This window comes from Mixophyes fleayi, chromosome 6, assembly GCF_038048845.1.
Source record: "Mixophyes fleayi isolate aMixFle1 chromosome 6, aMixFle1.hap1, whole genome shotgun sequence".
Lineage (NCBI taxonomy): Eukaryota > Metazoa > Chordata > Amphibia > Anura > Limnodynastidae > Mixophyes > Mixophyes fleayi.
The window spans coordinates 11,706,697-11,778,785 of record NC_134407.1 but is presented as its reverse complement, the minus strand read 5'-3'; the positions used below and the strand labels follow the sequence as shown (position 1 = coordinate 11,778,785).

The window sequence follows — 72,089 nt, the reverse complement described above, 5'->3', positions numbered from 1 at the left end:
GCACACCCCATAGAGGTCTATGGACACTGCCGGTCCCGAGTTCTTACACACTGCAGGATTGGAACGACGTTGTTGAATGAGATTTTTAGTTCAGTTGTAAAATCAAATGAAACGATACGATGGGCTTTGGAATGTTAACCGGTCATCGTGGGAGCACACACGCTAATGCGATATTGGGCCGAACGGTCGTTTATCGTGTGATTGGCCCAAGAATTGGCTGAAAACTCTGTAGTGTTCTCCCAGGCTATCCACTGGTTATCCACTGGGGTTAAGAAAAATGCCAGCGACACATCTTAAACCTTTACTAAAGCTACATGGAGTCAATGAAATGCCCTACATTGATCAATGTAGGACATTTCATTAACCCCCTTGTGTTCACTTGAAGTGAACACATATAGCTATGGTAGACGGCGTCCAACAGGCAACGTTGCCACATTGCCCTGCTAATGTGCTAAGCCGCAAGCTGAAATGGGTATGGGGTCATTGAAATCAATAGGTTCCATTGAAATACCCGTCTGCATGCTTTGACAGTGTTAAAAATGCTATTAAAAGCATGATTCTTAATTTTAAAGCCAGTGTGTAACTGGCCTAATATTAAGTCTAATAATCTAATATCCAATTGGTCCAATTGCTTCCATTTTACCTGTAATCTGGCGATTTTTATTCCTGGAAGCATAAACTCTACATTGTGCACAAGAAAAGTGCTTAATCTCAGGTTACATATGCTGTGTGGTGAGAATGTTCTTGCGATGGACTAATTAGATTGTAAGCTCCACTGTGTCAGGGACTGACTTGCTGAATAAAATTCTCAGATTGTACAGTGTTGTGGTATATGCTGTCGCTATGTGTATAAAGGATAATAATGAAACGCAGAAGAAGCTATAGACGTAAGCCATCTGGAAATGGGGGTCTTGGACCACGGATCTCCCCCTCCTCCCTGAGGAAATGTGTGTGTTTACAATTTGAGAGAGAATTTAGTGTATCAGCTGTTGATATAGGAGGGAGGAATGATCTCACCTGCTGTTTATGACATGTAAGAGTTTGTTAGAAAGTGTGACCAGTCAAACCAGTCCAGCTGTCAGAATAGGCGCATCCTAAGTTTGTTAAACTCAAGAAATATGATCCCTTAATCCAGCCCTAGATATACACTGAAACTTTCCCATGTTGTAGTGTATACAATATGGGTTATATGAGCCAGCAAACACGGTGAGCCCAGTAAGTGTGCAAGAGGGCCATGCACTTACTGGGGGGCCCGGTCAGCTCACTGGCACTGGGAAAAAAAAAATTTCCACCCTACACTCCCGTGGATAACAGAGCAGGTATCGTAACAATGAAGTCACTTCGTACATGTGCCATAGAGCGCCAAAGAGGCTTCATGTTGCATGCGCCAACCCCAGGTAAGGGGGGGGGGGCACTAGAGCTCCCAGCACCGGCACCGATAAAAGCCTTTCTTCTCTGTGATGCCATGGCACAAGGATGGGTTCACGTGTTAAGATGGCATCAATGGTGTGTGTGTGTAGTTCCAGTAGCACCACTGTGATACATGATGTACAGACAGCCCCGATATCTTCTAACGCTCATGACTTATTTAAGACATAACTAATATAACCAATAAGACTCCAACGGTCATTACTGTAGAAGAACAAGAAAATGTAATGATAGCGGTAGATCTCCGGCCACGCTGCAAGATTTATAAAGACTCTACCAGGAGACTCTGCAGCAGAACAGGTCATCCCAAGGTAGCATGTGAGGCGGTCATGTGACTGGGACACCCGCTCCCACCTGGTATGCCCCCCTGCAGCCAAGTCCCCTGGGCACATTAGTCAACCAGGTGGTCGGGTGACAGTAGTCAGTAATTCACCGTGACGTTTTAACTTTTGATTACAGTGTGTTACTTTATAATATGTATACAGTGCGTTACTTTAAAAAATATTGAGTTTGTTACTTTATGATGTGTATACAGTGCAATACTTTATAATGTATATACAGTGCGTTACTTTATAATATTCATAAGTGTTACTTTATAATATGTATACAGTGTGTTACTTTATAATGAGTATACAGTGTGCTACTTTATAATATTCATAAGTGTTACTTTATAATATGTATACAGTGTGTTACTTTATAATGAGTATACAGTGTGCTACTTTATAATATTCATAAGTGTTACTTTATAATATGTATACAGTGTGTTACTTTATAATGAGTATACAGTGTGCTACTTTAAAACGTGTTTACCATGTGCTACTTTATAATGTGGTGCATACACAGAATTCTAGAAATGTGTGTTTTATACTGATCTGTTACAACTTCCTTTTTTTTTCCCTATGTTGCTTTTATATTATTTATTCATTTATTACTTTAGTATGTGAATGGTTAACAGGGGCAAAATGTACTTCAGCAGATGTGCAAACACTACATTGTAATGCAAAACGGACCCTGTAGTAACGTCTCTGTCCCTGTACACGTCTCGCTCCTTCTACACGCCTCTTCACTCTCCCCCCTCCCTTATGTGTCTGGTTTAAGCCAGTTGAGGATGAAACACTGCAGGCATAGTATACACACCCAGCCAATATATACTCAGCGTGCTACAGAAATACACACAGTCAGCTTCCTGACACACACGTGGGCCACTGACACTACCAGGTATTTCTGCAGCCACATAATATTTGAGAGTCATGTGACTTGGTGGAGGAAATTAGGGAACAGATTGATGGACAGGCGGGCAGAATGGTAGATGGGGAAGGAAACAGGATCAGACAGATAAATCAGAAGTACTGTATACAGTATAAGCTGGTGGACAGACAACTAGGAGCTGTATATCAGCTTAATCATCTATTTAGGTATGTTTGACGTAAGGGAATCATTTGAACTAGAGAGCACCTTTCAATGGCAGTACGCAGACACTTTTAAGTGGCCAAATAGCGGCGTCATCATGAAAAATGTTTGTGTGTTCAAAGATTTGAACATAGGTCGCTGATATTTATTTAGTTACATTGTCCATCACCAGTCATGGAACAACAGTGGGTGCGCCGGAGGACAGGTATAAACCAGCAAAACCAGTAACGCCTCTCGAAATGCACATTGTTCACCCCTTAATATTCTTTTTTAAGAATTTAGCGCAATGCTGCACCAAGGCCACCTTAGCATTTCCCCCCGATCTGGTCATGTTTGGCAAGCTGCTTTTACCAGTGCCAGCGCTGGGAGCTCAGGTTCTCCTCCGCCCACCGTGCTCTTTGACAATTTAAGAGCAATGAGACAGCAAAGTCAAATAAAAGATTCAGAGTTTCCTCTGCTCCGATGATTAGCATGTTAGTTGGGTCAATTAGCATACTAAACAGCCAGGTAACTGCTAATAGAGGCCAGGCCTCATCTCAGCTCTCTAGACCAGTGAGAAGTGCTGGTCTGGAGCAGGGGGCTAACAAGGGTGGGACAGAGTCTACTAGTGCTCTCTACATGTAATATGTCTCATGTCTCCTAAAGGCATTAATTAGGTCATATTCAATTTTATTTTAGGAGTGCAAAACTGCCACCAAGGCAAATGACGTTGACTTCGATTATGAGCAGCTGGTTGGATGTACATAACTTGGGGCAGGGCTCAAATGGGGGGGGGGGGGGGGGTGACCCTGCAATGCTGGACAAACTCACCTCTGATCAGCCACACCCCAAAATGACCACATAGCCTTATAATGATCATATAATATGTATACTCACGTCAAAACTGGTGGACCTCAAAAACGTATGCAGTTCTGGGTCAAAAGATGATCCCACACATGACCATATATGTTCCAACAGGATCACATGTTGATAATGTATCTCAATAGCTTTGGAGCACCTTGCAATAGTTGAGCAATTTGAACAAAATAATGTTTACTAATTTATTTACTTTCTGTTTAGCGTTTTGCAACTCGTAATTTGTTGATAGTATACATTGCGGTCTGATTTTAATACTTTGCCTCACTGATTCTCTCAACGCTGGTTGCCACCGTCTGTCGCTTTTATTGTCTTAACACTAAATAAAGTAAATCCAATACAAACTTTTTCTGTCGTTTTCTCCTTTCTATTTCACAACTAATAACAAAAAAAATAAAAAAATATTCTAAGATCAGTGAGATTGGAAAGATATGTTTCAGAGTTTTAAGTGAGGATTTCCTTCATGTAGGGATCACAAAGTCCAGAGAGCTTGCAGGTTAGTGCTTTTCATACAGACATCCAACATTACTTCATTTTTTTTTTTCAAGCTCTGTTAAGAAAAAAAAAGTTGCTGTCTGAGTTCCCCATTGGTTGTGCACTTATTTGTGTGTCATTCGCGCACACACAAAAGGAAATCTGCACACACTTGATGCACACACTGCCCCAGCTCCAGTTCCAGCCAGTTTCATTGTAAAGCAGCTGACACACTGCAGCATAGGGAGGAGGGGGGGGGGAGACAGCAGGGAGGGAGGGGGAAGATAGGAGGGAGGGGAGAGCACAGTCTCTGACCGCATACTGAAGATCCACAGACACAACGATGCAATACAGGCAGGGAGATAGTAAACCGACAGCACACACAGTGAGATAGAAAGATAGATATGAGATAGATAGATATGAAATAGATAGATAGGAGACAGATATGAGATAGATAGATAGATAGGAGACAGATATGAGATATATAGATAGATAGATACAGGGCCATCTTAACAACATTATGGGCCCCCGGGCAAAGCAGTGCACCGGGGCCCCTAGATATAGATATATAGATGTATACAGATATAGATATAGATATATAGAGATAGATAGATGTACTTGCTCAGTGACCCTTGTAGGTTTTTTTGCAGTTTTTTTTCTTTTGCAGGATTATTTATTCTCATTAAGAGCCGTGCCTATGGGGCCCTCTTGCCCGTGGGGCCCCCGGGCAGCTGCCCATCGTGCCCAATGGAAAAGATGGCCCTGGATAGATATGAGACAGATATGAGATATATAGATAGATAGATAGGAGACAGATATGAGATAGATAGATAGGTGACAGATATGAGATAGATAGACAGATATGAGATAGATAGATATGAGATAGATAGATAGGAGACAGATATGAGATAGATAGATAGGAGACAGATATGAGATAGATAGGTGACAGATATGAGATAGATAGGAGACAGATATGAGATAGATAGGTGACAGATATGAGATAGATAGATAGATAGGTGACAGATATGAGATAGATAGATATGAGATAGATAGATATATAGGAGATAAATAGATCATACTTGTCAACAGCAAGGACTCCTCAGGGAAATCAGGGTAAGTTGGGTGTTTTGGGGGTGGGGTCCGACGGCCACGTCATTTGGCCACAATGGTGCGAGATTCACGTCCTAAGCCTCGCCACTTAACTATAGTGGCGATTAGGAGCCGGGAGGTAGCCTTGCTCTCCCGGGAGTCTCCCAGAAATTTGACTCACAGAAAGTAGGCAACTATGAGATAGATAGATAGATAGGAGATAGATAGATATGACAGACAATAGATAGATAAATATGAGATAGATAGGTAGATAGATATGAGATAGATAGATATGATATAGATAGATAGTACAGAGATAGATATGAAATAGATAGCATAGGCAAACCGAGGGGGGGGGGGGGGTTTCCTAGTGCCTGGAAATACTCCCCCCCCCCCTCCTAGCCTGGGGCACTGTATGCTAGAGATGGCTGGACACTGCCCCCGGGACCAATCACTTTGCAGCTTGTGTGCGGATTGTTTCTGTCTGCACTGTTCACTGCCATCTCTTCCCTGCTGTGTGTCCCTGTCCCTCTCTCCCATGCAGAGCCAGATTAACCCAAGGTGTAACAGGGCTAGAGCACAGGGGCCTCGGGCATGTGGGGGGGCCGCCGGCATTCATTGGGATCGGGGCGTCCCCGCCCCCGACTGTCAGCTGGTCAAGGAGAATGGCAGGCAGCTAACAGCAAATGTTATGCTGTCTGCTGTCACTGTAGTGCTTCCGCGGCGCGCAGAAGTCTCCTTACTGAGGAGATCTCGTGAGGGTGAGACTATGAGTCATAGTCTCACTCTCACGAGATCTCAGTAAGGAGCTTACTGTGTGCCGCGGAAGCACTACAGGGAGTGACGGAAATACGCCTGCAGCCAGTGAAGAAAGGACGGATCAGAAATAGGAGGTAACCGCTTGGGGGAAGAGGGCCTCATGGACCCTTAGACCGGGGGCCTCCATTCCTTTAATCCAGCCCTGCTCCCCTGCTGTGTGTCCCCGCTGCTCTGTCCCCTTTTGTGTGTCCCCGTCCCTGTCTCCCCTGCTGTGGGTCCCCGCCCCTTTCTCTCCCACTGCCTGCGTCTTTCATGTGGCAGGTATAAGTACAATAGCTCCTTTGTAAACATAGGCTGGAGGGACTTTTAATATAAAAGAGTGGGGGATGGGGGTAAAGGGATTTTAATGTAAGTGTGGGGGGTTATTTTAATATGATGTGGATGGGGTGTGAAATATTAATTATTTCATAGCAGCTTGAGAGTGGGAGCTTTTAATTTATTGGTGGGGTGAAGGTTGGGGATATTTAATTTAATAGTGGGGTTATGGCAGACCTATTAAGGGTGGGATGATGGAACTTTTAATTTAATGCCGGGGTGGTTTGGGTGCTATTAATTAAATGTGTGGCTGAGTTTAGGGAGAAGGAGAGATATTTCTTAAAAGTGAATGCTAATTATTTAATGTTTGGGTTTGGAGGGAAATTAAGCAGGGTGGTTGCTGAGAGGCCTATTTATTAAACATGGGTGCTTTTGATTTAATATCGAACTGCTTTGGGGAGGGAGGCCTACTGTGTTCACTCATTGCTGGGATTTCTTTATCATATACCTGTCCTTTTTCTAAACAGGGACCCAACATTCCAGGATACAGACAAGCAGCAACTGAGCTTAGGACATGAGCAGCAGCAACAAGTATTAAAAGCAGTAAGAACAGGTAGGAGAGAGCAGGACAGTCTGCAAACTGTTCTGACTCACTCAGTCAGGACTTTGTCCCGCCTGTAGGGACAGTTGGGAGGCATGTCCCACTTTACATGGTTATACTCGAAAAGGGAGAGCTGCATGCACCTAACAGTAGTGCACACAGCATTGCACATGTATATTATGGGGATAGGAAGAGTTGGAGAGCAGCCAAGCACTGTCTTAAATTACAGCCACGCCCCCATGCATGCTGGGCACGCGGCCAGCATGCATGGGGCCGTGGCTATAATCTCTACAAATCCTATATTTGCCCCTAGTTAGATAGATAAGAAATAGATAAACAGAAAGATATATAGATATGAGATAGATATAGGTATACTATAAATATGTGATAGATAGATCAATACAATAGATCAATTGATTAGACATGAGATAGATACAAGATAGATAAATATGACATAGATTGTACCAAAATAAATCTGTATTCATATATGAGCTTATCTTAGACTTGCATCTAGTGAGAGGAAACATGGGCAATGATGATGACACTAGCAGCACTATCTAGGTGCTTATGATTGGCTGATTGCCTACTGACCCCTCCCAGCAGACAGCACTTAATTCATTATCGTTGCAGCTACATTAAGTCAAGCTGTTGCCGTCTATTTTTTTTTTGTCTTTTCCTTTTGGACTACAGCAGGAAAACAGTTTCCCTTTAGATTTATAAATTAGTAAACCACGGCTGTGGTGCTTCATTACATTTTATATGGAAAATACAAAGAACGGAGACGGAGTACAAAGAACTCACCCTCTTACATCTTGTTTTACTGAACAATATATGAATGAACGTTATTATTGCAATAGGATAAAAGGGTGGAGTGGTGCATTCTGGGACATTACTTGTTGTGTGGTTTAACGCATGGCCATTTTCCACTCTGCAAAAGTTGAAACTTGGCGGTCTCTAGAGCATTGTTTTACGTTGAAATAATGAAAAGAACTAACATAATTGAAAATAGGATTTCATGTGAAGTTTACACTTTCGCACACTGCGCTTCTAAATATGTTTATGCCTCTCTGCACATCGAGGCACAGGTATAGTGCAGGTATAGTTTGCAGAGGTGTCTTCCAAGAGTGGAGGGTAAACGTGCAACCTGTAGTGCGCTGGGTCGACCAATGGGCAGCTTCGGTGTAAAATAAAGGCCTATTGTAAGTGCTCTTCATCGATTAGCTCCAGTGTTCGGTTTCTCAGGTTCATACAGACAATACAGCGGTTTCACATAGAAGAACCTCTCTAGTATGCATTAAATGTTTCATGAAGATGGAAAACTCAAACCTAAATGTGTGCTAGTGTTAGAAATAGAACCTGAGGACAATTGCTAATGTACAATGTCTCTGTCTGAATAGTTACCATCACATGTGAGAGGAAGAGAGGGTGGGACAAATGAAGTGTGTATTATACTCAGAGTGTGGGGGATGCGATACAGGGTTGGGGCAGGAGATACTTGTCGGGCAGTGTGTATTATATTCAGATATTGGATACCTGTGGGGCAGTTGTGAGGAACTTACCTGCTCCACGTTCCTGATCACAGCACTCACTTGTTTACTTCCTGCTTGGTGCTGCGATCATGTGACTCTGGGCGGGGAGTTTGAATCTCCTTGCACTATATAAGAACCACTCTGACACCCTGTCTGTGTCAAAGCAACAGGTTGCTTACCCCTGCTTCTGGCTTCCGCTTTGCTTCCTGGTTCTCGGCTCCTAGTGAATGTCTCCTGGCTTCTCTGACTACGTTTCCTGGATTAACCCTTGTGCTGCTTTCTTCAGTGCGTATCTGACCCGGTTTGTTTACTGACCTTGCTTTCTGGATTGCCTTTGGCACCATGTACCTCAGTGTGTATCCGACCCGGCTTGTTCACTGACCTCACTTTCTGGATTGTCCTCGGCACCGTGTACCTCAGAGTGTATCTGACCTGGCTTGGTATATTGACCATGACCTCTGTACCTGCCTGTGTTTATCCAGCCTGTGCATAGGAAAGGACTTTTCTCCTGATCTCTCTCTGTGAGACTCCCGTTAGAGTACCTTGTAGAGACCTTATCCTGAAGGCTCATTCTGCTGTTCCGGATTATCTCTCCTGTGTACCCAGCTGCATCCATCCATCTTCCCTCTATTACATCAGAGGGTTACCCGGCAGCAAAATCCATCCTGCCTTGTGGCGATGGCTTGGTGAAGACCGGGAGTCCGTTAGACTCCGCTCCTCAGCAAGGCCTGTGCCAATCCTGATTGATAGTTTTTCTTAGTGACCATAACAGTTTGCTCTGACCAAAAGATGGAGGAATCCGGCACACCTCCTCAAGATCACCTGTAACATCTTATTGGTCGGGTAGAGGAGCAAGAGAAGAATCATGCCCAACTTCTACAATACCTTCAGGGTCTCTCTACTTGCCTCAATATGCTGCAGAAGACCATGGCTTCACAAGCCAATCTGCCAGATCCTTCACCTCTGGTGCAAACTCCTACAGTGACTCAAGCCACGGTGTCCCATCTCCGGATTCCTAATCCTCCTAAATTTGATGGTGATCCTAAGGCCTGTTGAGGATTTCTAAATCAGTGCGCAATACAGTTTGCATTACAGCCGGGGAACTTTCCTACTGAGAAGACTAAAATTGCATACATTATCTCCCTTCTGTCTGGACAAGCCTTAGCATGGGCCTCTCCGTTGAGGGAGTGCAACAACCCCTTGTTGCACAATAGTTCCATCTTCCTGGAAACTTTTAAAAAGATTTTTCATGATCCTGGTCGGGTTTCTAACGCAGCTTCTGCTATTCTTCACTTACGCCAAGAATCGCTCCCTCTCGGACAGTATGGTATTCTATACCGTACTTTGATTGCTGAGTTACAGTGGAACAATGAAGCTCTTGTAGCTACGTTTTGGCAAGGATTATCTGATCAGGTTAAGGATGAACTTGAATGTTGTGAACTTCATGCCTCCCTTGACGCTCTTATCTCTTTATGCAACCAAATTGATATACGTTTTAAGAGAGGAATAAAGAGAGAGAAAACACTCCCGCCGCACTAGCCTAAACCTAGTTCCTAGGTTCCAGAATCCAGTAATGTCTGCAGAGAAACCCATGCAACTCGGTTGTGCAAACCTCTCTCCAGAAGAAAGGGAGTAACAATTTAAAAATAATCTGGGTTTGTACTGTGGGGAAAAAGGTCACCTCCTTGGCAATTGTTCTAAGCACCCGTGAAACAGGAAGGCCTAACCGGCTCCAGTGAGGCCTTATTAGGTATGAACGAGTTTTCTCCGCATGACACTAACTTTTCTATTGGTGTATTTCTACAATATGCCAATATACAGGTGTCCCCAACTGCCCTCATCGATTCCGATGCCGCTGGGAATTTTATATATGCTGCTATGGCAGCGAAGCTGTCCTTACCAATGGTTTCACTGCGCCAACCTGTTGCCATCACGGCCATTGACGGCAGTAGGATTGAGGGGCATTCCATTAGATTTTAAACAGTTCTCTCCAAATAGGAGTAATGCATACCGAGATCATATCTTTTCTAGCGATTCCTAAAGCCACAAATCCTCTAGTCTTGGGACTCTGCTGACTCAGACTTCATTCTCCAGTAAATTGGCAGAAAGCTCAAGTACTTTCCTGGGGACCCAATTGCCACTCTCTTCTCCTTCAGAAGGTACAGTTGCCTGAGAAGGATTCCTAATCCTTATCTACAGCATCTTTGGATATTCCAACACAATATGCGGCATACTCTGACGTATTTTGTGAGCAGGAAGCTTCCAAGTTTCCTCCGCATTGGCCCTGGGACTGTACTATCGATCTATTACCAGACAAGTCTCCTCCTCAGGGTCGAGTCTACCCCTTGTCATTACCTGACACCTATCATAAGCTATGTCTGCGTACATCAAGGACAACTTAAAAAGGGGTTTTATCAGAAAATCTTCCTCTCCTGCTGGAGCAGGATTCTTTTTTGTCAAAAAGAAAGATGGAGGGCTCCGCACCTGCATTGATTATCGGGGTCTTCACACCATCACCATTAAGAATAGGTATCCATTACTCTTGATCTCAGAACTCTTTGATAGTATTAAAGGGGCCACCATCTTTACTAAGTTGAACCTCAGAGGCGCCTATAATCTAAGTCATATCAAGAAGGGTGATGAGTGGAAAGCAGCTTTTAATGCTCACAATGGTAACTTTATTCATTAATGTCCTTTGGGCTTTGTAACACGCACGCGGTTTTCTAAAATTTTATTAATGAGATCTTCAGAGACATCATGTATCGTTTCGTGGTCTTCTATTTAGATGATAATCTCATATTCTCACTTGACGTTGCCTCTCATCACGAACATGTGTCTCCTGTTCTTCAGCACTTCCAGCAACATCGATAATTCTGTAAGTTACGAAAATGTGTGAGAGAAACTCAAGGCCATCATAGACTGGCCTCAAACCCTCGGTCTTAAAGCCATTCAGTGTTTTTTAGGATTCAGCAATTATTACAGTTTATTAGGGGATCCTCTTCTCTGGTTGCTTCAATTTCTGCTTTAACCAAGAAGTCTGCCAACTCCAAACATTGGCCATTCGAAGCTGTTAAGGCTTTTGGCTTACTCAAAGAGGCAATTACCTCTGCTCCTATTCTACAACAACCAGATACTACCTTTTTTTTCTAACTAGAAGCAGATGCGTCCTGTGTCAGAGTTGGGGCTGTCTTGTCTCAGAAATCCTCTTCTGGGAAATTCTTTCCGTGTGGATTTTTCTCTCGAAGGCTGACTTCTGTAGAGAGGAATTATGACTTCAGAGATAGGGAACTTCTTGCTATTAAGTTATCACTGGAAGAAAGGAGACATATTTTACAAGGAGTTCAATTTCCTGTGATATTCTACACAGATCATAAGAATCTTTTATGTCTAGAATCAGTGACCTGCTTGAACCGACAGCAAGCTAGATGGTCTTTATTCTTCTCCCACTTTAATATCTGCATCATCTTCAGGCCAGGGTCACAGAACAAAAAAAGCGGATACTCTCTCCCTCTCATTTGACTCTATTGATTCGGAGGAACAAGATAAGCATAAACCCATTCTAGATCCTGAGTATATTATAGCTACTACACCCACAGACTTGGAAATTCCTCATGGGAAGACCTTCATACCTTCTCACCTATGTGGTAAACTCTTCAAATGGGCACACACCTCTCCTTTTGCAGGTCACTCCGATATTAAAAAGACCAAGGAGTAAATATCCCATAGCTACTGGTGGCCTTCCTTGCAGTCTGACATCCAAGAGTATGTTTCCGCTTGTCCTGTCTGTGCTCAGAGTAAGGCTTCCAAATAGTTTTCTTATGGCCTGTTGCATCCTCTTCCCATTCTTGATCGTCCCTGAACCCATATTTCGATGGACTTCATTACTGACTTACCTCCTTCCAAGGGATGTTCTGTTGTTTGGGTTGTGATGGATAGTCTCTCTCATGCTGCTCCCTTTGTATCCTTAAAAGGCTTACCTTCAGCTTCTACCTTGAGTCAATTATTTATCAAGGAGATTTTCCGGTTGCACAAATGTCCTGATGAGATCATTTCTGATCATGGGACCCAGTTTGTGGCCGGATTTTGGAAAGCTTTCTGTTGCGCTTGTGGGATCAAGCTAAAATTCTCTTCCACCTATCATATCCAAACCAATGGTCTCACTGAGAAAACTAATCAAGAATTGGAGAAGTTCCTTAGATGTTATGCTAAACAGGACAACTGGGTCAACTTTTTGCCTTGGGCAGAGTTCGCCCATAATAACCTGCATCATGAGTCCACTTCAGTTCTCCTTTCTTTCCTCTCCAAGGTTTTCATCCAAAGCTTCCTACATTTTCTGATCTTCCGACCTCGGGAGTTCCTGTCTTAGATCTCCTTCTCCAAGACTTTTCCTCTCAATGGTGGCAAGTTTAACACAATTTGATCCTTTCTTCCAATTCTGACAAGAGATTTTGTGACAAGAGATGTCCTACCCCCTACTTGCCCCTGGAGACAAAGTATGGTTGTCCGCTCGGAACCTTCATCTTTAACTTCCATAAAATTTGCCCCACGTTTCATTGGACCCTTCAAAATCCTGTTGTTAATCCTGTGGCATCTAGGTTAAAATTACCCCTACCTTAAGAATTCCCAATGTATTTCACATTTCTCTTTTAAAAACGTTGGTCATTAACAAATTTTCTTCCACTAGGAAACTTCCTTCAGCTGTCTCAATACAAGTCCAACAAGAATACGAAGTTAATGAGACTCCCATATCTGGATAGGTTCTCTTAATTTCTTGATTGACTGGAAGGGTATGGCCCAAAATAACACTCTTGGATTCCTGCTAGAGACCTTCATGCTCCAGACCTTCTGAAGCATTTCATCATCATTTATTTATACAGCGCCACTAATTCCGCAGCGCTTTACAGAGCACTCACTCACATCAGTTCCTGCCCCAATAGAGCCTACAGTCTAAATTCCCTAACACACACACACAGTCAGACTAGGGTCAATTTGATAGCAGCCAATTAACCTACTAGTATGTTTTTGGACTGTGGGAGGAAACTGAAGCACCTGGAGAAAACCCACGCACACATGGGGAAAACATACAAACTCCCCACATATAAGGCCATAGTCAGGAATGAAACTCACAACCCCAGTTCTGTGAGGCAGAAGTGCTAACCACTTAGCCACCTCGCTGCCCCTAAGCATTTTCACAAGAGGTTTTTCCTAACAAACTCTTTAGGGTGTCCAGAGTCAACCCCAGGGAGGGCACTGTGAGGAACTTACCTGCTCCACGCTCCTGATCACAGCACTCTCTTGTTTACTTCCTGCTTGATGCCACGATCATGTTTGAAACTCCCTGCACTATATAAGATTCACTGTGACACTCTCTGCTTTCTGGTTCTTGGTTCCTAGTGAATTTCTACTGGCTTGTCTATGTTTCCTGGATTAACCATTGTGCCGCTTCCTTCAGTGTGTATCCAACCCAGCTTGTTTACTGACCTCTGTTTCTGGATTGTCCTTGGCACCATGTACCTCAGTGTGTATCAGACCCGGCTTGTTCACTGACCTCACTTTCTGGACTGTCCTTTGCATCGCATACCTCAGAATGTTTCCGACAAGAGTTATTGACCACGACCTCTGTATCTGCCTGTGTTTATCCAGCCTGTGCATAGAAAAGGACTCTTCTCCTTACCCCTCTCTGGAAGACTCTCGTTAGTGGTATCTTGTCGCCTTATACAGGTGGCTCTATTGGGACTCAAACTCCTTCTGCTGTTCCGGATTACCTCTCCTGTGTAACCAGCTGAATCCATCCATCTTCCCTCTATCACATCAGGGGGCTACCGTGAGGGTTGCGACCTGCGGACTCCCGCAGGTCGCAGGATGGATAGCAAAATCCATCCTGCCTTGCAGCGGTTATTGGTGAAGACTGGGGGGATCAGGAAGGACTGCAACAATCCCGATTGATAGTTACCCTCAGTGAACGTAACAGCAGTGTATTATACTCAGATATCAGAGTGTGGGGGGATGTGATACATGGTTGGGGGTTGAGGAGGAGATACTTGTTGGGCAGTATGTATTAAACTCAGATATCAGAGTGCAGGGGATGTGATACTGGGTTTGCACAGGAGATTGTGGGGGAGCAGAGTATATTACAGTGTGGAGGAAGTATGACAGGTTTCAGTACATTCAAATATAAAGTTTAAGTAAGCATAGCTTCTACTGATCAGATATAGACAGACAATTGGAAATAATGTTTATATATACATTTGGAACAGATGACCCCGATTCCATGAGAGAATGGGATCACATCATACATGATGCTCTATAAATCTGATACAATAAATTATCCATGAAAAGAAAAAAATGTACCATAAAATTAAAGAGGAAATACAGAATATAAACAAAATACTAGATCCTTATAAAGGGAAAGAGGATTATGCTATCAATGAACAGGTTCTAAACAAAAAAAATTGGATAAAGCAGAGAGAGAGTTCACAAAGGTTAAAGAAAGGAAATTTGCAAGAGATAAGCGGGATTATAAAACCAACAATGTTTGACAATGGAAAAGGGCTAACACACATCAACTGAATACCTTTTATCTTTTGGTAGACATATATACAGGTGGCTGGGAATATCATAAACCCACTGATGGTCTGACAATATTGCACTAGTCTGGTTTTTCCTTTCTTTGTTTCTATGAACACATCTGACTGTAGCAAATATACACAGTTCAAGTGAAACTTTCCAGGAATTTTGTGTTTATGAGCATATTGGTATACACATCCGATATGCCTTTAATTACACCTAATCTGGTTTTGGGATAACCTTCCTAAAAATATGACACTATTAGGCGCCACTGTTTTCCTTCCTTTTATTTGTTTTCTAGAAATTTGCTATTTTTTGGCTTTACCACCCAAAGTACTGAAGGAAGGCATGAAGACCTTGCATATACGGACATTTACCGTATATATTAGTGTTCACAATCTTGGACTGAGCGCCGTGGTTTATTGTTCACTTGTTATATATATATATATTTATATTGTGAGAGGCACAATGAGTCACTCTTGCATTGCATGACCAAGTGTTGCCTCTCTTCTGTTCACGTCTACCTGTCACTCAATTCTCCATCCACTTTGCCTGTGGTTAGAGAATGCAAATTATGTGTTTTGCCGGTGGCATCACTGGACGGATTACCTCTGAGACTAGATCAATTGCAGAAATGAGATTTTCAATAAGGAACCAAAACTCACCAGGCTCTGCGGAAATCCCATAATCCTCTAATCAACATCTGCCTGACCATTATACAAAAGAAAGTGTGGAAAATGTAGGTTGTTAAGATATTTGCTTGGGGATGACGTCACTAAATGTGGTGGTTCCAAATATAGACCGCAGTGGTTCTGTTAGGTGAGGACAAGGGGTTTCCAGGTTACGGGATATATCCCATCATAAATTATTATTTTTTACTCACCAGTTTCCTCCGCCAGAACCGTGGGTGCTCAATGCCAAGATCCACTTTAACAGCCTGGAGAAAGTTTTAAAGTGAATGTCCGCCATTGTAATCAAGTTCATGTACCTGATTGGACAGCTGCTGTAGCTCGTTCAATCAGGTCAAACAACAACCATACAAACCAGGCAGATTCCTTTCAAACAAGCAGAAGGTATAGTGCCGGATCAGATGAGTTTATCTACTAGTTGAAGGTTCATTAATAAAAAATAAAACAATATTAGTAAAAATGGCTGAAATGCATAAAAATTGCCAAGTCTTAAATAATAAGTCCTCCCCTAACTCCGAGTTTATCCTTAAGTTCTTAACTTCTCAAGGTTCTGACATGTAAATTTAATTAGCAATAATGTACTAAAGTTTATATTGCATAATTATTACACAGTAATAATTCCATTCTAATCATCTTTGAGTTAATACATCTATTCTGGGGAGTATAAACAGCAGGAGAAAGATAGTGAAAGACCTAATTTTTTTTTTAAAACAATGTAAAACATTTTAAAAATAGAAATATATATAGTGCAAGGTATATATAAAAGTCAGTTTATGGCAAGTAACAACAATTTAGCAATTCGGATCAGGAGATTATTCTCTGTGCAGCTGAGCTTTTTAAAAATGTGTTGTAAGATTTTTTTTCTCTAAAGCAGGAAGAAAATGTTGCTCTTAAAAATAATGTCATATGTCAGTATTGAGGTTGTTGGTGTTGAAACACAGCTAATTTAAACGCTGACCAATACATAAATCGTTTGCATTATTATTTGCATTTTGGAATACGACGCTTTCATAAAATTACCCCATTATCTACTACTAACGTCCAACTATGCAGATGTGCAGTGCAGTGCTTTTAGTTTTGCACAAGGGCACCTATTTAATTTTCCAAGTGCATACTTAGGTGAACATGAACTGCTCACATTTTGGAATGAATTTTGTGCTAGTGATTTGTTTGAACATTTACATAATTGTAAAGATTGGAATGAAGAAAGAATTTAAAAGAATCCAGTTAAATTCCTGCCTGCTATCAGTTTTGGAGCACCCTTTAAGGACATCTTTTCCATGTATCTCCTAAAATCTTGCTTGTTCGAGAATCATTAATGGTTTTAATAAGTCATGTGAGCTATGACGCATCGGAGCTGTCTTACATACAATGTCCATGTGTTCTTTATGGGTAATATGTGCAAAATAGACCTAGACAGGGGTAAGAAGTCAAAGGAATGTATATGTATGTATATATATATATATATATATATATATATAGTGACAAAGGGAGTGGTTTGCCACAGCAATCTAAAAAAGTAGGTCAGTGTTCAGCTGACAGTGTGAAGAAGACATGGTTAAGTCCTTGCACAGTAAAGCTCCTCGGCTGAACACACACAGGTGGTCTAATGAAGCAAGGGTCCCTGGGCTATGAATGGAGAGAGAAAGGCGGGCTCTATTCATAAGGCCCATTTCAGTACATTCAGTCTCTCACAATCTGGGGAGGAGGTGGATGTCTGCTGAGAGACACTACAATTTATGACCAGTAGGTGCTATTGTTCTCAGATAGGGTGGTCCTATGTATTAGTTAGAAGTCAGACAGGCTAGATCTTTTCTTTAGGTTTTATTTAATTTTGTTGCTGGTGAATAAAACTAGCTATGCCTACTTAAACCAAAGCTCTGGACTGATGCAATATCCTTGGCTGATGTGAATGAAGTGCAGCTGTCTACCTCATAAGACAGCAACCACAGTCTTGGGGGAAGGCTGCTAACAGGGTTAATTCCTTGTAGAGTAAGACTTTTAGGGTACACATTCTATTCAGTAGAAAATAGGGCCTAATGAGGTAATTGGACTCAAGGGAGGGGTTTACCCTATTTAAACCTGTATTGTGCTACCGTGAAGTGCGACCAATGCCAGACAGTGGCCGGTGTCTAGACAGGAGGTCTATGTCTTGTCAGTGTTTAGTTGCCTGGTGTCATCCTGATGGAAGTGAATGCTGTTTATTGTGATGTAACAATAAAATTACAATACAGCTTATAGAGCAAGAAGTCATCCATGTTTGCAATAACAGATGGGTGCCCATGTCACAATATATATATTGTGACAAAGAGGGTTATTTTACACCTCTTCGGCATAGGGATAGGTAAAATCCCAAAGAGTACAGGCTGCAGACAGGGTTAAATTTCCACTCAGTCTTTCCCACAGCACACAGGTGCACCACATGGGTGTAATTAGTTTGTTATTTCCTTTACTGGTTAGTAGTGCTTGGGAGGAATATAAATGGCTGTTTTTTGTTGTGGGCAGGGTGACCGGTGCCAGCTGGTTGGTCGGTGCCTAGACAGGAGGTCTATGTCTAGTAGCGCTAGGATTACCTGGTGTAATCCTGACAAACGTCTGCTCTGTTATTTGTGATGTGAACAATAAAAACACAGGTATTCAAGGAAGAAGTGGTTGTGTCTGTCACCTTCTGGGTGTCACCATCACAGTGGTGTCGTTGTGAGATTACCAAGGACAGTCAGACCCCCACCCAGTTAACAAATGGTGGTGAGTGAAACCCGTTGAATACCACTATCAAGTAACAAACTGTTCTAAAGCTGTCAGTTAAAAATTTGCTTTGAGAGTAAGACCGTACCGCATTCCTGAAGATAGGCGTATAGCTGTGAGATAGGAAATTGAAAAACACATTGGACCTCAATGTCATTGAGGAATCCAATAGCAATTGGAATAGCCCCATTATGTAAGTGCCCAAGTCGAACTGAAGTAGTTGTTTCTGTAATGATTATAGAAAACTAAACAAACTTTCCCATTTTGACACATACCTGATGCCCAGAATTGATGAGCCTAGTGAAAACCTAGGCCAACAGTCAGTACCTTACCACATTAAATCTGACAAAAGGTTACTGTCAGATCCCCTAACACCATCTGCCAAGGCTAAGACAGCATTTTCAACCTCGGATGGATTATTTCAGTATAAGGTACGGTCTTTCGGGCTTCACTGTGCTCCCGTTATCTTTTAGCGGTTATGAATTGACTTTAAAAGCTACAGCTGGAATATGCAGCTGCATATTTGGACGAAATTGCCATTCACTGCCAGGAATGGGAGTCACATCTACCCATGGTGAAGGCGGTGCTAACATCATTCAGGGCGATGGGTCTGACTGCCAATCCTGAGAAGTGTGCATTGGCCACGCAAGAAGCCAAGTACTTGGGGTATGGTATCATCCTCATCATCACCACCAGCTAGCTATATTGCGCCACATATTACGTAGCGCTGTACAGAGAACTCACACACACCAGTCCCTGCCTGTAACAGTGGTAGTCACATTCCCATCACTCAGATCACAGACATAGTAAATCCCTACAAAATAATGGATAATGTAATAAACCCGATCAATAAAAAAATTCAGACTAAACTTAAAAATTACAAACTACATTCCCAGACATATGCTCTACACGACTGCTATATTTATTGATTGAAGGAAATGCCGGGACTTGGTATTTACGTCACTAATGTATCGGCGATGTCAGCATCGCTTAAACGTACCCAACCCAGCTGTAATGATTGTCTCAGGAAGAGAGCCCTGGGGTGATGGATACACGTGTTAGCCTGGTTTAGCGCTGGACAAACAGACATGCAGTCAAACAGGTCAAGGTCAGCAGCAATACAGCATAACAGTGAGCCAATCTGGGTATGAATACCTGTTGCTCTGCCAGTGCTGCAGTGACAGCGTGAGCTTTATATACTGTGCAGATGAATATGCCGCCTCCCAGCCACAATCATGTGACAGCTTGAACCAGGAAGTGCTGAGCTTACACAGAGGCAGAGCAAATCAGCAGCACAAGAGTGTGGAGCAGGCAAGTTTGTTACACTACCCCATTGAAGCTTACAGCTAGCTGGCTGGTGACTAGGCAAGAGGTCTGTGTCTAGCTAGCACTAGGGTCTCCCTGTGTCATCCTGACACAGGTCTGCTGTGTAATTTGTGATGTGAATAATAAAAACACAGTTATTCAAGAATGTCTGTCATCTGCCAGGTGTCAGCGTCACTATATAAATATAAATCCATGAATCGCTACACTTTGCAATTTATTTATCACTTCAATGAAATGAGTATAAAATTTCATCTATGAACAAAAAATAAGGTATTAAAAATAAAAAATATTACAATGGTATGAGCAGGATACATTAGGGTACTGCTAGTGTTAGCCTGCTTATATATTCATGTAATCACATCTTAAAATGTCACCACAAACCAAGATCAAAGTAAATGTTTCTTCTCAGAAGTAATTATTATAAAGAGATGTGATACACAGATGTTATAAGCAAATATAGATGTCTGCGAGTCTTGTGATTATTTTATGCCAAAAGTAACATTTACAGAATAGCTCACTATGGGCCTGAGTAATTAAGGAAAGTAAGGCAAAAAAAAAGGAGTAAATGTTCTCCGGGACAAACCATGCTACAATGCAAGGGGTGCAAATTAGTTTATTATTTTGCACACAAGTTAAATAACGACTGTTTTTCCATCAAGCACACAAATACTTAAATAGCTTTATTTTTACACTGAAATTTAAAGTTGATCTAGGACATGCCCTACCCCAACTATAAATCTATCCCAACATTTTAAATGTACTTCCCCCTCCAATGCAACATGGTTTTGCCCAGTTGCAAAGTTACCTCTTTGTTATGCTTATACATATATTGCGGGTGTCCGTATTAAGGCTCCAGAAGCACAAGTAGACTGAGCTCGTTGTCACAAATGAACCGGAGTGTCCGTAGGTACTTACAAACCATTCCCGGAAATGAGAAAATCTTGTGCTGGCCAAAATGGATCCTATGACTATGTATCAAGCCTCTCTAACACTCTCACTAAGTTCAGTGGTGTAGCGCAGGATAATGTGCAATGATTTTTAAAACTGATTAAGTCCCAAGTATGGTAATTGAAAAAAATAAATAAACGATATGCAGCATTATCTTTAAAACCTAACACATTGTTAGAATTACTGCAGGTTGGCTTGAATTACCATACTAGGGTACTTAAAAAGTTTTAAGAATCAATGCTGATTATCCTACCTACTATTTACAGATGTAATGAACCACTCTGTAAATGCTGCTTTTGACATATGATAATATCCTACCTACTATTTACAGATGTAATGAACCACTCTGTAAATGCTGCTTTTGACATATGATAATCACAAGACTCTCACAGACTATATCTATATTTGTTTGTTACAGCACGGATGTGTCACATCTCTTTGTAAGTATTTGATTACAGTTTGTAATACATTTTGGAATGTGACTAAAAGAATGAGAAAGAGAGTGAGTGAGTGAGTGAGTGAGTGAGTGTGTGTGTGTGTGTGTGTGTGTGTGTGTGTGTGTGTGTGTGTGTGTGTGTATACACACACATATATATATATATATATATATATATATATATATATATATATATATATATATATATACATACATATATATACATACACACACACACACACGCTAACCCTATTAGTCTCTTGCCTTATCCAGCTTGTATCATTGGGCGGATACTTTTAATATATAAATTTTAGTTCATATATGAAATGTTATAAAAAAAAAAATATATATATATATATACATACATACATACATACACACACACAGTATATATTTATTTTACACAATTGTATTTTATTTCTCTTTCATTATGGTATATGTGCCTATTTTGTTTATTGAATTTAGCACCAGTTTTAGGGATTCTGATGTTGTTAATAATCCCCATGTATCATAAAAATTGACTTGGTCCTCCCAAAAAAAAAAAAGAAAATGACTCAAATTTTCAATGAATAAAGCGGTTTTTGGCATAATCTGGTGGGTTGGAGCAGACTGAAGCCACAGTTTTATAAGCTTCCCTCCATGACAGACAAAAGGCATAAAACATTACAACCACAAACATTATAGAAGTATTAAAAGATCTCAGACAGGTGTTAGATTTAAGTAATACAGGTAGGTTGTTCCAGAAATAGGGAGGCGGCAGATTCCTTATTGGATGTCAGGTTGAGCACGAAGGACGAGTGAGATCCTGCTGTCTTATTTGGTATTGGCTAGACTTGACCCAGAGGTGCGGAGTCTAACAGAGCGGAAGGTGTTCACCAGGGATCCCCGCAAGGAGATTTGGGCTTAGCGGCTTCCATCCTGCAGGTCGTGTCCCTCTAGGGAAGTTCCCAGTGAGACAGAACAGAGAGGTAACTTTGAGAGGAAAACTTGAGACAGAGGAATAAGGCCCAATGAAGGGCAGGGCACATGAGTCTCTAGTAGAACAGTGGAGAGGAGGAGACGATGACCCAGGATAGGGCTATCCACGGAGAGGTAGCTAGGCAGAGGTCAGCAGTTCACAGGATATGCAGCAGACAATGAACCACAGCTATTACCACTTGGAGGTGTAACGGATCAGTGGACGTCAGCGGAGCATGCGGGATAGGTAACGGGCGTTGATCACAGCGATTACCACTAACGAGTGGAACAGGTAAGCAGAGATAAGTGGTACACAGGATATGCAGCAGACGATGAACCACAGCTATTACCACTTGGAGGTGGAACAGTTCAGCGGAGGTCAGTGGTGCATGCAGGATAGGTAGCGGCGTTGATCACAACAAGGAGAAGGGAGCTGCTTAAGGCCAGCTGAAGACTCAAAGAACCAACACGGAAAGGGGAGGAGCCTTATAAAGGAGTACTGACCAATGGCAAGATAGGCCAGGTAACACAGGTGGGGCAGTTGCACAGGCGCAGACTGCTGCTGACAGGACAGCATGCACAAAGGAGAGAATTAAGATGAGGGCAGGTGTGCCGATCCTCGAGTGGACATACCCGAAGACAGATGTGTGACAGTACCCCCCTTTAAAGTTGGTCACTAAATACCTAGGACAAGGTTTCCTGGGAAATATAGTATGAAACTTCTTTAATAGAAGAGGTGCATTGACATCAGATGCTTGCACCCATGATCGTTCCTCTGATCCAAAGCCTTTCCAGTCTACGAGATATTTCACCACCCCTCTAGAATACTTGGAATTCAGTGTCTGTTTGATCTCGAATTCCTTGGTTTGCTGAATTTTAGGATGAGAAGAGAAAGTAATGGAATGGAAAACTGATTGATGACCAGGGGCTTCAAAAGCGAAATATGGAAGGCATTGGTAATCCAGAGAGCGGAAGGGAGCTGAAGTTTAAAGCACACCGGAGAGATGACTCGAGAGATCTTGTAGGGGACGATGTAGCGGGGAGCAAACTTCATAGAATGTACCCTAAGAAGAATAATCTTTGCCAATAGCCAAACTTTGTCACCAACCCTCAGGGGAGGAACGGCTCTGCGATTCCTATCCACAAATAATTTATACCTAGACGAGGATTTCTTCAGCACCCTTTGAACTTGTGCCCAAGTGGAGAGGAAATTCTGTTGTAAGGAATTAACTGTCGGAACTGGGTGGATAGCAGAGCCGAAAATTCTGGAATTTGAGGATATATGTCATAGACAATGGAGAATGAAGTCGCTGAGGTGGACTCATGAAAGGCATTTTATGCACGAATTCGGCCCAAGGTAACCTATTGACCCAGTCCTCTCGGTTAGCCGAGTAGAAAATCCTAAGAACCGTCTCTAGGTCTTGATTGACCCTCTCTATTTGGCCATTGGTGTTAGGAACCCCTCAGCCAGTACAGCAAAACCCGGAGTCTGCGCCAAACGTCTGGTGTTCACTGTTGCGCCTAGTGGTGGGGACAGACTTGGCTGCAGACAAACAGAGGGTAGAACCCAGGAGTAGAGCTACCGAGGCCGTAGAGTAGGAGGTGCAGGAGGGAGTCGGTGAGACACCGAGTGGATGATATCAAGACTGATATATCACTCGTGGCCACTGAAATAAATAAGGAACAGTTGACAGAGAAGTCCCCTGATACACAGCGACTAATATACCGATGCTTGCCCAGAAAGGAACGGAACTTGCAGTGATAGGTAAAGATGATGAAACAGAACGTAGGCAGTATCCAAGGGTAACTACAACCCACCCACAGTACCGGTGAGAGTCCAGAGATTTTAGGGAAATAGTTCTTAGGCGGTTGCGAGGGGTAACTACAATTATAGGCACACAGTGATATAAGTAAACAGTCAATAGTACGTGTGGCAAGGTTGAGTCCGGAGCCAAAGGAAGATCTGAGCGCAGGGATGCTGCAGCGGCTGCGTCTACGTATAAGGTAGGATGAGCAGAGGAGCTGCGGATCATGCCGGAGCCATGCCTGGGATCACGACTTTACCGGGATCCAGGAGATAACTGACTGGAACTGGTGAGTAGATGGTAGAATCATCAGGAACAGAATCAGGTCTGTTACACGGAATATCAACACAGAAGAGTCAAATCAGAGCAGTCGGTACACAGGGAAATCCAATGGAGTAGTCAGGAACTGTTACGGCTCACACCCCAGGTATCAACTCCTAGAACTGCTTCAGAGGTCTTCGCCTATAGCAGCTGCCTTTCCCGTAGATCTAGACATGCTCACAGGTTCTCGGATGCACCCAGGTCTTGTTCTCTAGTAGTAGGAGCTGATAACATGAGATCGTAGCGCAGGTATTACAAAGAGGAGGAATCAGGTATCCAGGCAAAGGTTTCAGGGTTACGAGCAAATCAGCGAAATCAGTATTCAAGCCAGGGGTTCAGGGTTACAGGCGAATCAGCAGCGTCAATATCCAAGTAAGGGATCAGTGTCAAAGGCAAATCAGCAATGTCAAAATCCAAGCCAGAGGTCAACAACGGTAACACAGAAGACAGCAAGTACAACAACAGGAGGAGAAGTATGCTAGCAAGCAGGGACTATAACCGGCAGCGAGGCCCAGTCCTCTCTGCCTTAAATACTTTTTTGATGGACAAATCAGAAAGGAGGACAGAGCTGACAATCAGCCTCAGGAGGCTACTAATTAATTACTAGCTAGAACTAGCATAGGTCATATTACAAACCAGGAACATGTATGAACATATAAATGACAGATTAGAATCATGCGAGAGCTCCCCCTGGAGTTGGAGGATGTCCCTACACCCTCCTACTCTATGCTACAAAGATAACAGTGCACTGTAACTAATGCACGTGCTCGGCTGCTACCTCACACCAGGATACGGCGTACCACCACGGCTCGTGACAGGAACGGAAACGGTCTGGTACACGGGAATACAATAAGTCATCAGGAAACAACAGGAACAGGTAACAGCGCAAACACAAGGGAGCAGAACACTAAGGTAAACATATTACCGGCAATCCTGCAGAGGATTTGCCGGCTATTTAAGGAGAGCAGAACCAATAGGCTGTAGGTGATAATGAGGAAGCCAGGTGAGAGAGCTAGAAGAAACAGGCAGGCCAGGTGAGGTATAATAGAGAAATTACAGCATGAACTGAGGGCAGATTCTGACAGAGAACAGACCTAACTGACCCGAATACCAATGTACTCTATCTGCCTAACTGATCTACCTAAACTAGTCTATCTAATCTATCTAAGAACTAAACTAACTACCTATCTAAACACCCAGTGGCTATCTAAACTTACCTAACTACCTATCCGTAACTATCTATCTAGTTACTCTGACAGAGAGCCCGACGAGTCATAACAATTGGTCTGGGGATGATAAGAGGAGGAGAATTTTAGCCGAATGCCTAGAAGATGACACAGAGGTCTCCAAAACTTAGATACGAATTGGACTTAGGCTTAGAGGATTTAGGCACTGGGCGGATTGGAGAAAGAGGAGATTATTATGATCCGTAAACACCGTGACAATGTGTCAGGCCCTTTCCAAAAGAGAACGCCATTCACTCCATGCTAGTTTAATGGACAGTAACTCCTTATCGCCTATGGAATAGTTCCTTTCAACTGGTAGGAATTTACGGGGAAAAAAAGGCACAGTGGTGCAGTTTCCCTTGACTGGATTTCTGCGAAAGGACAGCTCCCACTCCAATAGTAGATGCATCGACTTTGTGAAAAAATGGGAGGGAGAGGTCGGGTTGCTTCAGGACAGGAGCAGTAGAGAATGCTTCTTTGAGAAACAAAAATGACTCAACAGCCTCTGGGGACCAATGCTAGGTGTCAATGTTCTTGGTGAGTGCCACTAGAGGAGCCATGATGGTGGAATATCCAGAAATAAAATGTCTGTAATAGTTGGCGAAGCCCAAGAATCGTTGGATAGTCTTGAGCGTATTGGGGCAGGGCCATTCCAAAATAGCCCAAACCTTTTCAGGGTCCATCCGGAGGCCAGAACCAGGCGCAATATACCCTAGGAAGGGCAGTTCAGTGGCTTCAAAAGGAGCATTTTTCCAACTTACAATAAAGGTGATTATTTTGCAGCCGAGAAAGAACTTCGACAAGATGAAAACGATGAGACTGGAGGTCTTTAGAGAAGATTAGTATATCATTAAGGTATATTTCCACAGAAAAGTACAAAAGATCACGGAAAATTTCATTAACATAACTCTGGAAGACTGCGGGGGCATTGCATAGGCCGAAAGGCATAACAAGATATTCATAATGGACATCTCACGTGATGATCGCTGTCTTCCACTCATTTCCAGCTTGTATTCTAATGAGGTTGTATGCCCCTCGGAGGTCCAGTTTAGAAAAAAAAATTTTGTTCCTTTAATGCGATTGAATAATTCCGTGATCAGTGGAATGGGATAGCAGTTCTTTACCGTGATGGTATTTAGACCTCTATAGTGAATACAGGGCCGGATGGTTCCATCCTTTTTCTTTACAAAGAAGGAACCAGCTCCAAGAGGAGAGGTAGGTCTAATGAATCCTCGTTGTAAATTCTCCTGGATATAAATTGTGGTAGCCTCACTCTCAGGCAACGAGAGACATGTCCTCTAGGTGGAACTTTACCTGGAATGAAGTCGATGAGGCAATCCCAAGGACAGTGAGTAGGTAAACGTTCAACATAGGGTTTATTAAAGACATCAGCGGAGGAAGAATACTGAGAAGGAAGAACTGAGGTGCCCGAGTCTGAAAAAGCCAGGAGAGTCCTCAAAGCTTTGACCTGTGTGAGACATCTTCCTGAGCAGGCTTTGCTCCAAGCTACAATCCGAGAAGATAGCCAGCCCAATTGGGGCGAGTGGAGATGAAGCCAGGGTAGACCTAAGATGAGAGGAATGGTTGTAAGAGGAAGAACAATGAAAGATATTTTCTCCAAATGGAGCGCTCCTACTTCTAAGGAGAGTAGACTTGCACGGTGGTGAATAAGACCGATGGTGAGGCGAGCTCCATCGATGCCGGTAATCATGATAGGTTTCTTCAGCGGCACGGTAGGAAGAGCCAATTGCTTGACAAGGAGTAAAGAAATGAAATTTCCAGCAGCCCCTGAATCCAGCAGGGCAGTGGTATGAGCAGTTTCAGAGGCTCAATATAAGGTTACAGGAAACAAACAAATTTGGCCAAAAGAGAAATCCAGAGTGCTGAAACGCCCCTAGCCTGACCTCTCCCGAGCAAGTCAAGGTCTGGCATTTCCCGACCGTTTAGGACATAGTTTAAGGATATATCCAGCATCACCGCAATAAAGACATAGTTTATTCTTCATTCTCTTCTCTCTCTCTTCGGGAGTCAGGCAAGAATGGCCCAATTGCATAGGCTCATCAGACAAGCTAGGAAATTGAAACTGGGGAGCTAGCCAAAAAGATGAACGTCTAGTATTATCCTTCTCAGAAGACCTTTCACGGAATCTGATGTCCACTCTGTTCCATAATGAGATTAGGGCATCCAAGGTAGCCGATAGTTCTTGTGAGGAAAGAGCGTCCTTGACCTTGTTGGAGAGACCTTGCCAAAAAGTAGCCACCAGGGCTTCGTCGTTCCACTGTAGCTCGTCGGAGAGTCCGAAATTTGATTACATATTGGGCTACAGAACGTGAACCCTTGTGTAACTGGAGGACACTGGAGGCTGATGAAATGACTCGCCCCGGATCATCGAAAATCCTTCGGACCTTGTATTACCATCAAACTTAGAAGGCATTGGCAGGCGTAAAGCAGAGGGGGCTGGAGACGTCTCCAGGACTACTGAATGAACCGTGGGATGAACAGCGGTAGGAGGAGGCGGAGAAGCTTGCAAAGTATCCAGACGGGTAGCCAGCGACTGTAGGCACTGAAGTAATTGGATTTGCATGTCATCTTGGCGTTCCAGTCTACCAACAAGGTGTTGGAGTAAATCTTTCGCGGAGGGTTGTCTGTCAGGATCTATCATGGTTGGTTCTTACTGTCAAGTTGAGCACGAAGGATGAGTGAGATCCAGCTGTTTCAGCTGGTATTGGCTAGACTTCACCCAGAGGCGTGGAGTCTAACAGAGTGGAAGGTGTTCACCAAGGATCCCCGCAGGTCGCGGCACTCTAGGGAAGTTTCCAGTGAGACAGAACAGAGAGGTAACTTTGAGAGGCAAACTTGAGACAGAGGAATAAGGCCCAATGAAGGGCAGGGCATATGAGTCTCTAGCAGATCAGCGGTATACAGGATATGCAGCAGACGATGAACCACAGCTATTACCACTTGGAGGTGTAACGGATCAGCGGAGGTCAGCGATGCATGCAGGATAGGTAGCGGCGTTGATCACAACGAGAAGGGAGCTGCTTCAGACCAAGTGAAGACTCGAAGAGCCAACACTGAAAGGTGAGGGGAGGAGTCTTATAAAGGAGTACTGACTAATGGCCAGATAACACAGGTGGGGCAGTGGCACAGGCGCAGACTGCTGCTGACAGGACAGCATGCACAAAGGGGAGAATTAAGATCAAGGCCGGTGTGCCAATCCTCGAGTGGAGATACCCGGAGACTGATGTGCGACATTGGAGTTAGGAAGTATTACCCGGCTTCTGGGTGTAGAGCTTAGGGGATATGTGCTGTAATCTGCAGAGGTAAGAACTCTGTAAATGTATTTGGGTAATTTGACTAGAACACTTTTGAAGGATAAACAGTCAGAGAACTCTGGACTTCAGGGAGAGTCATCCTAGATCTGATAACATGTCACAAAGGTGGCTTTTGTACAGCAAATCAAAGGCTGATTGAGTGGTAAAATGTATCAATAATTTGTAGGGATATACCATGAACTGAATCCACATAGCCTATAACAGGCATTAGCATTGGTTGTGTCAGACGTTTTCTGGCCATGGGAGGTACATGGGATTGGTATAGGAAAAGTCCAGTTGGTAAAATATTGGATGTCAAGGTTGTCTATATACGAACCAAACAAAATGTTAGGGTTGAGCCAGAAACCTAAATATTTATAAGAGGGCGGTGATGACAGACTAGTGCTGAAGTTTCTTACAATTAGATTATTATAGGCAGAATATTTCTAGATAACTGATATATTAGTTTGTTTATATTTGTGATCCGACATGCTTTTATGAAATGGATTGGATTTTTATTAGCTAACTGATAAACAATGACTACCATCGGGCCGCTAATACTGCTTTCATACTGCCGCCCCGGCAATATCCCGGGTTTTTCAAGCCGTGTTTTTGCCGGGGCTCGGAGCGTCTCAGCTCAGAAACACCATTCATACTGCACCTCGGACCCGGGAATTTCCCGGGTTGACCCCATTCATACTGCACAAGTCTGTGCCCTGGCAATTTGTGGGAGTCATCACCAGAGCAGTTTACATTGGCTGAAAAATGGTGATGTCATCCACCATTTCTCCTAAACTCCTTCTCGAATCTTCCACGGGCTCCCACCGATGACATCATGCTCCAGAGACAGGCAGACAGCCAATCAGCTTGTTTTCTGTGCAACCCGGGTTGAAAAACCCGGGTTGCACCATTCATAGTGCAGGCAACCCGGGTCCGACCCGGGAATTACCCCTCGATAAATCCCGGGTTGAAGACCTGGGTTTTTAGACCCGGGATTTTTGACTTGTACCATTCATACTGCACCAAGACCCGGGTCGTTTGAGCTCGCCCCGGGAAAAACCCGGGATTTTGGTGCAGTATGAATGGGGTATTAGAGGAATTTCGGGTTAAGGTACAACTTCTTTGGGGCCTATTTCATAGCTGCTGAAAGGGGTGTGGTCACCCCAGGTTGGAAGCCACTCCCACTACACAGGCAGGCCTTAGCCCGGTACTTTGTACCTGCTCTCGGCACCCTGACTACCATTGCTGTATGTGTAGAATAATTGTTTGATCTAGGATGCAGGCAAACTTTATTAACCTTTATCATTAACATTTCTTTGCATATCACCAGCATATTCCGTAGTACTTGATAAGACAGACAGAAAGTAAGAAGGCCCTGCTCACAATCTATAGGACAATAGGAGTTTGATACATGAGGTTAAGTGCACATATTGCATATTGGCCCAGCCAGATTAAAGTTTAAAAGTGCTTATTGGGCTATATGATCCAGTCACACAGAAATGTTGGTCAGGGGGTCAGAGGGTTGTTTGATAGAACACATGTAAGTTATGTGTGAACTGTGTAAACTGAGGTTATAGAGCAGAATAGGCTAAGGAGATTAAGAGGATGAAGCTTGCCCGGAGAGTAGAGTTTTCAGAGAACAATTGAAGGTTTGGAGACTAGTCTTATTGTGTGAGGGTGGGAATTCAACAGAATGGGTGCAGCCAGAAAAAAAGTCCTGTAACCGGGAATGGGAGCAGGTAATGCGTGTGGATGAGCGATGCGGATCTTGCACAGAACAAAAAAGTGTTGAGTTGGGAAGATATTTTGATACAAGTGTAAAGATGTATGTAGGTGCAATTCTGTTAGGCTTGTATGTTAGTCAAAGTGTTTTAGATTGGATTTGGCAACCAATGTAGAATCGGACAGAGCGGGACAGCAGTGGAAGAACATTTTGCAAGGAAAATCAGTTTTGTTGCTGCATTCAATTAGACTATAGGGGCGAGAGTCTGATTCAGGAAAGACCAGTAAGGATGATATTACAATAGTCAATGTGGGAGATGAGTGCATTAATTAAAGTTTTTGCAGTGTCTTGTGTGAGATTTGTGCATTTTCTGGAAATATTTCTTCGATGAACTGCATGCTAAAGTATTGTAACAGCTTGGATTCAGGGAACAAAGGAGAGTTCTGAGTTAAGGATCATAGATTGACTAAGCTTCAGGGGTATATATATTTATATTATGCAGCACTTTACAGAGAGTGTTTTAATCATTTACATCAGTACCTGGCCCAGTGGAGCTCAGTCTAAATCAGTGATGGACAACCTGATATATTTCAAGGGCTCCAAAACAACCTCAGCACATCCAAACATTCATCCCAAAATGACCCCTCAGATCCCACATATAGTTCAAAACTCCCCTTCAAGCCACTCAGACCTTCCCACAAGTCACTCACATGACATCATATGCCACCTAGACCTCCCAACATACCACTAACATCTCCCCAAATGCAACCAAGACATCTTCACAAGCCCCCACTCAGTGGCACGTTCCACGTGGCCATAAATCAGTGCACTTCCCACATGTGCTACACTCACTGGCACTCCCCAATCACTGATATGTCTAAAAATAATTGACAGCCCCGACAGCTGAAGCCCACATGGAAGAAACGAGAGCATAGTGGTGCAGAATACACAATTTGCATGAACTCCCTGTAGTGTGCAGAGGAGGTCATGTGACGATGATACCAGCTGCTCCCATTCAAGTTTTATTCTTTGCTTCATAAAAAAGCAGAGAATAACTCAGACTGAGAGCAGCCAGCTGGGGGCCATAGGTGAAGACTTGTCTGTTGCCCATGGACCAACAATTGTCCACCACTGGTCTAAATTCCCCCAAAAATTCTGAACAACCAGATTGGTGGTTTGGTGGGCTACAATTGAGTTTAACCTGCTTGATGTTTTGGATGTTTGGAGGTCGTACAGGAGGACAGCTTTACTCTTTAAACAGTCTATAAATAAATCTTTAACTTACAATACACAAGGGATGAAGATGCCAAGGTGAGGTTTTGTGAGCAAGGGGCCTATCTTTGGACACACTGAAGGACCCCTATCCCTGGTCATCTTATTCACCTCATTTGGCACCACAGTCAATGGGACTTAAGGGAATTCAGTAGATGTCCAGTTATTTAGTCTTTGCTTTGGTGGAAACCCGAGACCAATGATCCTCTCAAGAATAGGTTGTGGTGTCCTTCACAGTGGTAGATGGCCCAGATTCCACACCTTCTTCAATAAATCAGGCCTTATCCTTTCATAGACTGACCTTTGAATATAATGTCTGCTTGTAGAACTGTCAAGCTGAGAAGTCCTCTAGGAAGGGCCCACATCAGATATATAGGAGACACAAGAGAAAATAATTTCAATTAACTGGGGCTTTATCCAGTACTGAGGAAAGTGTAGACCAGTTAGAGCTAGACTTGGAACTAAGGGCAAGGTCACTTCCTTAGGCCTTATACCCATTGGCCTCAATTTTGTGTTTTGAGAATGGAATCAGTATTTCCAATGATCCCATACACATTCACTTTTCGGAGTTTTGCAGCATTGTGGTTTTCAGAATACTGTCTACTCCATTCACTTCTGACTAACACCTTTGAGAACCTTAGGCAACCTTGAATAATCTCTAGGATGCAAGTAAAAATAGAACTAACCACTGCATGTCAAACACCTTTTACTGGTATTTGCACTTACTTATTTTAATGAAAAGCAAACGGCAGTGGGTAGGAGGCCTTACATTTGTTGACTGTATAACTGTAGTAGGATGAGCGAACACTATGCGATCAAACATTAGGTGACCCTGAGGCAGTAACCTCTGCATTGTGACTTTGATCTCACCTCTACCCATGCAGTTTATGTTACCCAGATAACACATTTACTTCCATTGTGTGTCCACAGCACTAGTTTCCTGGACCACCAGTTCTTTAATCTGTGAACAAAATATAAAGTTAATGTATGGCCAAACAGCATTCATCCAAATGTTTACTAAGCTAACCTACAATACAGTACCTGGCCAGAACTACCTTCTATACCATATATTGGAAAAAAACATAATAATACTACTTTTCAATAACACATAAAAGTATATAGTCTTAGATCATATGCCATTTAATAGCAATAAAAACAGAATAGAATAAAATTTAACAAATACCATTATACACTTACAAAGATAAAATGGAAATAGAAAGAAAATATAATTTTAAAATTATATCATGTCCAGTGGCAGCAAATTGAACGGCATTACTGAATGACTTAATGTAAGAATGCAAGTAGGGAGGGCTATAAATATATCAAATTAACAGTTAGATCAGTTCATAATAAAATTATTCAAAAAAATTGTTGGTAATAAATGACTAGCAGGTAAAAGTTAGCTTATGCACATAAAAAGATCTCAGAAAGTTATTCAGGTAAAATCTAAACGTTCATGGTTAATACAAAATTGCAGTTGGCGCAGGAGAAACCAATCTTTTCTGTCAACTTTATTTCTGTTTATTGATTTTTAATCCAATTCACCATTAAACTCTGATTTGCAATTGGGGTCCAAAAAAATGAACAAATACTAATTATTGCAGGCATTGCTCTACGGATTTCTTACCTGTCATATGGATAGTTCTATTTGTCTCATGTTGCCAATTCAAGTGACATATATATTCAGAAAACAAGAGTGCTTAAAATATATTTTATTGACGTATTTCTGTATTTTCAGGTTTGTGACCAATTTTGGATTACCAGCACAACATAAACTTCCACAGTCGAGGCACAACACCCCAGAACACCACATCTTTGTGAAAAACAAAAGCTACAAAGGAATACCACTGGGGACTGGCACCTAGACCCCCCAAAACAAGGTCTCCAGACCCAATTCACAGCACTTACCTTTGATGCAATAAGAGTTGGCACCCAAAGTGCTCATCAGAATAAAAACCACCAAAAGGGCCCAGGGGGAAACGGCATACCCTGGGCACAAAACAGACACAAAGCGCGAACCACAATCAAGGGATGGGTGGGTGGCTAACTCGAGCCAAGGCAAAAGAGGGAGATCAGCAGCCCAAGCTCCCGCATGGTTTGAATACAAACCATAGCCTTTTTAATTTACCTCGGGCTGATGACCATCCCTCAGTTGTAACTATATGCAACAATGTATCACCATGCAGCCCTTAATTTACCGACAAGTGGATGGTCTGGCGACTTGTTTAGGTAAGGGATTATAAACAATGCTATACTCATCTTCTGAATAAAAAAGCAGTTGTCCTTTGCCTTAAGAAAGATTGCTGGGTTATAGATGCCTTAAATCCTTTGTTAGCAACCAGGAATAACGAGTGAAATGTTTATAGAATGAAAACAAACATTATACTTTCTAGCACAGAGATGGGCAACAGATGACCCTAGGGTCACATGTGGTCCTCTGAAATATATAGTACAAAATTTATCTATGTTCTACACTACACTGTTCCTGCGTTGGCCTGAACGCCCTTGTGTATTACCCTTGCACGCCTCATAAGGATGTTACAAGCTCCATCTGACAAATATTATTGCTCCAATCAAAAGCAAGTTGGATGAAGCAGAGATCAGATAGGTAACAAGGGGAAAAGTGCATGTGAAATACTAAACCTGCTTGCAGAGCTTACCAGCCACCAGAAAGACAGTGTTTTTGTCTACTTTTCACCTCCCAAAGAGTTCCTGTCAATTGTATTCATGTGTGAGATTCCCTTCACAATGTAACAGCTTGGGGGCATTGATAAGTAACAAGTATTGATATAATAGTAAATGTGGTATAACATTGTTAGGTACAGAGATCTGAAGATCCCAAAGAGCAGGACACATGCAACCCTATTTGCATCAAATAAGATTTATTGCCAATGACAGAAATAACATTAATTATTGCCAAAACAGGTTTTAGAACTCACACAAGTAGGAGGTTGGTATAATGTTGATTGTTTGGGGCACAACATACCCTTTAGAGATAGTAGGTAGCTATCCTAATAGGAGCCACAATTAAGCTGATATATAATAATTGACCTTAAAGTGCCTTAAGAATTGTTATTCCCTCTATGTAAATATCAGAAGAGTGCGTTCAGCGCACGTAACTTGCGTGCAAGTTGTGTTCAGACATTAATCCGAACCTATGGCACTAAATGTCCCTTCTCTTTTTCAAATATTTACTGCAGACCGCTGTCAGAAACAGCAATCAGCGTTACAGCACTTTCTGTTGCCAGACATCGAATGTAAAGGAAGATGCTTGTAAAGGCTATGCACCTTAAGCTGGGTACACACTACAGAAAATTACTGAACATGCAATTTCTGTAATTATAATACCATTAACTGAAAATCCCAATGTGCATGCAGATTTATGTGTACACAGCCACACAATTTACCTTCAGCTCTGTGCTCTTCATCTGTCAAAACCAGCGGTTTTCAAAGTGTGTGCCGCGGCACCCACAGAAGAAAAAAAAACAACAACAAAAAAACAAAAACTTACCAAACCGGCGGCACCTGGGACCCAGCATACCCCTCCCTTCTCACTGAATGTTGGGTGTGACGTCATCACGTCTAACATATTCAGTGAGAAGCGGCGAGAGAGGAGGATGTTGGGTTCCCGGAACCGCCGGATTGGTAAGAAGACAGAAGAGAAGACAGAAGAAATAGAAGAAAGAAGGCCAAGTATGGTAAGTAAAGAAAGGGGAGTGGAAATAGTGATAGGAAACAGCAATGGAGAGGCAAAATAATGAAGGAGGGGGCAGAGTGAGGTTGAAGAGGGCCAGAGTGAGGAGGAAGGAGGGCACAGAATGTGTGGATGAAGGAGGGCACAGTGTGATGATTTTTGTACATGTTATTTTGTTTGACTTATTCCTCTTAGTATTGGGTGTAAATTATTCTTTGACAGAAATATAATTGAAAAAAAAAATATTATTTTTGCAAACAACTTATTAAGTATTTCTGTCCTGACCTAAATACTTATTACGTTATTTTGACACAACTACTTATAAAACGGTACTGCTCTGTAATTATTTTGGAGGGCTGCCTTGAAAAAAATCATGGAGACTCTAAGGGTGCCACGAACTGAAAAAGTTTGGGAACCACTGGTCAAAACCAATCGGCTGAAAAGACTGACTCTGCACACTCTATAGAGATCTGCCTACACAGATGGTCGTAAGTGCATATACACTTCCACATTTGCCCGACATCGTTCCAACCTTGGTAGTGATTTGTAGTCAGTTTATCAAAGCAATGCAAACGATATGATGAGCTTTGGAATGATCCTGGCAAAGTACACACTAATGCAATATCAGACCTAACAGTCGTTTATAATGTAATCTGCATGATAGTTGGTTGAAAAACATGTAGTGTGTCTTGTGAGAAGGTTTAATATTTTATTGATGGGCTAATGTATGTTAAATCATTTCCTGCTGGGAAATGGTTAATGTTGGCATAATCCTCTTAGTGTACTAAAAAGGCTATTGTTTTATCTGACTGGGAGGTGGGGTTGTTTATTGGGAAGTGTGCAGAGATAAGTCACTTTGCATATCTGAATAACTGTGTCAGCACCGTGGACAGGGAAAAAACATTCCAGGCATTAGTTAGTCCTCACAGGCAGTAAGTCATGTCAGTGGAAAGGAAACATTGGATGTAAGACATCTAAGAAGTTTTCATCAAGTTCTCTGTTATGAAACTATGCCATTTACACACATAAATTCTCTTGTGCTCTGCAAATTTAAACAAAGGATTATTTTAAGGCTAGTCTCTTTTTATAAAGGTTCCTCTCCAATTTGGAATAATACAAGTGCCATTTCAATTGCTCCATCAGTCAGCAGGTCCAACCCTAAACGTTGTTGAGCTGGACAGATCTTTTCTTTGACTTCCATGTTATTCAGGTTTGATGACAAACCTGAATTACAGCTGCAACATTTTTTTCTATGACTTTTAATGAAAAGAGAAAATACTGTATATGTAGATCAGATTACTGGTATGTATTAGGACTAGGTCATAGCAGATGCAGCGGAAAGCATGACTTATCCCCATGTCGGTATTAGTCCCCACTTCTTCCACTACTTCGTACTCGCAGAAGTTCACAGACAGTCTAAGCACTACTGCTAGATCATTGAGTTGATACCAATGTATTAGCTGATAGCAACTCTGTTTCTTCCCCTCCACCGAAATTACAGCAGTGGAGGACAGGACAGAAATGTAACATTATCAGCCTGATATTGGCTGACAACATTTTGTTTCCTGTCCTACAATGGACTCCAATTGAATGAGAAAGATCAATCGAGGAAACACATCTATTGTCAGACAATATAACAGAGGCTGATAGTAGCTCAGATTGGAGACCCAACAATGGTATGTGTGGAAGTCAGTACAAACGAGCCATCAGCAAATAAACTCTGGATTGTACACCGACCACCAGGGAACGGGCTCTGTATTGTATACCAGCCACCAGGTAACAGGCATTGTATTTTATACTACCCACCAGACAATGGACTCTAAATGGTCTGCTCATCACCAAGGAACGGGTTCTGTATCGCATACTGGGCCACTAGATAATGAGCTTTGTATTCTACACTACCCACCAGGCACTCTGCATTGTACAATGGTCATCACCCTGGGCACTATGATATATACTGGCAACCTCAAAATTAAATTCAAATTGTATAGTAACCACCAGTGAATGAGCTCTGTATTATATAGCCACCAGCAAATAAGCACTTTTTTATACTTTATTATACTTTATCCACCAGGCAATAAGCTCTGCCATATACACTAACCACCAGACAGTATGTTCTCCATTATGTACTAGCAGTGCCGTAACTAAACGTTTTAGTGCCCTGGGCGAGACAGGGCACTGGCGCCCCCCATCTAAGTGGGAGTGACATTTGCCAAGTGGGTGTGGTCAACCTAATGTGGGGGTGTGGCTATAACTTTACTGAAAGAATTCTGTTACACATATTTGCAAATGCATTTTAAATAAAAAAAAGAGACTTAATGAAATATTGTAAAATCAAATTAAAAATAGTTTAATTAAATAGTTGAGAAATAGAGATAGATTGAGTAAAATAAGGCGTCAGTGGGAGTAGAGGTGGGTGGGAAGAGTGGTGGTATATAAGTGGGCTGGAATAGGGGATAGGGTATGGAGGAGGTAGGTGGAAGGTTTGAGTAAGAAGGGTAGTTGTATAGAATTCAGTAATCTCCATAACAAACTGCTCTTATGAGCAGTTTGTTATGGAGATTACTTTTTTTTTTTTAACTTACAGTGGTGGTCAGCGGTGAACGGTGCTGTAGCTGTGCCTGAGCGGCATCCTGCATTAGCATTTAGAACGCAAATGCGTTCCAAATGCCAATGCAGGATGCCGCTCGGCCGCAGCTACAGCACCGTTCAAGCTTCCGCTGCCAGGAACAAATTGTTTCTGGTGGGTTAAGCTGTGTCCAGTGATTGAGCCAGGGCACAGAGGCAGGTAGCGGGTGGCTGCTGCGCCCCCTTGGGCTTGCGCACTGGGCGACGGCACCACCCTACTTACGGCTCTGTGTACTAGCAACCAGGCAATGAGTTTTGTATTACTTCTCTCTTTGTCTGTATTACCCAGCATTGTATTTTTTTCCAATTGCAAAGCGCTACGGAATTTGCTGGCACAAATGGGCAGCAGGGTGGCTAAGTGGTTAGCACTTCTGCCTTACAGCATTGGGGTCATGAGTTCAATTCCCGACTAAGGCCTTATCTGTGAGGAGTTTGTATGTTCTCCCCGTGTTCACGTGGGTTTCCTCCCACACTCCAAAAACAGACTGGTAGGTTAATTGGCTGCTAACAAATTTACTCTAGTCTGTGTGCCTGTGTATATTAGGGAATTTAGACTGTAAGCCCCAATGGGGCAGGGACTGATGTGAGCGAGTTCTCTGTACAGCGCTGCGGGATTAGTGGCACTATATAAATAAATGGTAATAATAATATAAATAAATGATGATGATTGTGCATTAGCTACTAAGCAATGGGCTCTGAATTGTATACTAGTTATAAGGCTGTCCTAGCCTGCAGGCAATGTGTTCTATATTGTACATATATAAGAATGGGTTTAGTATTGTACACTAGCCACCAGAGAATGGGTTCTGTATTGTACACTAGCCACCAGAGAATGGGTTCTGTATTGTTCACTTGAAGCAAGTGTTTTTTTCGGTGACATTGTAAAGTATGGAAATCTGGGGCATATCCCAACGTGTCTATCAAAATCACTATCCTTACAGTGTTTTCGCTAATTATATTACTGTTTATATGGTTTGACAATTTAGCCAGTGCAAAATACAGCAACTTATTTGACATACTTACACTGTTGTGTGGCTCCAACTTATATTTATAAAAAGCAGATATGTCCTTGTTTATTAGTGTTGCCCGTAATGTTGTAGCCTGTGTGCATGTGATGGGACTACGAATGTGGTGGGCTTGATTTTGGGCCAGGACCCTTTTGAATACCTAGCAGCGGAGTTTGCGTTTTATATTCATCACAGGAGTGATCTCTAGACAGGGCCACTGTACTGGTATAACGGGTAAATACACAATTAGGAAATATGGTAAATGGGACTCACTCGAGTGAGCTTGGGCTGATGAACCCTTGGATGTCTACGTTGCTTCTACAGCCAATGCTATGTACATGTAAACACTGAGACAATTAATGTAACTTGGATATATTTTTATCATATACATCCCCTTAAAGGTTGTGCAACCAATAGATCAGCTGCAATCACATACTATTTATGTAACTGTGCGGATTACACTTTTCCTTTCACATTTAATGGTTGTAATTAGTGGCTGTTAGCACACAGACTGTATAGTATACAGAACAGCTTATCCCTGCTCACTGCCTACATAGCCATCACATGACATGATTGATCGTCTGTGGATGTGCAGAGTCATTTCTTTTGCAGCATGCATCTTATAAGTGCAGTTGCCGATCATCCATGTCAGAGGATGGGTTAAATCAAACAGCGCAGTCTCCACTTCGGTTCAGTGAGTCGTGGTTTCTAGATCTCCTTTTACAAGTGAAATCACTGTGCGTCAGCTAATTTGAATGGATTTGTATGGTTCAGCGTTCACCTAATTGTAGCTGAGCATCTTGAGTATGTCACTGTATATCTTCTGTACCTGAACAATACATGCTCGGAAAAATTTCTCTGTATCTGAGACGCTGTCCCACCCGAGCCTGGATCTCTGAGGCTGTTGTATAGTGCAGCCTATGTGTACATGTTTTACAGAGCTCAATGCACTGCACCCAGGCAATAAAAGGATTACTGCAGCATTCAGCATCGTAAAAAGAAATTAAACAGGGGATTTTTTTTCCTTATAACAATTAACCTTGTCTATTGCAAATAAGCATTAAAATAAGGGAGAGCAAACAATGAAGCAGATTAACTTGGTGATGTAATATATAAAATGGAAATAATAACAGGTAGATGATAGCTTTGGAGATTAAATCATATAGACATAACCATGATGTTGTGTTCAATGGGCAATGTTTATGATGGCTATATGAGAAGTGTTGTGCATGGACTGAGGACACAGGTCATTAGTCCTACAAATACACCACCTCTACTCCCTGATCTAAACCTCTCTGTTCCCTGCTCTTAGACACCATCATAAAATGTATTGGCTTCTCTTTTATATCTCCTAAAAATGACTATTCTGGATTTCATAGAATCATCTCCTCCCAGCCTTCCCTCTTCCTTGAAGGCCCAGGTACCTCATTGCAACAATGATGTAACAAGTTTAAATTAAAAGTTGCTATGGTTAGGGTTACAGTTGAGGTTTATAAAATTGCAAATTTAGGCCCAAATCCTGTCCATGTCCAACTTGAAAATAAACGCAAACAACATTTCAAACTAGAAAACACGATTCAAATCCCATGCTCATATAAACGAGGAAGGGAGGTAAGAGCAAGATAAGACCGGACAGGCCAGAAGAAAAGAAGATCCAGATTCATGAGCGTGCATGTAAAGGGGGATAGAGGGATGTAGTATTTATTTTAATATCTGATAGAGTTTAAGATGCGGGAGGATAGATCAAGGCCGATAGATGTCATGTGCGTTGAGAAGCACTGATTCATGTTTTAAAATGGATACTGTATATGACAGGACCTTCGTATAGTCTCTCGCCCAAAACAGACTGGCCATACAAACATATACGTACACTCCACAACAGAAATTTTAATGCATTCTTACACAAGGACAGGCAGCCTACTTTCAGATAAAGCCACATACAACAAAGTTTATCTAACACAGCTATAATACTACAGTGCACGAAAACAAGTTACAATATACAAGGTGTATGTTATTATAAATGTATTAGCCACTTTGGGAGCCAATTGACAATGATTTTCAATGTCATACTTTAAATTCAGAAAGAAGGCCATTTGGAAAAAAAAAAAGGAAGAAAGCAGCAGCATGTCTGTGTGGAGCGATGCGTGTGACTGGCACTATGTGCATTGATGAAATATATAGTAGAGGTAGTCGCATCCCCCTATAGACATGAGACTATATCGATCGAGAGAGAGAGAGAGAGACAGACACATCATATACAATATATGATTTTCTCTGGTTGGGCCTATCAAATACGCATCCATCCATATTATATGAAGTTCATCTTTCTCACTTTGGACAACCCAGGAGATACCACTAGCCATGTCAGCGGGCATATTTAATAGCCAGTTGCATTAAGAAAAAGTTTATTTTGATTTCTGGCTGAAAGGAATGAGACAGTGTCCTCGGTATACACTCGTTAACATGTAACTCAAACTCAACTCAAACTCAGTCTTTCAAAAACTGGATTAATAATATTCCCACCCAAAAACAGAAGCTTCTTGCCGGACATTTCTATTTCTGCTGATAACATGACCATAATCCCACCCCGTAAGCTCGCTGCCTAGATGTAATCCTTGGCTCACAACTATCATTTATTTCCCACATCGACTCTATATCTAAATCATGTTACATACATCTAAAGAACATTTGCAGAATACGCACATATCTCACACAAGACACTGCAAAAACCTTAATTCGTGCACTCGTCTCCCGCATCAACTATTGCAATCCCTCCTTACTGGTCTTCCCAAAGTCAGACTGGAACCCCTACAATCTATGTTGCACGCAGAGGCTAGATTGATTTCCCTTGCAAACCATTCTTCCTCTGCTGAGCCACTCAGTCAGTCTCTACATTGGCTGCCTGCATTTCAACGAATCAAATATTAAATCCTTCTACTAACATACAAGGCCGTCAACAAAATTGCACCGACATACATCTCCTCACTTGTCTCAAAATATCTCCCAACTCGACATCTCCGTTCTGCGCAAGATCTGCGTCTCTCTTCCACTCTCATCATATCCTCCCATTCCCGGTTACAGGACTTTTTTCAGGCTGCACCCACTTTGTGGAATTCCCTCCCTCGCACAGTATTGTTTTATTTATGTTTGCTACCAATTGTAAAGCGCTATGGAATTTGCTGGCGCTATATAAATGTTGATGATGATGCATTCCTCTATTAATATATAAAGTACAAAATAACTCTACTCCATCATGTCAATTGTATGGCTGACACGTAGCATAGTCATCTCAAATTAGTTCTAAAATGTGGGCGAATGTTTCCCTACATCTACTGTTTTCAGAGTGTTTAGCTACATTCATAAAAATGTTCATTTTCAATGTGTTTATTTGTTTTTCTAACACTTGTTAAAGTATGGAAAACATGGGGGTAGATTCATCAAACCATTGGCGGCCAGTGCGGTAATATATCTGCTCCTTTTCTCCTTGCATCTCTATGGGACGAGAGGATATAATGGGCAGTGATTTGAATAAAACCATTGAGGTGTTGTGTCTCCCCGGACTGTTCCGGAGACATATCGTGGCCCCTCGAGCTGAATTTAGTCTTCCTCAGTGAATCTTATTTTTCTGAATATTTGTAGCTATTAATATGATCTATCATCTTGAATGATTTACTCAGTTAAAACACATACATACATAGGATAGCCACAAACCACATCATCATACTAAATGGCAGAGTGCTTGATTGGTGTCAGCAAGCAATTTGTCAACATCTCAAACGTACTCTTTTAAGGTTGATGGGTTGTATAACCCCCTCTGATTAAAAGATGATCACTGCTTGTGGCAGTGATTGACCCTGGAGAAGTTTGAAAGGGAGTCAAGTTCTGAACTGTTGAGCGATTCATGTTCACGTGATATTTCTTGGAGAAGGCAGCACATGATTGGTGACTGCACCTAACAATCAATCACACTATGCCCTATCAAGCCCACTTCTCTTGGATTGATCAATGTAATAGGAAGTGAAGTAAACCAATTTAAGGAATGGCATTACAGTTCCAAAAAAAAAAAAAAAAAAAAAAGTATGACCATGGGTCTCTCCTTTATCAAGCTAATTCACCTCTGTACATAGCCAAATTAAAATCATATTTTGTACATATGGAGCATGTACAAATTATCCTGGTATGACAGAATCACACCTCAAAAAGCCCAACACTATGGATGGTTTAAGAGTTCATATCTGTAAAAAAAAAAAAAAAAAAAAAAATAGGTCTTCGTCAGCTCCAGGGTAGCTGCTCACTTCAGTGTGGTAATGCTTCTACATATCTCGATACAAGCCTTAATGTGCCCACACAGGCCTAATAGGTAATTTTAAATCTAGCTGACCACAAAGTGCAGCTTACATAAATCTTAGATGCTTGATAGATCAAGTATGACTTATAGACTGTATCAAACACTATATACATGGTCATTGTCTAAACCAAACTATATGTGCGCCATTTGATCTGGTCGTTTTGCCAGTGTCGAATGGCCAGAACTTCCAGGTTTGGCCACACTCTTACAAGGCCAAACCTAACAAAAGCTGCTGATTCAGCCCATTACCTATGGAACTCAGTTGCAAGTAAATGAAAATTGTTGATGTTAACTTCTTTTGTAACTACAGCGTTTGTCAACACAGATCCCAAGTTGTTCCCTGGGTAAAAGAAGGCTTGACAAATTTCACAAACTTTGTAACAGACAACTCTGTTCTCCCCTTTTGAGACTTTCCGTCTGGACCACCATTATAGATGTACAGCTCCAGGACTTTATCCTGAGACAGATTGTAGACACCTTGTACCGTGACCCTTTGTTCTTCCACCTCCTGGCACTCTTGCTAAGGCTAGGTACACACTGAAGAATTTTCCGACAGACGTTTTCTCTCAAATGATTGTACCTACAACTGAAAGACCAATCAGTCCGACGATTCATGCATATACACGGACACAATTTACCTTCAGATTTATGCTCTTCATCTGGTCCTCTAGTCTTTAGAGAATGACAGCACAATATTCATTATTGTCACATTGTAACTGATTAAAACCGCCTTGATATAGCTATCCACATGTCCTAACGAATTTAGTTAGCTTCTGTGACTCTGAAACAAAAAAATCCGTCTCAGAGCGAACAAATGATTTATTCCTTCTACAGCACTCTCCATTTATTCACCGGAACATTCATCGCTAGCATCGGCTGAAAAGAACACGACTCTGTAAACTCTATGGAGATTGTGAGCATGAGTGCATACATAATTGGTCGGAAAATATTAGGCAGTACGACCAACCAAATGAGACAATCGACACTTTGGAACGACTTTCAACCATCGTGACGCTATACACACCAACCCGACTGCCGACCGAACGGTCGTATGTTGGCTGATTTGTCCGATTATTGGACGAAAACACTTCATTGTGTACCTAGCCTTAATAACCTCTCTTCTTCAGTCACAGCATTTAAACAACCTTGATAAAAGACTGCCATTGAGATTTCCAGAACAGATAAGACTTGGTTGGGGCTGTAGAGGAATGCAGTAGGACCTCAATTTACATAACCAGAAGTTAGAGAGAGCACAAAATCTTTACTCCTGGTATTAAACTATTTCAAGATAGGCTATCCAGAGTACCTCTCCCGTGGGTTATTCATAGGTTGCATAGATCATCGACTTTCTCTTTGCATACGTTGGTCCTGACAGATTGCCCAGACTTTGAGAGAAGATGGGATACCATGAAATAAACACAGGTCATTAAGAGAAAGAGTCATCCCACAACTGATTACTTTTGACATGTGCATCAAACAGAGAACATGTTAAAGGCCAGTCGGTTCAGTGGGTCCAGCAGCCGAACATAGATTGCAACAGCAATGGCAGTAATTATTTACATAGCGCTTACATATTACGCAGCGCTGTACAATGAGTGAATCACAACACAAACTAGGTGCAACGGCATACCTCCGAACTGTTCAGATTGTGGCGGTACATTACAATTCACAGATTGAAAAAGGGGTGGTGTTTATCTAAAAGTAGGTGTGGTTTCATCTAAATGTGCACATTTGAGGGAGTAGTTTTGGGCAGAACAGGACTTTGTCACTCTAAACATTGGTAGGTATACAATGGCATGAAATAGAAGGTAAAGACGGCCCTGCCCAAAAGAACTTAGTCTGTAAAGCTGGGTACACACTACACAGTTTTCGTCCAATAATCGGCTCAAACAGCCGACATACGACCGCTCGTTCAAAAGTCGGGTCAGTGTGTGCTGTGACACGATGGTCGAAAGTCTGCCCAAATGGACGATTATCGCCTCATTTGGTTGGTCGTACCGTTTAATATTTTCGTTCCAATCTCGTTTCCGCTGTGCAGTGTGTATAAACTTCCGACCGATCCACAACAGTGAGTACGAAATTACAGTCATTGCTCACGACAACATGGCTGTAAAAAGTCGCTAAAGGAACATCCGCTCTTCCCTTTATCGTCCTAAACAAGGCTAGTGTGTATGCAGTCCATGGACCGAGCGATCGGACCATCGATCGTATGTAAAATCGCTCGGCATAAAAAGTTGGTTGAAATTTCGGTAGTGTGTACCCAGCTTTAGGTGTGTGGGGGGGGCACACTTGATACATAAGGTAGCAGAATAACAACTGTAGTTGAGCTCACTAATCCCTTTTAGACTCAGGAACGCAGATTCGGTACTTAAAAGAGATTATACAGACTTTGTGAATGGACCCTGAGGGACACCCAAACCACCATTCACCCATCTACCAATGCTGACCCATCTCCATTGAACTTTTGATTATTATCTACCATAAAATAATGCCACACCGCCCTCCATGCTTCCTCCTAGCATCCTACTCCATCATTTTCTGGAATAACTGATTAAGAAATCTTTAAATTGTTCTATTCAACCCCATCCTGCTCACTTGTAGCACAAAGTGAGAAATACAATTTCATTTCACCAAATTACACATCAATACCCTAATATTATTCCCACCTTCCTAGAACCATTTCACCTCAGACTCCTCCTCGACGCCTTCCCGCCCACCGCGCTGCTTTTATATACACGGGAGGCCCCTGCTGACGTCGTCGGAAACCCCTCGAGGTGTACTGCGATGCCGAGAGTAGCGCAGCACGAGCCCCACAGAACCCGCCCCTCCTCTGCTCGCTTACAGACCGCCCTTTCTCCAAAACACGCCGTCCAATGAGCGCCCGCTATGCCGCCGCACCCTCCACTACTGCCCGCCCCACGTCTCCTTTCTCCTCCTTTCCCGCCACGAAGGACCAGCCAATGGGTGGCGCCCCGCGGGCCTCTCGACCAATGGCGCGTCGGCGGTTGGTGTGGGTAGGTGTGGCGTGGGGGCGCAGCGCGTGCTGGCGGTGTCTCAGTCGGTGTTGGTGTAGGGTGGAGTGCAGACGTGTCTGTGCGGAGCTGCGTGTCCCGGACTCCCAGTCATCGTCCCAGCGGCGGCGGGACTACTCCGCCCGTATCCCAGCCAGGGGAGGGAGGCACGGCCGGATCCGCAGACACTCCCGTGTGCTGTGTGTCAGCGGGTGGCGCTGAGCTGCTTTGTGTGCCGCAGTGTGCTCATCCCTCAGACACAACAAAGACGCCGTGTGTGAGTATGGCGGGGTGACAGGTGATGGTTCCCGGCAGTGGCATCGTCATGTTTCCTCGTGACAGGACGATGCGGGGGTCTGTATTGAAACGAGTGGGCGAGTTGAGGTTGTGTCCGTTCTCGGGAGGATGAGGGCATCACTGGGACCGAGTGTGAGGGCGGGGGAGGATAGGAAGGTGGTATACTGAGAGGATGGAGCATAGATAGGTGGTATACTGAGAGGATGGTGTATGGAGGATAGATAGGTGGTATACTGAGAGGATGGAGGATAGATAAGTGGTATACTGAGAGGATGGTATATGGAGGATAGATAGGTGGTATACTGAGAGGATGGTGTATGGAGGATAGGAAGGTGGTATACTGAGAGGATGGTGTATGGAGGATAGATAGGTGGTATACTGAGAGGATGGAGGATAGGAAGGTGGTATACTGAGAGGATGGTGTATGGAGGAGAGATAGGTGGTATACTGAGAGGATGGTGTATGGAGGATAGATAGATGGTATACTGAGAGGATGGTGTATGGAGGATAGATAGGTGGTATACTGAGAGGATGGTATATGGAGGATAGATAGGTGGTATACTGAGAGGATGGTATATGGAGGATAGATAGGTGGTATACTGAGAGGATGGTATATGGAGGATAGATAGGTGGTATACTGAGAGGATGGTGTATGGAGGATAGGAAGGTGGTATACTGAGAGGATGGTGTATGGAGGATAGATAGGTGGTATACTGAGAGGATGGAGGATAGGAAGGTGGTATACTGAGAGGATGGTGTATGGAGGAGAGATAGGTGGTATACTGAGAGGATGGTGTATGGAGGATAGATAGATGGTATACTGAGAGGATGGTGTATGGAGGATAGATAGGTGGTATACTGAGAGGATGGGGGATAGATAGGTGGTATACTGAGAGGATGGTGTATGGAGGATAGATAGGTGGTATACTGAGAGGATGGGGGATAGATAGGTGGTATACTGAGAGGCTGGTGTATGGAGGATAGATAGGTGGTATACTGAGAGGCTGGTGTATGGAGGATAGATAGGTGGTATACTGAGAGGATGGAGGATAGATAGGTGGTATACTGAGAGGATGGTGTATGGAGGATAGATAGGTGGTATACTGAGAGGATGGAGGATAGATAGGTGGTATACTGAGAGGATGGTGTATGGAGGATAGATAGGTGGTATACTGAGAGGATGGTGTATGGAGGATAGATAGGTGGTATACTGAGAGGATGGTGTATGGAGGATAGATAGGTGGTATACTGAGAGGATGGAGGATAGGAAGGTGGTATACTGAGAGGATGGTGTATGGAGGAGAGATAGGTGGTATACTGAGAGGATGGTGTATGGAGGATAGATAGATGGTATACTGAGAGGATGGGGGATAGATAGGTGGTATACTGAGAGGCTGGTGTATGGAGGATAGATAGGTGGTATACTGAGAGGATGGGGGATAGATAGGTGGTATACTGAGAGGCTGGTGTATGGAGGATAGATAGGTGGTATACTGAGAGGATGGAGGATAAATAGGTGGTATACTGAGGATGGAGGATAGATAGGTGGTATACTGAGAGGATGGTGTATGGAGGATAGATAGGTGGTATACTGAGAGGATGGGGGAGATGGTGTATGGAGGATAGATAGGTGGTATACTGAGAGGATGGTATATGGAGGATAGATAGGTGGTATACTGAGGATGGTGTATGGAGGATAGATAGGTGGTATACTGAGAGGATGGGGGAGATGGTGTATGGAGGATAGATAGGTGGTATACTGAGAGGATGGTGTATGGAGGATAGATAGGTGGTATACTGAGAGGATGGGGGAGATATACTGAGAGGATGGGGGAGATGGTGTATGGAGGAGACGGAGGAGCTGGCATGTTGTGGGGAAGAGAGATGGACATATGGCACATTAAGGAGATGGGGTGGATATGGCTCATTGAGGGGAAGGGAGATGGAGGAGCTGGCATATTGAAGAGATGTGATATGAGGGATGTCTGGCATATTGGGGCCATATTGGAGGGTTGTCTGGCATATTGGAGGGTTGTGTTGCGTATTGGGACAATATTGGAGGGATGTCTGGCATATTGGGTCAATATTGGAGGGACGTCTAGCATATTGGGGCGATATTGGAGGGTTGTTTGGCATATTGGGGCGATAGTGGAGGGACATCTGGCATATTGGGGCAATATTGGAGGGACGTCTGGCATATTGGGGCAATATTGGAGGGACGTCTGGCATATTGGGGCAATATTGGAGGGACATCTAGCATATTGGAGGGACGTCTAGCATATTGGGGCGATATTGGAGGAACGTCTAGCATATTGGGGCGATATTGGAGGTACGGCTGGCGTATTGGGGCGATGTTGGAGGGACGTCTAGCATATTGGAGGGACGTCTGGCGTATTGGAGGGATAGGCTGTGCAGACATTAAGAATTAATGTGGGTGTACATATTGAGAAGGGATATAGGGTTAGGTAGTGTTTCAGAATAATAGGGATATGGGGGAGCTGGATTATTACAGAGGGGGATATGGAGGTGCTTGGGTTTACAGTAATGGATTTGGGGGAAGTTTGCGTACTTAGAAGATGAGGGGCACACTGACATGTTAGGGGAGAGGCTTTTGTGGGGCAAAAATGGAGTGGGAGGGAATCAGTTATGAAGAAACACGATGGGGGAGTATACTGAGGATGGGGGTATGTCTGGTATTTTAGGTAGATGCTAAGAGTTAGATTTTTGCCAGTTGGCACTGTCAGGTGAGTGAAATTCAAGGCAAACTACTTGGTGTCTTGTGATGTGCCAGTGTAGGTGGAATGGCTTAGTATTTCTGGAAGGGGTGATTTTCTCCTTTTTATAGGACAACTGAACCAAAAACAAGCTTATTAAAAAGATTGAGAACATTTATTTATAAATATTTCAGTTGCTTATAAAAGCTGGAAATAGGTGTGATTGTGGTGGAAGATATTTACAAATACATAATAGACTTCCTGTCAGTGATCCATATGATGGACAATGAAACCAACCTTAAGATGGCTGATACCAGAACAATAGTTTGCACCCAGCTACACAGCAATTGTTAATCCATATAATTTAGTATCTTTAAACCAGCTTGTGTTTATAAATGGGCCTTTAAAGACAAGAAAGCATTGTTAGTGTCTGGATACACACACAGTACCCACATGTTGTGACCCTTCCTAGCCACAGGGGGAGCCAGTGTGTATTTGCATTGCTTGCCACTTGGCATGTATTTTTAGAATGTTGTGAACTGGACATTTGTGGCCACTGATCATTTGCTCTGGGGCTTAACCTAGAGCTTCTGCTTTAGAGTTAGTATCTCATATTTGTAAACAAATCAGCTATTTACTATACATTAGTTTGAGATATGTGTCATATTACTGTTTTTTTGTTTAGCTTTTATATATGCGTTAAAATGTTTCTCTAAGAAATTTGCTGTCATACTTCCATGATGGAAGTGAAGGCTATTATGGATTCTGCGTGAACATGTTTTTTTTTATTATTAATGGTCATCCACTGTTAGCCAATTCACTAATATTGCTATAATAATCAGGTGTCCTTGTAAGCAAAGAGTAATGTGTCCTAAAATGACAGTATTTTAGTTCTGGTCATCTTCTGAGGCTTTGCTTAACCACTGCAGAATTAAGCTAGCTGGCCTTAATTTAATGGCATTAACAGTGGGCTCCCATCACACTACATATACCTCTAGCTCTTCTGACTTGTTTTAGGTCTGTGCTCCATGTCAACTGGGAGGTAAATGAGTGATACCAGAGGGGATGCATGGGGTGCCAAGTTGTCACTGGTCCCTTCTGCCACTTTTGGGAACTTCTGGATGTATCACTAAAGAATTTGTGGATCGTTCCTTATCAGTGGCAGTTACCAGTTAATCAGTGGACTTTACAAACATTGGTATCTTCCCGATGCGATATCGTTAACTATTTTACCAACAACTGAAAGTCCAGATCAGCATGCCAATTCCTGTGTACACACTATACACGTTTTACAAGATTTACCTTCTCATCTGTGCTCTTAATCTGTCATAGCCATCGGCTGAAAAGAATGTGACTCTGTAAACTCTATGGGGATCTGCCTACACTGCTGGCCGTGCGCGCGTACACTCTGCAGAATTGGAATGACATCGTTTATAGAGATTTTTACTCCGTTTACAATATCAAATCACACGATATGATGTGCTTTGCAACGATAAAACACGATTGTTGGAACGTACACACTTATGCGATATCGGACCCAAGAGTCTTTTATTGTGTGAAAAACCTGTAGTGTGTACCTAGCTTTAGTCTTTAGATTGGCATTATTTTAGCGTAGACTTGATAGTTTATTGGTGAAACTTTATTCTTATTCACAAGCCCAATGCACCTGTCTTGTTTTACTCTTTGTCCCTTGTCTATTTATTCTGGAAATAGACATTAAAGTCTCAAATACACTCCTAATATAGATCTAGATGTGTAGATGATATTAAGGTGACCACATGCTGATCCCACCGATAGGCTTGAGACTCATAAGACAGGATGATCTTTCAGCTTGATACATAGGGCTGAAAACCAAGCGAGATCTGATAGTTGAGTCTCAGGCTGAGCAGCCTGTTAGCTGCTGTATGTGTGCAGTCATCAATCTCCTCATTCATCTGATGCCCACTGATGATCTGATTATCAATCCTAATCTGACATTGCGGCTGTTTTAGTGCCATGCACACTTTCGGGCTGGCTTGGTTTGCCTAATAGCAGCTGCAATGTTGCAGTGTGTGTAGTATGTTTAATTCCAAGGTCCCAAACATACATTGATAATTAAGGAGTCTAAGCATTTGGATAAATAATAAATAAATAAAAAAATACCATATCCACTTATGACCTGCATTTTACTCTTAATGCTACATAGGGATTGTTTTGTTTTCAGCATGCAGGGACACACTGGTCAGATGGTCACGTACAGCTGCCTATATAAACCTGATTTTAGGCTTCTTGTACCAGAAAGTGTGCGTTTTTTTGCCTGCTTCCATTGAGGGTAGCAGCAATTGAATGGTGCACTCAGTGTTATGGAGATTTGCTTTATTTCCACCTGAACACCGGTAAAATTGAGTTGGCATAGGGTCATTGTAAACAGTATTTTTTAAATTTTTATGTGCGTTGTACTAGAGTTTATTTAACCATCATGTACAGAATTGATATGAGGCCTAATGTGGGCTGCAGCAGGTCTAAGAGCTGTAAAAATGTGGATATGAACTTGGCCGGGTGGAATGCCATCCTCGCATCATATTTGTTTCTTTTGGTTCAGTGAAACATAATATCTGGCTACTGTATACATAAGTATCCATTGTGAAAATATTTAATGTAACAACTGATGGCTGGAGTATGAATGGCTTGATATTTAGTAGGGGATAGTGTTAATTGTTCTCTCCTCTCTCCAGGCTTAATTGCTTTTCTGGAAAATCACTTTGCTGAGTCCTACGATCCACATTTCCCACTTTATCCATCTATTGCTCAAAGTAAGTAAGAGATCTACTTTTCAGTATGTTGTACTGAATGGGACTGATGGTGAGCGTGCATTTGAGAGATGTGTTCCCCCCCTATTTTTATGTGACTGGTAAAGCATGTTGAATTGTTTTGTATGACCTATAGGGGCCACAGGGTATCTTGGTATTAAATGTAATGCACATATGTAAGCCTGGTTCTATATCCTTGGAATAGAGACCTACAATAATCTGAGCTAATAGTGAGCTGTGTGTGCCGAGCAAAGTGCCAATGCAGTTATGTTTCTTTGTAAACAAAGCTTGAGGCCAAATTCATTCAGATAATTGAGGACTGTTTGGCATAAGTAGATGAAGGTGTTTTATCTGTAAATATTTCCATTCATGCATACACTGGAGGAGATGGTCTGCACAGCTACCTGTCTATGGTTGTACATGGTGACTAAATGGCCATACCCTGAAATTTGAATGTTCCAATGCTAGTGTCAGAATATTATTGCATCCTAAAGAACTCTGGTGCTGTGTACTCTGACAATCACATTGGTGCTTATACCATGGTTATATAGATGAATGATTCATAGGACCTGGGGAAGCCAAGAGCAAACAAAAACCCTAGGTTTTCTGCTAATGTGACACGCCCACTGGTATCCTGCTGGGGAGAAGGTATAGATGTCCTTGTCGTTGAGATAAGGCTGAGGTTTGGGAAGTAAAGCAGTTGTGTACATCTATTAGAAATTAGCTGTTTAATCACTGGGAGAACGCAGGGTTCTTGTTCTTTCATGGACTGACCAAATTATGATGGGATAACGGCTTATTTCTGAGCCTTCCAATATTAATGTGAGATATATAAATTCAAGCTGCACCCCTACTATTGAATTCCCTCCCTCACACAATAGGACTTTTCTTTAGACTTCAAACCTTCAACAACCCCCCCCCCCCCCCCCCCTTCAAGCAAGCTTATATAATATTCATCAATCACCCTCTTAACCTCACTAGGCTACCCTGTTACCACCCTTTACACAAGGCGACAACCCCCTGACCAGCATTGCTATGTGACTGGATCATAGCATATTAATCACTTTTTACCTTTGCAATCTGGCTGGACCTCCTGTATCTGACCCCATAAACCCATAGATTGTAAGCGAGCTGGGCCTTCTCACCTCTTTGACTGTTTTACCCAGTATAGTTTATTATTGTGTCTGTCGCCAAAATTTTTAGGCAGGATTTGAATTGTAGAAACAAAATACTTTTCATAATTCTTCCCATAGTTTGTTACAACAATTCCAGATAATCCACCATAAAGCCTAGTCCAGACTAGGATGACCTGTGGCTCTCCAGGTGGTGTGACACACTACAAGCCCCAGCATGCTTTGCCAGTTGATAACCAGCAGAAAGTTGGCCATTTATGCTGGGACTTGTCCAGGTCTGGTCAATCGGTTATATTAGAGACCGAGGGTCTGAGTTATTAAGGAAAGTAAAGCGCAAAAAAGGAATAACTTTGCACCTGGGCAAAACCATGTTGCATTGGAGGTAGAGGTACATTTAAAATGTGTGGGACGGTTGATGGTCAACTGTCAATCTGTGTGACATTCACCCAACATTTCTGCACTGCTGAATGCAAGTGTGCTGGTGATTAAAGGGACAAACACAGTTGTTCAGTTCCTGTCACAGCTCAAGGGGTTTCTGAGGGGAATCGTAATTAAGCCCTGGAGCCAGTATATTGTAAATATGTTAAGTTGGTGACATGAAGCCTCCAGCCCAAAATGTATTGTGGCCAGAAGTCTGCCGGTTAAGCTGCTAAATATTGTAACACAAACGCATTGGTCAGCAGCTCTTACATTAAACATGTATTACAAATTGCTGAGCTTATACAATTTATATAGCTGTATTCAGTACACTTAGGCAATTACTGCACCAAATGTGTTGAGCAGACAATTGACCCCACACAGCCTTAGGATCGCTACACGTAAGCGATTTTAAATCCGCTTGTCTTCTGTTCCGTTTCAGACAGGTGAACAGTGAAAAGGTGGGATCTGTGTTCCTCAATCTAGGCCAGAGGTGTCCAAACTCAGTCCTCAAGGTCATGGTTTCAGGATTTCTGTCTGTAGAAACAGGTGGGACCCAGCTAAATAGATTAACTTACCTGTGCACGATTAAAGAAATCGTGAAAGCATGGACTGTAGGTTGCCTTTGAGGACTTAGTTTTGACACCTTTGCTCTAGTCAGAGATGGCGGCTCACACAGCTGTTCTACTCCTTCATCCAAGTTAGCTAGACGGATGTGTGTTCTGCAACACCGCCTCACCATAGCGAATATAGGGAGCTGAGAATTTGATCACTATGTAGCAGAAATGTAGGGCCACCAGACATAGCCAAGGAAAGGATAACGTGGTTGCACATTGGTTAGCACTGCTGCCTCACTAAGATGGATTCATGGGCTCCATTCCAACCAGGGCCCTCTCCATGTGGAGTTTGTATGTGCTTCCTGTGTTTGCATTTGTTTCCTCCCACACAGTGAAGACATACTGGTGTGCACATATGGTGGAGACTATAGATTGTAAGCTCCACTGGTGCATGGACTGATGTAAATGATTAAATATCTTCTAAAACTCTGCTTTATATTGTTGATGCTATATAAATAACTGTTAATAATAATAAAATAACATTGCTTTAATCATGCATATAATGCTTAATAGTGCTTAAGCACAAAATGATAATGACTTGGTATATCTGTCTAAGCATGTTTTGGTGAGAGGCAGCGTGCATTGCTGCCATACACACCTATTGTGAGAAGAAGCAGTGAGTAGCAGTATTTGTGAGCTGTGCATTGAGAACAGGAAGTCATGTGATACTGAAAAGAATTCATTGTAGATGTTGTAATGGCTGTTTAGTAAAAGCTGGGTGGTAATTTTGTTGTCATGTAATTGAGGTTCGTTGATGTGTATGACGCTTTGTGTATGCCAGTTTGTAACATGTATCCGTCACCTGGTTCCAGGATCTGCCTCAGGCGGGAGGTGTTCATAAACTGTATAAAACACTGGCACGTCAGTACGAGCTTTGTGAATTTTCTAAACGGGTTTGCCGATTGTAATGTTACTTGCTAATTATTGTAAGCCGAGACTGGAAACTCTTACTTGCTATTATCTTTAGTTGGAGTGAAAATGTGTTAATATAGAGCCAGGAAGATCCCCTAGTTTGTACTTGATATTTATCAAGATGTGAAGCTGTAGAACTATGGTTAACGAGCAGCTTCAAACTTTGTTCATGCGATTGCTCAGAAGGTATAATAGGCTGGGTACACACTACAGAAATTTTCTCCTATTACCTTTAATGATTTTGCCAACGACAGGAAATGTCCCAATCAGCAAGAAGATAAAATATACACGTTTTACAAGATTTACCTTCAGACCTGTCCTAACCGTCGGCTGAAAAGATTGACTCTGCACGCTCTGAGATCTATGGACACTGTCGTGAGCGCATGCACACTGCAGAAGTGGAACAACATTTTTCCGTTGCCAAACGAGACTTTCAGTTTGTTTGAAAATGAAACGATACGATGAGCTTTGGAACGACAATTTCTCATCGTTGCAGTATACATGCTTTGCAATATCGGTCAGAACAGTAGTTATTGGGTGATTGGCCCAATAATCTGCTGAAAACCCTGTAGTGTGTACCTAGCCTTAATCCTGAAACTGGATTGTATGTTCTTCAATTAGCATATGGTACGTGGATATTCACCATTTTCAGCATGTGTTTAGGTTTCCTCATTTACTAATACAAGTTACCTTATATGAAACTGCCGCTCTTTATATCTCGAGACGTTTGTTATAATTTGGTCTGTAAGGAGGACATTCTTTCCATTCCCAGAGAACCATAGAAGTTAATAGGGGATGAGAAATAATTTGGCTGTGTGCGAGTGCACCACTGCACCTGGAGCCTGTCCTTTCCTAAATGTATATTACATTTGTTTCTAGAGTGCCTCCTATGGGTCACAGTGGCTACATGGCCATTCCAAACCAATGCTGTACGATATCCTTCCTCCTTCAGATTTCCGATTTGTTGGTGCGCTTTAGTGTAAATGATGGAAGTGAGACTGTTTTTCCTGGAGCAGCAGTAAGCATGTGACTAGATGTAGATCACCAAACTAGCTGTGGCATAGGTGCGATAGGCAACGTGTCACCACAGTTACCCTGTATAATATGCCTTGCCTACAGGCAGCTGACAGATGTATGTACATGCACAGTGGCTTGTTTTGCTTCTAAAATAAAGAAAAGGGATACCTAAGAAAAACGCCTGCCTGTCCTTTTTGTGCCACATTCTGCAGATGAGTTTATGTGCCAACTTGACCCCTTTTAAACTTTCTTATAACTACATGTGGACATTGAATAGTACTGATACTATGTGCCCCATTACCTGAAGCCAAAACAGTGAGTATGAGGTCAGTTCTATTTGATATTATGATATGTGTAGGTTGCAATCCAGCGTATAGATACGTTCTTTGCAAAGATGCAGCCATTGCCATGAATGCCTGTGGGAAGGGCAAAGATAAGAATCCAAAGAGAGGTGTAAGGCCAAATGAAGTCGTCTTCATGCCCTTACTGCATTCCACTTACAAGTGACTGCCTCTAAATACAGAATTTTGCTACTCCTGCAGAAAGCTAAAGCAATTGGTCTACACTAAATCGGGCCCTGTGTGTGCAGAGTTTAATTTGCATAGAAGATACTTAAACTACCACATTTACAGGAGTGGACAGAATAATGCAGAATTAAGAGTCAGATTGACTGCAAAAGAGATTAGTTTATGCGTCCATGTGTCCAATTACACTCCATTTAAATGCTTGCAGTCATCTTTTAAGTGCATTTGACTTGTCAAGTCCTGTCTCAAGGATGTATTAAAAATTAGACACAATTGGTGTTTGATAGATGAGCCTCTTGTCTATGTACTGTACAAGTATTGAGAAATGGCCATTCCCTTTATGATAGATTTAGATATATTACATGTTAATATATAAGCATTGGCTGCTATAGATGCTTCTCCACATCTCACGGTGACACTCCCTTCTGCATAGCTCCATGAAGACTGTTAGAATCGCATCCACCCCACAGCCAGTAAAGGTGTATGACCTGATTCACTGTCGCTAGCTGCTGTTCTACTTGTGTGTGTAATTAAACAATAAGTAGGTATCCAGTATGTCTTATAATAACACATTTGTAATGCTGACAACAAATGTTTGAAGTAGTAAGACAAGAATGTGATAAAACAACAAGCATATGGTGTAGAATATGTTGAAATGTAGTCAGTCTCCCTTGTATAAGGTTCTGTATCTGCGTTGTATGCTGATGGCTCACAGAGGTGTGTAACCAGCGAGGGTTGTGTGCGCCTGTGTAGAGAAAAGGGTTAAGAAAGTGATGCATCATGTTTGAGAGTGAGACCTGCTGACACCGCTTGTACAGACAACATGGCTGCTTGTTACGTGTCTTTTCTGTAACCCCTTCTGTGCTGTACATAGGGGAAAGAGGGGATTCAGCCCAGTGCACACATTTACCCTCTCTGCTGATTTTGTTTTGTAAAGGAGCTGAATCAGGTTTCCAGTCTCCTCTCGTTAGTGTTGTGCTTATGGGGGGTAATGCTGCTCTATTTCGGCTTCAGGGACTGTTGAGAGACAGGAAGGGGTTGTCTGTGCATTCTCCATCTCTTTGTGCTGGAGGCAGGGCTTTGTGAAGAAATCTGCCAGCATTGTGCTGGGTAGTGATGTGTCCCTGGTTAGGTGTCTGGAGAGAATCTGTGTTTGTCTCTGCCTGTTCCAAACGCTCTTTATGCAGACTGAGCAGGGGGGCGGCTGGTTTCAAAAAAATCTTTAGTGTGATTAAGGCTATAAAGGTTTCTGCAGTGCCCAGAGGGTGGAAGAGAGCCTAGTCTTGCAGGGGGGCGTGGCTTCATGTTGACTATTTGAGTAGAGGGGGTTGGATGCAGTGTTTCCCTGCATGTCTTTTGTGCAGCTCTCCAGGTTGCAGGATGGATGGGGGGAGGGCAGCATGAGGCTGCCTTGTAACATTACACTGAACCTATTGTTAGCTGGCTGCGTCTCTGCAGCTGGGAATTGTAGAGCAGATCTCACTGCGTCAGCAGGGACAGCCTGCGTCGTGAGAAGGGGTGGTGCAGAGCGAGAACGCTGTGTAATGTTAATGATCCTTCCACAAAATAAGAGGGTCATTCTCTCTTGCTGCCCCTCTCTAGGATGTAATGTACACGAAATACTGTATTCACATGATTGAACCTGGGATTTGCTGAAATAGCATCACTACATCCAATGACAAAAAATGAGGGTACAACTATATAGCAAAACTAGTCTGATAGTTACTGTGTGTGCCTGAAACTTATGGTCATCGGGTACCTCAATCTGTTTTATTTCCATTTATTTGTAAGATGACAGTGTTATGCCGTCCGGGAGAGTGTGGAATACAGGGACAAATGCAGATGTGGAAGAAAGGGTAGACGGGGCCCTGTTCATGAGAGCTTAGTCTAGTGGGGAAAGGGCAGGGATGAGGCGTGAGTGAGACTGGAACAGCAGTGAGTGTACCAGTATTGAAAGTATAGGTGTCCATCCTAGAGATGGCAGCTGTTTATGCTGCTCAAAGAAAGCTGGTTATATAGTTCTGACAGAAGAGTAATGCAGCTTTGTATCAGGAGGAAGGATTGTGTAATGTCTTAGCCATAGGAGGTCTGTTATGGTGCCTGGTTAATGGTGCAGATGGGTATAGAGATTACATATATTCTTAATTACAAAATAGAATAATGTCGCTGCCTGAACATTAGTTATGGTAGATAATAAAGATTTGCTTTAGACAAATGTAGGGATTATGTATTTGGTCATTGGGGGCAAGTTGATGACTTCACAGATAAGAACGCAGCATGCTAGGACTTGTAAATGTGTGATTGCTGGTGAAGCTTACAGACAAAGGGAGAGCAAAAGAAATATTTCGGAACAGTATTTGGGAGTGCTGTGATATTTGTTTTTATAAAGCACAGACCGTTCGCCTTTAATATACTATATGTGCCATGTGGCTTTTTTGAGAAGAAACTTGATGTAATGTAGCACTGTCTGCATGGGAGTGCTTACATTTATCTCTGTGCATAGTGACTGGATGCCTCTCTCGTGTTTGTCAGCCAGCAGCATGTATGCATTCATTTCCTTTCTTGTTCCTACAGACCACCTCCAAGGGGGACTTCCAACTCTACACCTCCGGGCCTGTGAAAATGTGCAGCTCCACTGGGCGTATCTGGTTTCTGACAGACAGAAGGATAAAAGATGACTATCCCCAGCAGGAGATTCTGCGTGCGCTCAAAGCCAAATGTTGTGAGGAAGAACTGGAGTTTCGATACTTGCTCATGGATGAGGTGGTGCTGACCATTGAGCAAGGAAGCCTGGGTAAGTGGAGCACCATGAGCCAGGGCCGGCACGGTTGTCTTTATCCAGCTCTTCCTTTCCATATCAGTTACTGTGCAGACTCCTGTCTGCAGCTTCACACTCTGTCAGGGATATTCATACTCGTCAGCCTTCACTGTGACATTCCATCTCCAAGCTTTGTCTTATGTGCGTATAAGAATCTTATCCGGAATAGCTACTACTTGTCTTCATAAATCAGGAAAGCAACCAACACAGGGTATTCTGGTATCTTTACCCAAAAGAGAACCTATAAAATACATAAAAATAATATATAAAATAAAAACTAATGTTTTAGTAAAGAATAAAACCGCCACACAACAAATTACAGCCTCTATTTAAAGACTTAAAGGGCTGCTTGGTGTATGTTTAGAAGATCTGTGACCTGTGCTGCCACCCCACCCCACCCCCCAAGGCCTTTGGCACCTGCCTTCTACTTGTTTTTTTGGGATTGTATGAGTTAAACAGCTTTGGTTTTAGCCAAGTGGTCCCAAGATTGAAAGATTATGGTATGTTCCATCCAGCGCATCATTTTTGTCTCCTAAATAATGTTGCAGCGCTCTGCATGTGAGAGGTTTCTCCGTTGCTGAACTCTGGAATATCGTGACAACTTAATTGAATGTTACATTGTTAAACACTACATGACAATCTGCATATATTGTCCTGTATGATCCAGATATACTTTATATTCTCTGCTTCTTTGTCCTGCACAAATCATCACAGCAGTGCGGATTTTCGTTTGTCCGTTAAGTTTGTGTTTATCATATTGTAGGTCATACAGTGCCATGTACAGGTTAGGGTTAAAACATGATCTATTCACACACGTGGTATAAATGTACCTGCTTTTATTTTTGCTATGTATAGTTGCTTACAAAGGAGAGAACTGCCTGGCTCTTGAGATACAGTTCGGATGAGTTTTAGTGTCTCTAGCACACGTGTGACTTGTCTGCAGTATGAGCTGCTCCCTTCAGCCAAGTCAGCGCATCAGCTGAGTCTGCCACATGTTTATAACAGTTATCACTTTTTTTTTTTTTTTTTTGCCCACTCAAGGATTTCCTCTGCTCTAGATTCCATTCTCACTCAGCATTCTGAGCAGTGTTTCCTCCCCGCTCCCTCCAGCTCCTCCAAGCTGTCCGGCAGCTGCAATGCGGCAGTGCTGAAAGTGCAAGTGGCCGGTGTCCTTTCATACTGTGATGTGACTATGGGTAGACGTCTGTTCTGGTGTAGTGTCCTCTGTATTTACCACAGTGTGCAGGATATAGAAGTGGACAGGCTGACATTTATTGCACTTCAAACCATGCTAAATCCCGTATTTTCCCTTACTGGCCGTGTTTCCCCACATTGTACAGGAGGGCTTAGTGTGGGGCACGTTACGGGCATGGATGTCAGAGGTCGTGGAGCACACAATGGGTGGTTTTAGTCCAGACAGGGGCTGAAGTGATTGAGGCGATTTGTGGCGGAGTTTCGCACGGTGGTGTGTGAAGAGGCTTATGTGCCGGTGTATTCTCTATTATAAGGGCTGACAACATTTTCCTGTTTGCTTGCTGACCAAGCAGTAGCTTTCTTATTGAATTTCCCATGCATGAGATAATACAACTCATGAGTCTTGTGGCATCTGACTGTAAGCTTCTTTGTAAACACATCCACGTCCAGCCGCCGGGCCCTGTGTGAACTTGATGCCCCCACACATGGAAAGTTTTGAATGCTTGTCATGGGCTCTGAGAATGCTCGGTATTAAACTGTTGTACTTCCAAATAATACTGTAAATGGTAAAGAAATGTAAATGCTAGATTGTAACCTCTAATATATGAGCAATAGCGCCTAATCTAGCCATACAGTTAGGCTGAATATTTGAAAATCGGTCGATGTTTTAATCTAAAGAGATAATGTATATGCGGATCCATGTAGCTAAATTAGTTTGTGAAAATGGGAACAATTTCTCCAGAAGCCATCTATACTGAACAGGGAGAGCGCACAGATATTGATTTGGTTAAAGATGACCTCTTTACCAAGCTCAGTCTTGAAGCATGTCTGTGTTTCAGTGTCTCTTTAAATCATTCTCTCAATATTTTGGCTTGCTTTCATGTATACTCTGCTATTATGTTGATTCTTGCTTACATCTGCATTCATTTTTCATGTTCCTTACCATTGCCCTGTCTCAAGTTGGATATTGATTTATAGAGCGCCAGCATATTTTCCTTTTCTGCTTTTCTTGCCATGTGCATTTATAGATCTTTTATGCCGCTCGCATTTTGTGTCCATAAGAGGATCTAAAATAACCTATTGTGTAAATTTATGATTTTAGCATTACCCGAGATATTTTAAATCCTGCTCTTGTTTTTGTTCAGGCATACGTGTAAATGGAGAGTTCATTTCTGCGTATCCCCAGGTGGTTGTAGTCCGCGTGCCTACCCCCTGGGTGCAAAGTGACAGTGACATCACCGTCCTTAGGCATCTGGAGAAGATGGGTTGTCGATTGATGAACAGGCCCCAAGCAATCCTAAACTGTGTCAACAAGTTCTGGACCTTTCAGGAGCTAGCCGGTCACGGTGTACCACTCCCAGATACCTTCTCCTATGGTGAGCATATAAACCAGAGAGATGATAACTAACAAGTGCCTTAATGAGTCGTGCTCTTAATGTAATGCTCTGCTTGAACTCTCTGATGCCATCAGTCTTTTGTACATGTCCATTTAATAGGCGGTCATGAAAACTTTGCAAAGATGATCGATGAGGCCGAAGTCCTGGAGTATCCCATGGTAGTGAAGAACACCCGGGGTCATAGAGGTGAGTCCGGTAGGAGATGTTAAACCACTGAACAGCTAGACATTATCTTAACAGCCGCTAGATCCTGTGTTGAAGATTAACCACCTCTACATACTGAGTCGTGGCCCCTTACTGGAACTTAGTAGATTTTATACAGTATGAATTGTGCCGCCTTGTTCTTCGCTAGTAGTAAATATTGCTGATGTATGTGACATGAAGTGTAAAGATGCTTCACTTACATTTAATTATGCTTCATAGGTAAGGCAGTGTTTTTAGCCCGGGATAAACACCACCTGGCAGATCTGACTCACCTCATCCGACACGAAGCCCCGTACCTGTTCCAGAAATACGTGCAGGAGTCCCATGGGCGGGACGTGAGAGTCATTGTGGTTGGCGGCCGTGTGATTGGCACAATGCTGCGATGCTCTACAGATGGCAGGATGCAGAGTAACTGCTCACTAGGTAGCCAAAGATTAAATACTTTCCTATCTATTGCATTTTGCCACTGCACAGATGTGTTAAATTATAATGCATCTACCTAATCTTAATGCAGTTTGACCCTTATAGTCTTTGATTTTCTTGAATAGATTGTGTACTACACAGGTCCCCTGCTCTTCTCGTGTTCTAGCCAGATTCCCCTCCCAACTGTTTGTTGTTTTTTTTTTTTTTACTTTTGCTTCTTGTCCTCCTACGTTGATGCTCTTTATTCTCTCTTACATTCGTCTGCTCTCTTGTTAAACAGGAGGTGTCGGCATGATGTGCACGCTTAGTGAGCAGGGCAAGCAGCTCGCTATACAAGTCTCCAACATTCTGGGAATGGATGTGTGCGGTATCGATCTGCTCACCAAAGAAGATGGCTCGTTTTGTGTGTGCGAGGCGAACGCCAATGTGGGCTTCATTGCTTTTGACAAAGCCTGCAACATGGACGTTGCCTCCATGGTGGCCGACTACGCCCTTTCACTTCTGCCAAGTCGACTGACCAGACGAATGTCCCTCCTCTCTGTTGTGTCCAGCGCGAGCGAGACTAGCGAGCCCGAGCTTCCCGGTGTAACCTCCGGCACGGGTGTCGATGTGCCTGCCCCACTACACCACCACGAAGCTGGAGACAGCATGAGTGCCAGCTCCAGCTCTGTGGACAGTGATCCTGACACTGCCACGGAGAGGGAGCTCCTCACCAAGGGAGCCATCTTTAATATGAACCAGCTTCTTGCCAGCGAAATCAAGCTTTTGGTGGAATAGAAGATTGGGAATGGGTGGGGGGGCGGGTGGGGGGGGTTGTGAAAAGTGGGTGGGGGGTGTCAGGTGGGGGGAATGTTGGGGTCTAGCACGTGTAAATATTGAAAGCCACCATTACTGCTGGTGTTGGGGCATGGGATATGGGAGGGCGGGTGGGGGGGTGTAACTCGGAATCCCTGTTGTAAATGAGGCTGCACCACTGAGCTATGAATTGGGGAAGGTAGAGGTTGAGTCTTGCGTATTACCTTGTACATGTTTAAAGGGGAAGTATATAATTTGATGGTTATCTCAAATATAGTTGGAGGTTGCAATCTCCTCTGTTACAACGAATTGGCACAGCTCATACTATATTCAAATTCTTCTGCTGAACCTTGGATGACTTTGAACTCTAAGGTGGAGCTATAAGTTAGAAAGCCCTGTCTTGCCACTAAGAGCTAGCTGTGTTGTCCTCTTTACACTGTCGTAAACTTTGAGCATAGCCACTCTTATATAAATAAGAGCCGTCTATTACCAACGAGCTGAACGATGCCACTGCTTCAATTGCATATTAAATTATTTTAGCCTGGTCTGCTCCGGATCCACCCGTCGCTCGTCTTTTAATGAGGGTTACAATTGGACAACGTGACTTCTCTCGCATTCTCTGTTCTGAGACAGAATACATTGACGAGTGGGTCTGGAACAGCCCATAGTTTCAGTTCTAGTTCACTTTTATGGTCGCATAGGCGCTACCTCGGCAGCATGAGGCAACATATAGGAATAACCATATCATATACTTCACCTTTATACAACACAATGTGTAGGTAAAAGCATGGTCTCAGGTCTGTTAAACTATCTGGAGTTATCCATCTGATGGAACCACTAACAGATTCTGGGGATGTAGACATCTATTGTGATCTGTGTCAATGTCCCAAAGTGAGTGGTTTCCTATTGTCCGGATCTGGTGTTAGAAGCTTGGTAAATATAATGGCCTGACCTGCTTTACTCTCATTGCAAGGTCTGTAATTTGGAACCAGGAAAGGGTCCTCTATGAAAGGGAACAGTCAGGAGCGCCAGGCACTTAGACCACGTCATGCAGATGGTAAACGGTTATGAAGGTCTCATGTCCTTCTACCTCTCACCCTGCTGACCTGGGTACTATGGAGTAAGTAATGTCATGTACAGCTGGGGTGACATGTATCGTTCTCCTGTTTCTTCCACAAAATGCATGTGCATGAACTGGTACCCCTCCATTTTCTCACTAGCAGACGTATGGGGCACAGGACAGATCAAATAACAGTGTACGCTCAGTGATATTCCCATGGTCATACAGGCGTTGCCCGTTGATGGTCTTGTAGAGGAAAAGGGGGGGACTCTGTTACAAGATTCTGGTGTTTTTCTCTTCCCCATTATCTATAAATGAAACCTTAAATGAGCAGTATTACGTACATACCTCCAAGTTTTGCTATACTAGTGATCTTGTCTCCCAGTGTTGCATCACTTCCCACTTATCCGTCTGATATTACTTGAGTATAATGAAAATGTTTTTTTGGGGGAAAAAAAGGGGTTGTCTGGGTTTCTTCTAAACGTATCAGTATTTTATTTGGGGGGGGGGGGGGGGGGGGGTGTTATTTTTCCCTTGTGTAACAGAATGGAAATATCACTTTGGCATGACTGCTTTGGAGCAATTAGCCTCTCCCTTTATTCGTGGCTCCATCAACACTGTCTGTACCCTCTTCTCTTGTGCCTCATGCCCTGCCGGCCCCTCATTTATCTTGGTGTACCTGTCCCCTATACAGAGGAGGCAGCAATTCTGCAATCTGAACCAGCAATTGTGAAAATGCAGCGCAACTCTTTAATATCACTTGTTGCTAGGAGGGTTCAGCCCACAAATAGCTGCCTCTAGTGTGTGTAGGTGATGGGTGCATTTTAAGACATTAAACTCCACTTTGCCTGTACCAAAAGCAGCCTTATGCCTCTGAAAACTCTTGTACTGTTCATTTCAGCACGTTCCCTGACGCCCCCCTGTAAGATCTTATATATATGTATATGTATGCACAAGGCTATCTGGTTTATTTGTACACCAATCCCTTTGCTGCCAGAGTGGTCCTGCAAGTCATCGTGCAGAGCAACAATGCTTCTGGCAATGAAGGGGTTCCACTCCTTCCCCACTTTCATTTGTTAACCCTGTCAATGCTGTGCTCCAGCAATGAGAAGGTTGATAGCAGTGTTACATGAAACTGTTCATTTTTTTTGTTTTGTTTTTTTACTGCCTTTCAAACGTGTACACTTTGTTTTTCTTTAAACTCAGATTGCTGCTTTCATTTTTTTTTTTTTGTTTTTTTTTTGTTTTTTTTAAAACAATGTTGCACTGTAAGGAGGGTCTAAGTGGGGAAAGGGAGATTTATAGATTTGTAGTAGACATTACTTGTTTTACCTGTTACTCTCTGGCTGCAGGGTTTTACTAATTAAGGTGAACCCCCCCCCCCTCCCCCCCTCATAAATAAATTTTTCCATTCCCCTCCTTAAAAGGCCAGTGGTAGTTTCAAATTTTAATAAAGGTTTGTAAGAGGTGCCCTTATCCCATGCCATGAGTGAGATTTGTCTGTACCCATGTTTTGACTATAAGTATATAATATTTTAGGAGACTGACCACTAAATAGTAACGAATGTCATCTGTGTGGGTACATGTGATGAATTGTAAAGTAGTAATTGTTGAGGTCTTTCCATGGTTTGCTGTCCATTCCTATCTCCCATCTTTGGAAGAGTTGTGATGGGAGAAAGTTACATTTTAGAATTTTAGAGACTTGTGAAATATTCCCTCTGCGTTTGGCATAGCTGTGCACTAGATCAAGTATCATTGAATCTAAAGGGGGAAGGTTTGTGTTTATCACTACACCGTGGCTTGTATGGTCTACTCCTTTACAAATGGACCAGAGAACCCTCCCAAATACGGTCTTGTGTTTTTGGTGCCTGAGCAGATTTTTTTTTTTTTTTATTCTTATTATTGCACAGACTTGAAGGTGGAAGGGGACCAAAGTCAGAAGCTGAGGGTGGGGATCTGCAGCTAGTTTCTCTTACATTCCTACCTCCTCCCCTGCCCCTTTCTGGTTAGTAATATGTTTAACCCTTTTTAATAACACACTACAGAGGGCAACAGGGGCTCTCCCTTTCCCCCACTCCTCCGTTGCAGTGCTGTTTTTTGTTGTTGGGTTTTTTTTTATTATTCTTATTAGTCTTATTTAAGCCAACAGCCAAAAAACTATGAAAAAAAAAAAAAAAAAAGCTGGAATGTAATAAATTGTCAAGTATGAACAGAATCCTGGCTGAGATGTTTTAATGTGAAGTTTGTGTTGGGCTGCTGTGCCCAATTGTATAGATTTGTAGTTGCTGTCCAAAGTCATGTGCACATTTAGCCTTGGTCTACTCTTCTGCTGTCACCTGATGTACCACACCCCTGTCCGTCACTGATAACCAGCTGAATAAACTTGACAACTGTGCTACTGTGATCAACGATGAAGACCTTAAACAGCTTGTTCTTTAATAGGTTTGTATTATGTATATATAATGCATTTAAAGTAAATGTCTAGCTCACATACATAGATGCTGCTCCGCTATCAATTCAGCCGGAAGAAAACACCTCGCGGAAACATACTTTCAGTAGCCTTGAGACGTCCCTGTAAGAAAGCTACATATATTTCCACAGAAACGTTGGATTGTCAGTGCTACAATATAACTGTCCTATGCAGCATTGAGGTACATGTCCTTGGGGTCCAGACAGCCTTGATCGGTGGTAGTGTTTGCTGATTACTGGGTCACGATAGCTTAGTGGGTCTGTGTATAAGTCTACTTATCAGGATTCCTACATGCAGTCATACCCCCCAATTAAAACACAGTAACTTATCTATCATTTAAGTGAATATAGAATGCAAAAACGTTACTGCTCTAAGCAGTATTGCAAGATTAAAACCTACAGCTGCCACTCCTCTGCTTTGTTGATGTTCACCTTTCTGCACACATTAAGGTCCAGTTAGCTGTGCCAATGATAGGTCTTATTGTGGGATATGTCCTCAAACTAGGCTATAGCAGCTTCTTGATGGTTATACAACTGATGATTGTTTAACAGCACAGTGAAAGCCAAACAGCCTGGCGATTTAAAAGCTTTAAAGATGGCTGAGGCTCCTGCTGTGTATGGATATTTATTTCAAGAATAACGTGGAAAAAGATTCAAGCATAGCCATATATGCAAAAGTAATTTTAATTTCTTGCCATCAATTGTATGTTAAGTGTTCATTTAGAAGGTGATTATATTTTACCTTGGAAATGCAATATATTTACAAATCTGAATTAGCCTGGGCTCTGTGGGAAGAAAAAAAATATATTTGAGCAGTCGATAGTTGCATCTGATACCCCTAAAAATATTGTCTACCACAGTTTTATGAGGGATAAACATTAATATTCAATGCATAGAATTAGCGCAGTTATGTTTGGTATTACACTATGATGTTCTGTCTATAGTTAATTAGCAGTTGTTTGTTTCACTGATTTCTGCCTTAGCAACACTGCAATGCTAGGTGGAATCTTCTAAAGACACTTCATACTATAATCTTCCAACAGCCACTGCGTGCTATAAATGCTTAGCACTAATATAGACATATGCAACCGAAAGTTGCGTTCTACCTGTAAGCTTCAGGTTTTTTGGGGGCTTTTTTTTTTGTTTGGTATACTTTAGTGATGTTTCTTTGTTTTAGGTGGAGGCACTATGCAAAATTGTTCTAAATTCTTCAGAAGACTTTTGCTTCCTCATAACTTCTAGCTTCTTTCTTGTGACTTGTAACTTCCTGCCAACTCTGGAAGGTGTTCTGGCTCTGACCTAGGCTGCTCATCACATGGGCAAGGGTTAGGCACAGTACTGCGCATTCACGTGTGGGTTTATTCTCATGGCAAATGTAGAGGCTGCGTTTTGACTTTTTAGAAGAGAACGTGAAGTGTTAGGAGCTAGAAGCAGTTCCAATGCGTGAGAAAATTGGAGTCAGAATGGGACTTGGATATCACTGCATGAGGAAGGAGCGCATGTTTGTAATGTAAAGAGAAGCCAGAGTGCTGTATATGATAAATGATTAGAACAATATCTATTGGAAGCAAAAAAAACAAAATGGCACATTGTTGTGATGTGTTGCAGGATTATACAGAAGTACATGCACGCCTTGGTCTGAATGTATACAAAAGCATAGGAATGTGTAGTTATAACTGTTTGGAAACCAGAGGAGTGCATGGATGTTGTTAAGGGCCCCTGACAGGAGTGCTCTGTTATTGGCTGAGTGGTTTGACATGAATTCATAGTGCTCGCAGCTTGAGTGAGCACACATGAGCAATGGCTATCACTTGAAAGGATCAGAGAAGAGTGCTTGCTTAAAGCTGGTTGATGACTCCTATTTAAAGGCGGCCACTCACATATGAGCTTGATCTGAGCTTAAATTGGGATAATCATCAGACATCACTGCTGTTCTCCTGTGTGCATGCTCACATTTCTGCCACATTAACATGCCCCAGTGATTCCTCTACACAGCCAGAGTGAAGAAGGGCAGGAGGTCATCCAATTTGTCCACAGGTGGGTGTAGCCAACTTCCATATCCTTGGCTCTTGGGTAAAACAACAGGATTGTTATGTACAAATAACCGTGTGTAGGTGTTACCCAATGACCAAAGAGGTGTGCCATTACTAGAGAACGGTGTATAGTTATCACAGAGAAATGAGCTGTGAATGCACAGGAAGGAAAGAGGAGCGCTAAGTTTCTACTAATTAAAGGCACAACTCACAAATTGCTCAAGTGTGTCTAATTGAGAATGTGTGCTTTCTTTAGATTTATTTACCTTTTTTGGTTTATGAGCAACTGAGGTTTTGTTTTGCTTGTCTTTGTTCTTATGTTTGTGCACACATATCCTACCCGCACACCTACCACTAGGCCATGAGATTGATAGGCTTCAAGAGACGGTAAGCTGATGATAATGGGATAAACACCATGGTGAAATCTACTGATACAATTATACATAATATGTTGTCCATACTATTGGAAGACTTACAAAGAACAGATCATGGTGGTTGTATGTAGAGTTGGCCAATCGGGTCAAATACGGTTATTTTTAAACTCTGCATCTATTTCTTGTTCCTCCTCTAAGAGGTCAAAATGCAGCTGCTCTTTGTCATGAGAAGAGAACCACATGTGATTGCACTACGTCTCCAACCCTTGTCCATGTGAGGAGCAGCCTAAGTTAGAGCCAGACACCTCTCTTCTAGATTTTGGCAGGAAGTTACAAAGTCACAAGAAGGAAGCTAGAATTTATAAGGCAGCAAAAGTCTTCCTAAGAAAATGTACACTCAATTTTGCTTAGTGTCTCTTGATTACAACAGTAAAGTTTAACAAAGGATACGATCAATACATTAACATAAATAACTTGAAAAAACGTTTTGCAGCTCGAACATAATTCCATTTTCAGTTGAATGCGTCTGTTCGTGCCCAGCATTTATAGCAAACAGTGGCTGTTGAAAGACTAGTATGTAGAGGAGAGCACCACTAGACAGAAAGGGAGAATTCAGTGAATAAAATGCCCACAAGTGCTAGTCAACTAGACACCAAACGTAATTACAATAATTCTCACAAATGTTAAGTTAGCCCTCAGTACATAGAGTTTAGTAATCCACTTGCCTATAGATACCAATCTGATAAGAAGGTGGAAACCACCATTGAAGGGGAAACATTTTAGCAAAGTTTTGAGACCGTGCACACTTTGTGCACATCGCGAATGCTGCCTCTACACACTGCAGTATTACAGCCAATATTAGTTTTACTACTTGTGTGGCTGTAGTAGTAGTACAGTGTCACATTAATGATCCTTTAGAAGTAGTATCATTATGATGTTGCTAAATATGATGAAGATGAACACTCCTGGGTTACTATAAAAAGGTTCTGTAGAAGTCATCAAAACCTGATGGGCTTTGTCTTTAATAAAAGTATTGTTTTGTGATGTCCATGGGTTGAAGTCAAGTTCAGTGTAAGACGGGTGAACAACTGTAGATTCCATCCTGTGGCACCAGCAGCCAGTTTCATTAAAATAGTTATTCCACTAACTCCACGGAACAGGATGTTATAGTCAAGTTGAGGTGGATAAACCAATTGTCACATTTGTGCGTTCAGTTGTGCACAGAGCACAGGCAATAGATTACTGAGCTGTGGAGAAAATAAATGGTCAGATGTATCCTTTAGTGTGTTCAGGACAAATGGAGGAGTGCACGTGTGGCAACAGCCGAAACAATTCCACAGCTCTGGGTCCTTGTTTCCAACAGCGAAGGGTTCTGTAATGTTGACATTTGTATTTTCCTCCATGGTTTGGCCGCAGTCATTCCAATTATAATTGCTATGTAATGAGTGATCATCCTCACCCTATGTTTGCAGCATTTCCTGCTGGGTAGGGGTTCTTCCACGATGACAATTACCCCATCTGCAGAGCAGGAGTGGTCACCCAATGGTCTGATGAGTAATATGTTGATGTGATCCATACATCATGGCCTCAGACACCAGGGGGTAAATGTATCAAGCTGAGAGTTTTCCGGCGGGTTTGAAAAACCAATCAGATTCTAGCTCTCATTTATTTAGTACATTCTACAAAATGACAGCTAGAATCTGATTGGTTGCTATAGGCAACATCTCCACTTTTCAAACCCGCCGGAAAACTCTCAGCTTGATAAATTTACCCCCAGGTCTTGAGCCAGTCAAGCGTTTATGGGATATTTTGAAATGACCCTTGGACAGCATTTTTTGCCACCACCAACCAGTCATAAGTTGAGTAACATTCTGATAGAAGAATGGTCCTGTATCCCACCAGCTCCAGACAAGGGGTAGACTGAATGCCATGGTTGAATACGGGCCAAATGTGTTGGGCAAACACATTATTAAGTGACTTTTATTATTATTTCCATTTATTTATATAGTGCCACTAATTCCGCAGCGCTGTACAGAGAACTCGCTCACATCAGTCCCTGCCCCATTGGGGCTTACAGTCTAAATTCCCTAACACATACAGACTAGGGTCAATTTGTTAGCAGCCAATTAACCTACCAGTATGTTTTTGGAGTGTGGGAGGAAACCAGAGCATCCAGAGGAAACCCACGCAAACACAGGGAGAACATACAAACTCCACACAGATAAGACCATGGTCGGGAATTGAACTCATGACTCCAGTTCTGAAAGGCAGAAGTGCTAACCACTTAGCCAACCGTGCTGCCCTTTATATTGATTTTTCCATTTTTTTTGTCTACTGCTTGTATATATATATATATATATATCAGAGGCATCTTTTCACTCTTTTGTTCATACATATATATGTATATATACATATATATCATTAG

The 72,089-nt window shown here is 42.5% G+C and overlaps 1 protein-coding gene and 1 long non-coding RNA gene across 3 annotated transcripts; one reads left to right on the top strand and one right to left on the bottom strand.

Moving 5' to 3' along the window:
- Positions 1-30,994: 30,994 nt before the first annotated feature.
- LOC142160177 (uncharacterized) lies at positions 30,995-46,289 on the bottom strand. The gene is made up of 3 exons (XR_012693088.1): positions 46,133-46,289; positions 32,660-32,750; positions 30,995-32,137 (listed from the first exon to the last, which is right to left on the bottom strand). It is a non-coding gene; the product is annotated as an uncharacterized LOC142160177 (long non-coding RNA).
- A 223-nt stretch (positions 46,290-46,512) lies between these two features.
- RIMKLB (ribosomal modification protein rimK like family member B) lies at positions 46,513-63,725 on the top strand. 2 transcript variants are annotated; one of them, XM_075215774.1, is made up of 7 exons: positions 46,513-46,754; positions 52,203-52,280; positions 59,472-59,691; positions 62,055-62,285; positions 62,406-62,492; positions 62,730-62,933; positions 63,214-63,725. In XM_075215774.1, exons 3-7 carry the CDS (start codon positions 59,520-59,522, stop codon positions 63,708-63,710), a joined length of 1,191 nt encoding a protein of 396 aa, XP_075071875.1. In that variant the 5' UTR covers positions 46,513-46,754; positions 52,203-52,280; positions 59,472-59,519; the 3' UTR covers positions 63,711-63,725. The 2 variants fall into 2 exon arrangements, with proteins under 2 accessions (XP_075071875.1, XP_075071876.1); XM_075215775.1 differs by lacking the exon at positions 52,203-52,280.
- The last annotated feature ends 8,364 nt before the right edge of the window (positions 63,726-72,089 follow it).

Coding starts and splice junctions, on each gene's coding strand:
- RIMKLB (XM_075215775.1), top strand. CDS start 59,520: ATGTGCAGCTCCACTGGGCGTATCTGGTTTCTGACAGACAGAAGGATA. Junction 59,692..62,054: donor CATTGAGCAAGGAAGCCTGG/GTAAGTGGAGCA, acceptor GTTTTTGTTCAG/GCATACGTGTAAATGGAGAG. Junction 62,286..62,405: donor CCCAGATACCTTCTCCTATG/GTGAGCATATAA, acceptor TCCATTTAATAG/GCGGTCATGAAAACTTTGCA.